This window comes from Glycine soja, chromosome 16 (assembly GCF_004193775.1).
Source record: "Glycine soja cultivar W05 chromosome 16, ASM419377v2, whole genome shotgun sequence".
NCBI classification, from domain to species: domain Eukaryota; kingdom Viridiplantae; phylum Streptophyta; class Magnoliopsida; order Fabales; family Fabaceae; genus Glycine; species Glycine soja.
In genome coordinates, this window is record NC_041017.1 from 35,710,205 (window position 1) to 35,768,840 (window position 58,636).

General features: G+C 30.6%; 3 protein-coding genes and 3 pseudogenes across 3 annotated transcripts; all 6 read left to right on the forward strand.

Moving 5' to 3' along the window:
- Nucleotides 1-4,282: 4,282 nt before the first annotated feature.
- On the forward strand, nucleotides 4,283-7,330 carry LOC114390023 (annotated as a pseudogene).
- Nucleotides 7,331-17,937: 10,607 nt separating this feature from the next.
- Nucleotides 17,938-21,130, forward strand: LOC114388909 (annotated as a pseudogene).
- A 1,497-nt stretch (nucleotides 21,131-22,627) lies between these two features.
- Nucleotides 22,628-24,846, forward strand: LOC114390024 (annotated as a pseudogene).
- A 5,091-nt stretch (nucleotides 24,847-29,937) lies between these two features.
- Nucleotides 29,938-34,562, forward strand: LOC114389273 (receptor-like protein EIX1). Its single transcript, XM_028349908.1, has 2 exons — nucleotides 29,938-33,249; nucleotides 34,150-34,562. The coding sequence occupies exons 1-2, from the start codon at nucleotides 29,940-29,942 to the stop codon at nucleotides 34,194-34,196; spliced, it is 3,357 nt and encodes a 1,118-aa protein (XP_028205709.1). The 5' UTR covers nucleotides 29,938-29,939; the 3' UTR covers nucleotides 34,197-34,562.
- Nucleotides 34,563-43,876: 9,314 nt separating this feature from the next.
- On the forward strand, nucleotides 43,877-45,602 carry LOC114390025 (low-temperature-induced 65 kDa protein-like). Its single transcript, XM_028350713.1, has 3 exons — nucleotides 43,877-43,885; nucleotides 44,147-44,645; nucleotides 45,348-45,602. The coding sequence occupies exons 1-3, from the start codon at nucleotides 43,877-43,879 to the stop codon at nucleotides 45,440-45,442; spliced, it is 603 nt and encodes a 200-aa protein (XP_028206514.1). The 3' UTR covers nucleotides 45,443-45,602.
- A 7,042-nt stretch (nucleotides 45,603-52,644) lies between these two features.
- LOC114389274 (receptor-like protein EIX2) lies at nucleotides 52,645-55,867 on the forward strand. The gene has a single exon (XM_028349910.1). It carries the CDS (start codon nucleotides 52,676-52,678, stop codon nucleotides 55,682-55,684), a length of 3,009 nt encoding a protein of 1,002 aa, XP_028205711.1. The 5' UTR covers nucleotides 52,645-52,675; the 3' UTR covers nucleotides 55,685-55,867.
- Nucleotides 55,868-58,636: the final 2,769 nt, after the last annotated feature.

Below are 58,636 nucleotides of genomic sequence, written 5' to 3' on the forward strand. Positions count from 1 at the left end.
ATTCGATTTGGTTTGACTTTCATGTACATGTTACTAAGAAATAAAAAAAATTATTAAATGTTTTATATCAAAATATATAAGAGATATATGATACAAAATAGTCTGTTCATAAATGATACATATTACTCTTCGGTATCAGGTATAGTTAGTGTGCTACTATGGCTAAAAGGAAGAGGAGATGAGTATCGAAACATTCTGGGTTTGGTAACAAGTATTATCTGTCAAGTAACAAATTATTAGGAGATATTCCTAGAGAAATCACAGATCTAAATGGATTGAACTTTTTGAACTTGTCCCACAACCAATTGATTGGTCCTATTCCAGAAGGTATTGGTAATATGGGATCGTTACAAACCATTGATCTTTCAAGGAATCAAATTTCTGGTGAAATCCCTCCAACCATTTCTAATTTGAGCTTTTTGAGCATGCTAGACGTGTCTTATAATCATTTGAAGGGAAAAATTCCAACAGGAACTCAATTGCAAACCTTTGATGCCTCCAGATTTATTGGCAACAATCTATGTGGTCCACCACTGCCCATAAACTGCAGCTCCAATGGGAAAACTCATAGTTATGAAGGAAGTGATGGGCATGGAGTGAATTGGTTTTTTGTTAGTGCGACAATTGGATTTGTTGTGGGACTTTGGATAGTGATTGCTCCTTTGCTGATTTGTAGATCATGGCGGCATGCCTATTTTCATTTCCTTGATCATGTGTGGTTCAAACTTCAATCTTTTTACTCGTATAGTATCACTGTTTAGTGTTGCTTACAACCAATGTTGTATCATTGTATTGCCAGGTTGTTCAATTTGCATTGTAGTTATTGCATTGTATTGTTCAATTTTTGGAATTCATTTTTGTAAAAATTTAATAAATTTTTTATCTTTACAAAATTATAATGCATTATTATTATTTGGTCTGAATGTAGATTCACATAAATTAAAATTATGAATTTTTATATTGATTATACATATATATAATGAATGTAAATATATTATTTTTAAATCAGTTATACATATAACTAAATATGTAATAAATAATTTGGAATGTTTAAATCTTACTTCAAGAAAAAAAATAATATATTTTAATTTTATGAGAACGAAAAATATCTTAAAATTTTATCTAGATAACTTTTCAATATTTTAATATTTATAAGATTAAAAATATATTTTAACCTTATAAAATATCAACAAATATTTTGTTTAACAGTTTTAAGAATTAAATAATTGATAGTAATCATAATTTTAAAAAATTAATTAACGTATTATACAAAATGTTGAGCTAAAGATCAATTAAGGGTATTTTTGAATGGTCATGGCCCAAGCATTCTTTGACATGGTCACTGCCCATGAAAGCTACCGATATCGCATCAACATTTACTCACTTCTTCCATTATAATGAACTGGAGGCTGAAAGTCGTAATCTTCATTTTTATACTTTTTAGATTATACAAAGTTGGAAAAATTAAAACATTATGTGGTGGGCGAATTAGTGAACAAAAATTATAAGATCTGCACAGGTTATTCTAATTTAATTCTAATTAAGAAATTAATTATTTTCCATTTTACTCCCTTTATGACAAATTTAATTTTTACTTATAAGCCGGTCTCTGATAAACCTTGTACCATATTTTAAAGCAAACCGTAACACATCATAAAACTTAGTGATCTAGTTTTAGATGTCTTTGTGTGTGTGCGATGTATTGTTAATATTTATAGCATCCTTCCTCATAAAATTTAGGGATATAAAATAATTTGATTTGCCTTTTATGTGTGTGTGCGTGATGTAATGTTAATGTTTACGACCAAGCTAAAAGTACAACAAAAATAATTTTTATCTGAAGGTTTTCTTGTAATAAATATAATGGCCGGGTGAAATTAGCCATAATCAAATTCTAATTTTTTTTATTTCCTTTTTATATACAGTGCCATATATAACAGGAAACTGAATTTGTCCGTTTTCACACTAGACTAACAGCGACAAGAATGAGAATGAATATAATTTTCAGCAACTTTGATCTGTAGACTCTAGGTTAGTATTAAAAACATAAAACAAAATATTATTGTAAACAACAACAACAACAACGCCTTATCCCACTAGGTGGGGTTGGCTACATGGATCAACTTTCGTCATAATGTTCTATCAAATACCATACTTCTATCCAAATCATTAAGTTTGAGATCCTTGTTGATCACCTCTCTTATAGTCTTTTTGGGTCTTCCTCTGCCTCGAATTGTTTGCCTACTCTCCATCTGGTCTACTCTCCTCACTACAGAGTCTACCGGTCTTCTCTCTACATGCCCAAACCACCTAAGTCTATTTTCCACCATCTTCTCTACAATCGGCGCTACTCCAACCCTCTCTCTAATAGCTTCGTTTCTAATTTTATCCTGTCGAGTCTTACCACACATCCACCGCAACATCCTCATCTCCGCTACACCTACTTTATTCTCATGTTGGCTCTTGACCGTCCAACATTCTGTTCCGTACATAAAGATGAAAATTATTGACTCTAACCTTTTTTTATGAAAAGAGGAGAGTATAAGGGAGGAAAGGAAGAACCAATAGAAAAATCAATTTTTGATTCAAAACGTCCTTAATTGCCCCTGTAGCTCAATGGTACGTAGAGACTTCAGTCTTGCAAACTGAAGGTCTGTAGTTGCACACTATGGTGGCATCCAATATTATTAATTTTTTTTCACTTGATTATGAAAAATGAATAAAGTACGAACTGATTAGATATTTTTTTCCAACTTATTTTCAGAGCATAGTAAATAATTTTTTTTTAGAATGTAAGTTGATAAAATTATATATGATAGAAATATGACACTCTTACAACAATTCATATAATTCAGTCAACGTCAATTTATTTATCTATTTCTAACCATCATATCATTTATTATACTTTATTTGTAACCAAAAAACTGATTTAAATAATAGTTAAAATTTGAAGACTAATTAAGTTAAATTTAATTACCTTTGATGTAAACTACTCAAAGTTTTAAAAAAATTCTTAATATTTTCTTAAAATAAAACTTTCATTTGATTTAAGCAATTCTATACGGTAAACTAAAAGAAAAAAGTTTCCTATTTTAGTATTTGGCACAAGAATAAATTATATTTCTTTGTAGATTGTTTAAGTTATCGTATGAATTTATTTTTGAGAATATTATATTGAACGTGAGTATTTTATGATTGTTTAAATTTGGCACTTGCAATTATTTAAAAAGTAAAATGGAAATAAAAATTATGTTTCTTCTCTTATTTAAGTTGATAAATTGTAAAAAATACAAAATATGATACTGATTTTTTTGAGAAAAAAAGTTAATATTCTTTTTCACACTTTTTTTATATAACTAATTAATTTTTATATGATAAAAAAAATAATATTCAGGTTCGAATACAATTAGAAATATATAATACAACAACCTTTCCAATTGATGACAATTAAATCTAATCTTTTTCTCATATATAAGAGAATATTATTTTGTGAATTGAAAAATTGATCAAAATTAAATAGGTAGCTTGGAATGAAATAATCCTTTTTTTATAGATTTTTTAACCGAAATAGTCTTTAAAATACACCCTTTTCCTATAATTGATTTATTCATCAATTATATTTTTATTTTTCTTGCTTGACTTAACTCGCAACATTTGTTGTCAATGAGAGGGAACTTGATAGGAAGGTAATGCAGTGACCTATGATTAAAGTTGAAGAAGTCAGACCATAACATGGCTGGACTTTGTGGAGTGTTCAAAAGTTCAAGATGAACAAATGGAAAACCTTGAGATGGACTTGATGGTGTGGGCTATGGTTTAGAAGACAATTTTCTTTTACATTATTTTTAGTTTGAATATTGAAAATTTGATAATTTAATATTAATTATTGGTTGGGATATGATGAAATAGAAGACTTAATTTTTTTTAAAAAAAAAATGTTGGACTTTTGTACGTAACAAAAGTTTGAAGTTTAATGATACCAAATTTTCATTTAATCAGTTCTATAGGGTAAATTAAAATAAAATAATTCTTATTTATTTTTGAAAAAAAAACTATACCAAAAAGAATGTTTCTTATTTTAGTATTCAGCACAAGAATAAATCATATTTTAAAAAAAAATATTTTAGTATTTGACACAATAATAAAAAAGGTAAAAAATAATGAAAGTGAAGAAAAAAAAAACAGGCAGGTTAGCAGTATAAATAATAGAAGTTTGATGATTTATATGCAGAAGCAAGAAGTAGACTTGTTTTGTATATATTCTTGTGTTGCATGACACATCATGAATTCCTCCATTATTTATATTCTTGTCTTTGTCCAGCTTTGGTTGTTTAGGTTACCATGCAGAGAGAGTGTGTGCATCCCAAGTGAGCGTGAGACACTTTTGAAGTTTAAGAATAATCTGAATGATCCTTCAAATAGGCTTTGGTCTTGGAATCATAATCATACCAACTGTTGCCACTGGTATGGAGTCCTCTGCCACAACGTCACTTCCCATGTTCTTCAGCTTCACCTCAACTCTTCACCTTCTACTGCTTTCTATCGTTACTATGATGGCTACGATTGGGAAGGTTATAGGGGATTCCAGTTTGGTGGAGAGATAAGTCCTTGTTTGGCTGATTTAAAGCATTTGAATTACTTGGACTTGAGCGCCAATGATTTTGAAGGTATGGCAATTCCTTCTTTCCTTGGGACAATGACTTCCTTGACTCACCTCGACCTCTCGTATACTGGATTCATCTGGAAGATTCCATTTCAGATTGGGAATCTCTCCAATTTGGTCTATCTTGACCTTGGAAGTGATTTTTTGGAGCCTCTGTTTGCTGAAAATTTAGAATGGGTATCAAGTATGTGGAAGCTTGAATATCTTCATTTGAGAAATGCAAACCTATCCAAAGCATTTCATTGGCTACACACTCTCCAATCTCTTCCTTCTTTGACCCACCTATATTTGTCATACTGTACGCTCCCTCACTATAATGAACCATCCTTGCTCAACTTCTCATCTCTGCAAACTCTCCATCTTTCCGCTACTATTTATTCCCCTGCCATTTCTTTTGTCCCCAAGTGGATATTCAAATTGAAGAAACTTGTTTCTCTTCAATTTAGGGGTAATGAATTCCCAGGTCCGATTCTTGGTGGTATTCGAAACCTCACACTTCTTCAAAATCTTGACTTGTTTAAAAATTCATTCTCATCTTCTATACCCGATTGCTTATACGGTCTTCATCATCTCAAGTTCCTGAACCTAATGGCCAGCAACTTGCATGGGACTATTTCTGATGCCCTGGGAAATTTGACTTCTCTTGTTAGACTTGATTTGTCATATAATCAACTTCAAGGAACCATTCCAACTTCTTTGGGTAATCTATGCAACTTAAGGGACATTAATTTCTCAAATCTCAAACTTAACCAACAGGTTAATGAACTTTTAGAAATTCTAGCTCCTTGTATTTCCCATGGACTCACAAATCTTGCAGTTGAGAGTTCATGACTTTCAGGCAATCTGACAGATCATATTGGGGCATTTAAAAATATTGACATGCTACATTTTTACGACAACTCAATTGGTGGTGCTCTTCCTAGATCATTTGGAAAACTTTCATCATTAAGATATCTTGATTTGTCCACTAACAAATTCAGTGGAAATCCATTTCAAAGTCTTGGATCACTAAATTGTCATTTCTTCTTATTGATGGCAATAATTTTCAAGGAGTTGTCAACGAAGATGATCTTGCAAATCTTACAAGCTTGAGGGGAATTGATGCATCAGGAAACAATTTCACTTTAAAAGTGGGTCCCAATTGGCTTCCTAATTTTCAGCTTTCCTATTTGGATGTGAGATCATGGAAGTTAGGTCCCAGTTTTCCATCGTGGATTCTGTCACAAAACAAACTTCTATATTTAGACATGTCTAACACAGGGATTATTGATTCTATTCCCACACAGATGTGGGAAGCACTTTCTCAGGATTTGTATTTAAACCTCTCTCATAATCATATCCATGGTGAGATTGGGACTACATTAAAGAATCCAATATCTATCGACAATACTGATCTAAGCTCAAATCACTTGTGTGGTAAATTACCCTATCTTTCAAGTGATGTGTGTCGGTTAGATCTTTCAAGCAATTCATTCTCTGAATCCATGCATGACTTTTTATGCAACAATCAGGACAAGCCAATGCGATTAGAATTTCTGAATCTTGCATCGAATAATTTGTCAGGAGAGATACCTGATTGCTGGATGAATTGGACATTTCTTGTGGATGTAAATTTACAAAGCAACCATTTTGTTGGGAACTTACCCCAATCCATGGGTTCCTTGGCAGAGCTGCAGGCTTTACAAATTAGTAACAACACACTCTCAGGAATATATCCAAGCAGTTTGAAGAAGAATAACCAATGGATATCCTTGGACCTTGGGGAAAATTATCTTTCAGGAACTATTCCATCATGGGTTGGAGAAAAGCTCTTAAATGTGAAAATCCTCCGGCTTCGATCAAACAGTTTTGCCGGCCACATTCCAAATGAAATATGTCAGATGAGTCTTCTTCAGGTTTTAGACCTTGCACAAAACAATTTGTCTGGCAATATTCTGAGCTGTTTCAGTAACTTGAGTGCCATGACACTAAAGAACCAAAGTACAGGTCCTCGTATCTATTCTCTAGCACCTTTTAGTTCAAGTTATACTTCCAGATATAGTATAGTTAATTAGTGTGCTACTATGGCTGAAAGGAAGAGGAGATGAGTACAAAAACTTTCTGGGTTTGGTAACAAACATTGATCTGTCAAGTAACAGGTTATTAGGGGAAATACCAAGAGAAATCACAGATCTAAGTGGATTGAATTTTTTAAACTTGTCCCACAACCAATTGATTGGTCCTATTCCAGAAGGTATTGGTAATATGGGATCGTTACAGTGTATTGATTTTTCGAGGAATCAACTTTCTGGTGAAATCCCTCCAACCATTTCACATTTGAGCTTTCTAAGCATGCTGGACTTGTCTTATAATCATTTGAAAGGAAAAATTCCAACAGGAACTCAATTGCAAACCTTTGAAGCCTTCAACTTTATTGGCAACAATCTATGTGGTCCACCACTGCCCATAAATTGCAGCTCCAATGGGAAAACTCACAGTTATGAAGGAAGTGATGAGCATGAAGTCAATTGGTTTTTTGTCGGTGCAACAATTGGATTTGTTGTGGGATTCTGGATGGTGATTGCTCCTTTGCTGATTTGTAGATCATGGCGGTATGCCTATTTTCATCTGCTTGATCATGTGTGGTTCAAACTTCAATCTTTTTACTCATGTAGTATCAGAGTTTAGTGTTGCTTAGAATACACCGATGTTGTATCATTGTATTGGCAGGTTGTGATCAATTTGTAGTCATTGCTATCTTCTTTTTTCAGATTTTAGAGCCTTATGTAAATTCTGTTTTGGGACGTAAAGATTTTCATATTGAGCATAATATCGCAGATGAATTCTTGTTAATTTTGTAATTTAGATCAACTAGATGTAATTCTATGATAAAAACATTTGCTAAATCCGGTAGATTAAAATTCAAATAGTTAGTAAGTACTCTTGGTTAAAACCAAGTTTTGAAATCACATGTTAGGTAAGTTGCTTAAGTTAATATTGAATGAGTTTTTTGAAACTTTAAGAAAAGTAACTTTAAAATAAATGTTTTTTATATAAGTGTTTTTTTAAGAAATAGATAAGATTCGTTTCTTAAAAAAAGTAAAAATAATTTAGACAAACATACCAAAAAAAAGTTACTTATTTTATTAAAATAATTAACCATTTATTTCAATAAATAAGTTTAAACAAATTGATGTATTATATTCGCTTGAAATCAGATTTCAAATATTCATTTGTTGTTGAGTATTACATCCATTTCTATCCAATTATTTGGGCTTATAACACATTCCTAGTATTGGCTGCCTTTGGAGCACAATTGAGACTTTTCTAGAGTTTCTATTGAACATGATTCAGAAAGTACGCCCTTAGAGCCTTAGAAGCAAACAAAATTTTATGATCAAAGTAAGCAAACCACATGACCACAAAATAAATGTTTACTTCTACTAGTCAGCATGTCTTGGATCACATTTTGAGCTAGCTAGTAATCAAATATATATATATATATATATATATTCTGCAATGTCAATTTTTTTTTTGAACCTATTTTTTAGTTCAACAATTGAGGTACGACAATTTAAATAATAAATTCTTCAGCTTGTTTGTAAGCTTAAGGACATTGATAATAGAATTTCAGAAGTTTTCTCGTCTTCATTTTAGTTCATACCCACGTTATTCTCTTTTCTGCATTTAATTTGCTTGCTGTCAAAGACTTGGCAACTTGTCATTGTTTAAACATTTGTTGCATTGTTAACATAGATGTATCCTAACTTGGTAAATGTTTGTCTTAACTTACAAATTCTTTCACAAAAATACCTCTGAAACTTATTCTATTTTTTCATAATTAATTTCTTATTTCGGAAACTGCAATACAAATGTTTGCTGAGTAGTCAAACTACACCTTAAGTACTGTTGGGGTTTGATCAGAACCTAGGATCATAGGTCGTAACACAAATTTTAGGTTCTTAATCAATGTGCCGTATAAAAAAAAAAATCTATCTTATTTAATAGTACTATCTGAAAGAGGTTGTCAATTTCTCTGTATATTTAATCTTATCCAATTTACAGAATAAAACACTCATATATGGAAGTTTTTTGAGGAACTGCACCTCCCAAGCCATAAGCCATAAGCCATAATTCTCTCACAATTGACAAGATAATCCTTTCACTCCATCTCTCCTCTTATTTATAAGCAATCTGCCATACTTCTTCTCTACCTAAGCTCAACAAACAGGTATCAACAATTAACAAACTAACGAACTGACTAACTCTAAATACTAACAGATATTCTTTTAAAACGTATTAGATGGAATGTTACTAATGCCTTTTAATTATGAGTAATTATCCAATAAATGAGTTAACTTAAAATGGAATATTCTTAACACACTTTTTAAACGGTCAAAGAACAATCATTTAGGTAGTATAGAAAGAGTTGGTGAGGGATAATTGTAGAGCATAATTGAGGAGGTGATGACACATAAGCAAATAGTGTGGTGTGGCAATATATACTTGACATGGCAGCCACGCAGCATATTGTCTTGTAGCTTAATATTTATATATTATAAATAGATAGATAGTGTATGCATCAAAGGTTGCTGGCATGACATAGTTGGTGTAGTGACAACTGACAGAGTTGGGAAGCAAAGTACAAAAGTTCAACGTTGAGAATTATTGTCCACAAATCTGCGCTCACATGCATCTGGTGTCAAATACAAAGATGACTCAACCGTACGCGTTGAAATGTTGAATGCTCCTTCCGAAAGTGATCTTTAAAAAACTTAAAATCTCATAAACTTTTTCGATCTCCTGTGTTCTGTCCTTTGGAATTTCAAAATTAGGAGGTGAAAGGACGAAATCTGCCGTGTGTGTGAAAGTTGTTGTCATTTCATAAGTTGTTATGCCGAAATTGAAATTATGATAAGATGAATTGGAAAGAAAACATTGATCCACTGGAATGTAAAAGGAATTTAAAAAGTCCACAGGAATTAGAAAAAAAAAATTGTAGAAGATGTGGGCGTACAAGAGGACTTGATCATAAAAAAACTCAAGGGTCATTCAACTAAGAAAAAATAAAGCGGTTGCTAAAAGATAAAGTCATGAAGTTACAAGCCTAAAACAAGAAAGTCATGGTATAATTAATAGAATCATTTGGTTACTTAGATACCAAGTTGTTCTTGGATTATAAAAGAAACTCGTTACCCTCAAAGAGGGGGACGAATAAAGAAGGAAAATTCAGTGAAGGGGCATGTATTTGTTTTATTCCATTTTTCTGTTGTTAGAAAGTGATGAATTATTTTCCTTGTAGTATAAAAATTCTGAGTTTATGTTCTTTCTTAATTTATATTGCTTGTTTTTAAATAAAAATAATTTAATTTTAACTCATTCAATTTTTTGTGACATTAAAAGAGTAGCACTCCTACTTTTTGATGTTGCTTAATCATAAAATTTAATTGAATAATCATTAATTTGTTATCTTAAAAGTTCATAGTTTTTATTTATAAAAAATTGATTCAAGTATCAATCAATAACATTAACAAATAAAAATTCTATCTTCAATATTATTGGATTGTGAGGGTCTAATGAATAATCATTTTGCTAGCTTAAATCCTTGGGCTACATTTTTTATTTTGATAAAAAATTTTAAAAAAAATTCTTTAAAAAAATCAAATGTGCTCTTTTTAAAATAAATGAAAAGAATGTTTTGGTGTAAAATAAATATATATAAAATTATAAAGATTTTGTGCATTTAAATATAGGTTCCATTTTTTTAATGGACACTTTAGGGTGTCAAGACCTTTCCTAATCCACTCCCCAACCTATTTTTTGTTCAAAGACCATTATTTTTTGAGGATTTTTCAATGTTTACGTGTGTATTCTGGTCACGTAAACTTTTTCTTCCTATTCTTTAGGCTTGTCAAATAGATAGATTAAATAATTTTTTTTATTTAGATTACAGTGGATGGATTATTAAAAGCAATCCGTTAATCATTTATGATCTATTAAAAAGTCGGATAGTAATTATTTTGTTTATCTTTTAATTAGAATACCATTCTGTTAAACAATCAGTTAATCAATTTAGCATCTATTGAGAATACTATATATTTCTGTCAACAGTTCATAAGAAAAAATGATGCAGGTTTATCTTTTATCCTTTCCATAAGATTAATTTATCTTTTAGAATAATCTATCGTTTAGTTTATTTATTTTTAGATTAATTTATCTTTTAGTTTACTTTTTATTCGTGAACACACATATTCAAATAAATAAATAATAAACTATTCAACCTATTCTTTAAAAAGATATTATAAAAGGTAAAAAATAAACTAAGAGATTAATCATCGATTATATATCCGTTGAATGAAATTCATCCAATTCATCTTATTTATAAGCCTTTCCCTTTACTTGGTCATCCTCATAACTCACAAGCCACGATGGTATTCATCTTTCCCTTCCTTTAATTATGCGATTCGTTACAGTGCAAAGTGTTTCTAGCTTTTCATTTTCTGATACTGCTATATATTGAAAACGGGATATTGGAAACGATTTTTGTTTTGGTTTTTCACCCATGATATTACATTATTAATGCTGTACATGATTCATATTTTATGGACAACACAAAATGATAGAATAAACATAAAAGTCATTTCTTGTTGGGTTACAAATGGGTTGGGGTTGTATATGTGTTTCTCTCATATCCTTCAGAATTCTTGTTGTTATTGCTAACAACAATTAACTTTTATTCTTCTTTTTGGACAACTATCTCTACTTTTTTGGAACAAAAAATTGCATGTGAAGTTATTGATATCAGTATTATCTAAAATAAAAAATTGAAGCATTTGTACGTCTAACGTTTTTGTGGACAGGCACCAGGAAAAGGAAAAGAAACATAGGGGGAATTGGTGGTGAGGACACAGGAAAATTATAAGAAATACAAAAGATGATAGGGACAGGATCAGTGAGTTACCTATTCACGTTTTCCTCAGAATAATATTGGAATTTATGAACACAAAAGATGTTGTTCGGCTTTGTGCTTTGTCTAAAAGTTGGAAGGATTTTTGGAAACGTTTAACTACTCTCTCAGTTTTGATTCTTGGGAGTCAAGTATTTTCAATTGCCACAAGTTTGTGTTCGAGGTTTTGTCTGGTCGAGATGGTTAATTCCATTCCTCTACTTAATCTTGAGATCATTCTCCGCACCGACCTCGAACAACTAGATGATATATATCCTGAAATATGGCGTGTCTCACAACATCCAGCAATTGAAAATCTTTCTTTTTGTGAACCATAGATTCCATTTGGTGTTTCCCTCTTCTATTTTTTCTGTCCAACTATGACATCTCTTCGCTTTTCCCCTTCCTGAAAATATGCTGTGTTAAAGTCCTTTGGATTAATAATTCTAACCCGGATCTTGCTTACCCTATTGATGGTTACAAAATTGTGTTTTCAACTCCGAGTCTTGGTTTTCTCACTATCAACAATGTTCATCATGGTCACCAACTTCCCTCCACGTGTAATCTTTCATCTCTTGAAGTAGATATTAATGTCAGTGTTTCGCCATGTTCTCCATTCTTTAAAAGTTTGTTGCAAGTGCTTGCTAATGTTAACAAATTGACACTTTCTTGGAGGACCCTAGGATGATGCTATTTTTAATTTTTACTTTGTATGTTTTGTCTTTTTCGGTATGTGTTTGAAAGTATTTTTTTTCTCTACGATTTTAAACTTATTATCTATTCTAATAAAGTGCTGAAAGTTATATTCCTATTTCTTGCTTAAATAATTTAGTAAATATTTCTTTTATTTCCCTTTCTTTCTGATGCTCTCTTGAAAGAAACTATAGGATGTTATATATATTGTGGGGAGTGAAAAACACAAACTTTTCTTATATATTCTTTTGAACGTTTACTTAAAATTCTTAAGGTGAAGATTTTTTTTAAATTGTTTAGTTTTTTATTTCATTTTATTATTAACTTATTCCTTTTTTTTTTCGGTCCAAGATTAACGTATTCCCTTATTCCTTTTTTTTTTCGGTCCAAGATTAACGTATTCCCTTATGCTCTCTTACATTAGATTATAGATTGTTACACTGTGAGTGCTCTGTTTGTTATATATGTTGTTTTTAATTGACTTTCACGTAAGATGAAAGTTTTTAATTATAAGAAACTATTAGAGTGAAGCAGGGGAACAAAAATCTTGCATTGATATTAAGAAATACATTCTTTGGTGATGCAGAAACAATGTTGTGCCATTTGCAGAGCATTATTTGAGAAAATAGTATCAAATAACGACATAATCAATTGGTGTCGTTTGTGTGTGTAAAATACAAAAGCAAGTAGCATAGCAAGAGCAGGAGTTTGAATAAGAAATAAATGTTGAGCATGTTAAATCAACAAAACAAAATTGCAAATAATGATTTAACAATATGGCAGAAAACAAGCATGTGATCCAACACTAAGGTAGAAAATAAAAGCATATCAGTCAAATGGCAAGCCAGGACAGAAAAATATTTATTTAGTACTTTGCATAGACTAATAGTGATTAGGAAGGGAAGGTGGAATCTGGGTTTGTGGAGTAGGTCTAAATTCCTAATAATTTGCATATAATATTTCCGTTATGTATTTTTAATATTTGTTAACATGTTTGTAATCTTTTGTTTATTGCAATCAATTACTTATCTCATTTTATGCACATGTAAGTAGTAAATTTATAAAATATTTTTGTCAATTTTATAAGTTAGTTGTTTTTGAAGGAAAATGAACATTGGGGAAGTTGAAGTTTCCTTGCTGAGCTGTAGTCTTAACAAATTCCTAACAACAAACCTACAGGAATATTTCCTACCAGTTAGACGTAGAATAACCAATTGATATCCTTGGACCTTGGGAAAAATAATCTTTGAGTAACTATTCCAACATAATGCAGTGACATGTGGTTCAAGTTGAAGAAGTCAGCCCTTAATATGGCTGGACTTTGTGGATTGTCCAAAGGTTCAAGGTGAAAAAACGGAGCACCTTGAGATGGACTTGATGGAGTGGGCTATGGGTTGGGATATCATGAACTAGTACACTTGATTTTTTTTTTTTAAATGTTGAACTTTTATTGTTTACATAACAAAAATTTAATGAAAGGATTGATTATAATAGTTAAAATTTGAATTTTAATGACACCAAATTTTCATTTTAAGCAGTTCTATTGAAGAAAGGCACTTGCGGCAGTATAAATAATAAAAAGAAGTAAGTTTAATATGCAGAAGCAAGAAGCACTTATACAATTAACTTGTTTCATATATGTGTTGCATGATCATGAATTCCTCCATTATTTATGCGTTGCATGCTTGAATCTCTCTTGAAATGAGATTTCAAATATTCACTTGTTGTTGGGTAATGAAATCCAAGGTCCGATTCCCTGGTGGTATTCGAAACCTCACTTTTTCAAAATCTTAACTTGTCCAAAAGTTCATTCTAATATTCTATACCTGATTGGTTATACGGTCTTCGTCATCTCAAGTATCTGGACCTAAGGTACAGCAACTTGCATAGGACTATTTCTTATGTTCTAGGAAAATTTTCTCTTGTTGAACTTGATTTATCAATCAATCAACCTGAAGCAACCATTCGAACTTCTTTGGGTAATCTATGTAACTTAAGGGAGATTGATTTCTCATATCTCAAACTCAACAAACAGATTAATGATATTTTAGAAATTCTAGCTCCTTGTACTTCCCATGGACTCACAACACTTTCAGGAAATTTGACGGTTTGTTACCGTTCAGGGGCAAATCTTTTCCATTTCTTACCATATGGAAGTATTTTCTTAAATTATTTTTCAAAAGAGGATAAGTTGTATTAGTTGTTACTGAGTTAGAAGTCGTGATATCGATTATGATTTATTATTTTTTTCTTTTTTAACGGAAATCATAAAATTATTTATGACTTTAATGCCATTTTTTTATCTACAACTTTAAAGTTATTATTTTTTAAAAAAATTTATGAATTCAAAGTTGTAAGTGTGACACCCTTTACCCCGACATATATATAAATAAATAAAATATATAAAAATATCGGTAACCAAATTCACACAGGTAAAAGGTTCACATTCACTTCACTATCATTAATTAAAACTTATTAAAACATATTCGGCTCAAAATAAGGCCGTCAAAATTTACAAAAATATTTTTGTTAAATCAGTGAGATATAATAAAGTAGACTAACATCATGCAATTAATATAAAACTTATGTCCCACAGTCACATCCTATCAGAGCATTGTGTCCCGACGTCCTTCAGCACAAGGTTTCTTAAATCACTTCACCTAGCCATCTGCTCCCCCGTATATAAGGTTCAAGATTATCACAGGATCCAAACACAAACAACACACAAGAAGTGAGTTATCACATTCCTAACTAATAGAGAAAAATAAAACAACATATAGGTATAAATATTATATAACAAAATACAATTTACTTGAACATAACTCATATTATTTCACCACACGTCTCATTCGTTTTCACAATATTTGCATACTCAATAGTCAAAACACAATATCATCAAATCAATCAATATAGAACAATACACAAGCGTTATGCAGCAGATATACTAAGACTCAATCTTATATGCAATGTAGTACCATGTCAGTAAAAAATCTCGTCGCCCTTAAAGGGTCTTAACATTAACTCATCACCCTTAAAGACTCTTAACATTAACTCATTGCTCTTAAATGGTCTTATAGTCGTGTGATTGTACAATCTATAGTTTACAACTCAAATGCACACAACATCTCAATCACGTGCATACTCAGTTTATCACATACACTCGATCTCAATTATAATGTTATAATATCAAAATAGCATGTTGTCACACCTCATGAATCATATTCACTTTACCTATGAACTATGTAATACTTGACATGGACTATGTGAAGTGTCCTAAGGTTCAAGATGAAAAAATGGAGAGCCTTGACATGGACTTCATGGAGTAGTCTATGGTTCAAGTTGGAAAAGTGGGGACCTTGATATGGATTTGGTGGAGTGGCCAGCGGTTTGTCTAGGAGAAAATTTTGTTTTTCATTTCTTTTATTTTGAATGATAAAAAATTGATAGTTTAAAATTAATTATGGGTTCAAATTGCAAGTAATAGAATATTTGAATTTTATAATGCAAGACTTTTTCTTATTTACTTAACACAGGTATAACAAAAGGATTTGATGTAAGCTACTCAAATATTGAAAGAATTATTAATATTTTCGTAAGATAAATTTTTCATTGATTTAAGAAATTATATATGGTAAACTAAAATAAAAAATGTTCATTATTTTAGTATTTGGCACAAGAATAAATTATATTTCTTTGTAAATTGTTTAAGTTATCGTATGAATTTGTTTTTTTTTAGAATATTAAATTGAACATGAGTATTTTTATGATTGTTTAAATTTGGCACTTGCAATTATTTAAAAAGTAAAATGGAAATTAAAATTATATTTCTCCTCTTATTTACATTGATATCTTGTAAAAAATACAAAATACGATACTGGTTTTTTTGAGAAAAAAAGTTAATATTCTTTTTCACACTTCTTTTTATATAACTAATTAATTTTTATATGATAAAGAAAATAATATTCAGGTTTGAATACAATTAGAAATACATGACACGACAATCTTTCCAATTGATGACAATTAAATTTAGTCTTTTTTCATATATAAGAGAATATTATTTTGTGAATTGAAAAATTGATCAAAATTAAATAGCTAGATTGTAACAAGAGAATCTTTTTTTTTTATATAGATTTTTGAACTGAAATAGTCTTTAAAGTACACCATTTTTCTATAATTGATTTATTCATCAATTATATATTTTTTTTCTTGCTTGACGTAACTTGCAACATTTATTGTGAATGACAAGGAACTTGATAGGAAGATAGTGCAGTGACCTACGGTTAAAGGTGAAGAAGTCAGACCATAACATGGATGGACTTTGTGGATTGTCCAAAGGGTTCAAGATGAACAAATGGAAAACCTCGAGATGGACTTATGGTGTGGGCTATATATGTTTAATTTAGAAGACAATTTTCTTTTACATTATTTTTAGTTAGAATATTGAAAATTTAATAATTTAATATTAACTATGGCTTGGGATATCATGAAATAGAAGACTTGATTTTTTTTTTTAAAAAATTGAACTTTTATTGTTTACGTAACAAAAGTTTAACTAAAGGATTGATTAAATAATAGTTAAAATATGAAGTTTAATGACACAAAATTTTCATTTAAGCAGTTCTATAGGGTAAATTAAAATAAAATGATTCTTATTTATTTTTGTAAAAAAAACTGTACCAAAAAGAATGTTTCTTATTTTAGTATTCAGCACAAAAATAAATCATATTTCTCTGTTATTAATTTTGATTTCTTTTATGAATTTAGTGTACATAGGAATTTTAAAAAAGGAGATAGATACAATAAATGCATAATTTTTCGTATTCTAAGAATTAATTCGGGAGAATTGGATAATTAAGTTGATAATTTTAAAAAGCCAGCTTAAAAAAAGAAGTGAATTACAATGTTAAAAAAATATTTTAGTATTTGGCACAATAATAAAAAAAGGCAAAAAAATAATGAAAGTGAAGAAAAAAATAGGCTTAAAATATAATTGTTGTCTTTTTTTTTAATATGTTATTTTATTTTTTTATTTTTTAATTTAAATATTTTATCTCTTATTTTTTTAAAATCTTGTAATTTTAGTCTTTTTATTTTTTAATTGAGATATTTTTAAAAAAAATATGTCATTTTATTCCATTTGATCAAATTCTTGTTTTTTAATTAGGATATTTTGTCCTTTAAAAGACAATAATATAGCTGGACTTTGTGGAGTGTCCAAAGGTTCAAAATGAAAAAATGAAAAACCTTGAGATGGATTTGATGGAGTCAGCCATGGTTTGTTTAGAAGACAATTTTCTTTTACATTATTTTTAGTTTGGATATTAAAATTTTAATAATTTAATATTAATTATGGGTTGGGATATCATGAAATAGAAGACTTGAATTTTTTTAAATAAAATGTTGGACTTTTATTGTTTAATTAACAAAATTTTACGAAAGGATTGATCAAATAATAGTTAAAGTCAATAATTAAAAAAGGAGATAGATAAATTAAATTCAAAATTATTTCCTATTTTAAGAATTAAGTCGGGAGAATTGGATAATAAAGTCAATAATTAAAAAAAGGCAACGTAAAAAAAGAAAAAATGAAAGAAAGACGCTTGCATCAGTATAAATAATAGAAAGAAGTAAGTTTAATATGCAGAAGCAAGAAGCACTTATACAATTAAGCTGTTTCATATATCCTTGTGTGATCATGAATTCCTCCTCCATTTATATTCTTGTCTTTGTCCACCTTTGGTTGTTCAGCTTACCATGCAGAGAGAGTGTGTGTATCCCAAGTGAGCGTGAGACACTTTTGAAGATTAAGAATAATCTGAATGATCCTTCAAATAGGCTTTGGTCTTGGAATCATAATCATACCAACTGTTGCCACTGGTATTGAGTCCTCTGCCACAACGTCACTTCCCATGTTCTTCAGCTTCACCTCAACACTACGTTTTCTGCTGCTTTCTATGATGGCTACTATCACTTCGATGAGGAAGCTTATGAGAAATCCCAGTTTGGTGGAGAGATAAGTCCTTGTTTGGCTGATTTAAAGCATTTGAATCACTTGAACTTGAGCGGCAATTATTTCCTTGGAGCAGGTATGGCAATTCCTTCTTTCCTTGGGACAATGACTTCCTTGACTCACCTCGACCTCTCTCTTACTGGATTCATGGGGAAGATTCCATCTCAGATTGGGAATCTCTCCAATTTGGTCTATCTTGACCTCGGAGGTTATTCTGTCGAGCCTATGTTAGCTGAAAATGTAGAATGGGTATCAAGTATGTGGAAGCTTGAATATCTTTATTTGAGTTATGCAGACCTATCCAAAGCATTTCATTGGCTACACACTCTCCAATCTCTTCCTTCTTTGACCCACCTATCTTTGTCAGGATGCACACTCCCTCACTATAATGAACCATCCTTGCTCAACTTCTCATCTCTGCAAACTCTCCATCTTTCCTTCACTAGTTATTCCCCTGCCATTTCTTTTGTCCCCAAGTGGATATTCAAATTGAAGAAACTTGTTTCTCTTCAATTATGGGGTAATGAAATCCAAGGTCCGATTCCTGGCGGTATTCGAAACCTCACACTTCTTCAAAATCTTGACTTGTCTGGAAATTCATTCTCATCTTCTATACCTGATTGCTTATATGGTCTTCATCGTCTCAAGTTCCTCAACCTAGGGGACAACCACTTGCATGGGACTATTTCTGATGCCCTGGGAAATTTGACTTCTCTTGTTGAACTTGATTTATCAGGTAATCAACTTGAAGGAAACATTCCAACTTCTTTGGGTAATCTCTGCAACTTAAGGGACATTGATTTCTCAAATCTCAAACTCAACCAACAGGTTAATGAACTTTTAGAAATTCTTGCTCCTTGTATTTCCCATGGACTCACAAGACTTGCAGTTCAGAGTTCACGACTTTCAGGCCATCTGACAGATTATATTGGGGCATTTAAAAATATTGAGCGGCTAGATTTTTCCAACAACTCAATTGGTGGTGCTCTTCCTAGATCATTTGGAAAACATTCATCATTAAGATATCTTGATCAGTCTACTAATAAATTCAGTGGAAATCCATTTGAAAGTCTTGGATCACTCTCTAAATTGTCATCTCTTTATATTGGTGGCAATCTTTTTCAAACTGTTGTCAAGGAAGATGATCTTGCAAATCTTACAAGCTTGATGGAGATTCATGCATCAGGGAACAATTTCACTTTAAAAGTAGGTCCCAATTGGCTTCCTAATTTTCAGCTTTTCCATTTGGATGTGAGATCATGGCAGTTAGGTCCCAGCTTTCCATCGTGGATTAAGTCACAAAACAAACTTGAATATTTAGACATGTCTAACGCAGGGATTATTGATTCTATTCCCACACAGATGTGGGAAGCACTTCCTCAGGTTTTGTATTTAAACCTCTCTCATAATCACATCCATGGTGAGAGTGGGACTACATTAAAGAATCCAATATCTATCCCCGTTATTGATCTAAGCTCAAATCACTTGTGTGGTAAATTACCCTATCTTTCAAGTGATGTGTCTCAGTTAGATCTTTCAAGCAATTCATTCTCTGAATCCATGAATGACTTTTTATGCAATGATCAGGACGAGCCAATGCAATTACAATTTCTGAATCTTGCATCAAATAATTTGTCAGGAGAGATACCTGATTGCTGGATGAATTGGACATTTCTTGGGAATGTAAATTTACAAAGCAACCATTTTGTTGGGAACTTACCCCAATCCATGGGTTCCTTGGCAGAGCTGCAGTCTTTACAAATTCATAACAACACACTCTCAGGAATATTTCCATCCAGTTTGAAGAAGAATAACCAATTGATATCCTTGGACCTTGGGGAAAATAATCTTTCAGGATGTATTCCAACATGGGTTGGAGAAAAGCTCTTAAAAGTGAAAATCCTTCGCCTTCGATCAAACAGTTTTGCCGGCCACATTCCAAATGAAATATGTCAGATGAGTCATCTTCAGGTTTTAGACCTTGCAGAAAACAATCTGTCTGGCAATATACCGAGCTGTTTTTGTAACTTGAGTGCCATGACACTAAAGAACCAAAGTACAGATCCTCGTATCTATTCTGAAGAACAATATGCTGGTAGCTCTTACTCTTCCAACTATGGAATAGTTAGTGTGCTACTATGGCTGAAAGGAAGAGGAGATGAGTACAAAAACTTTCTGGGTTTGGTAACAGACATTGACCTGTCAAGTAACAAGTTATTAGGGAAAATACCAAGAGAAATCACAGATTTAAATGGATTGAATTTTTTAAACTTGTCCCATAACCAATTGATTGGTTATATTCCACAAGGTATTGGTAATATGAGATCGATACAAACCATTGATTTTTCGAGGAATCAACTTTCTGGTGAAATCCCTCCAACCATTTCAAATTTGAGCTTTCTCAGCATGCTAGACTTGTCTTATAATCATTTGAAGGGAAATATTCGAACAGGAACTCAATTGCAAACATTTGATGCCTCCAGCTTTATCGGCAACAATCTATGTGGTCCACCACTGCCCATAAACTGCAGTTCCAATGGGAAAACTCATAGTTATGAAGGAAGTGATGGGCATGGAGTGAATTAGTTTTTTGTTAGTGCGACAATTGGATTTGTTGTGGGATTCTGGATAGTGATTGCTCCTTTACTGATTTGTAGATCATGGAGGTATGCCTATTTTCATTTCCTTGATCATGTGTGGTTCAAACTTCAATCTTTTTACTCATGTAGTATCAGTGTTTAGTGTTGCTTAGAATACACCGATGTTGTATCATTGTATTGGCAGGTTGATCAATTTATGTCAACAAATAAATTTAAACAAACTAATCCATTATATTTCATTTTTCAGTAATGTGTTATATTTAATGGATAAGAGTTGTACCGTGGGAATTGTTGTCATTGCATCTACATACACAAGTGTATCTATTTTTTTTTTTAAGTTATGTTTCTTTGAAATTTATTCATATGTTTGAATCTCTCTTGAAATGAGATTTCAAATATTCCCTTGTTGTTGGGTAATGAAATCCAAGGTCGATCCGATTCCCTGGTGGTATTCGAAACCTCACACTTCTTTAAAATCTTGACTTGTCTCAAAATTCATTCTCATATTCTATACTTGATTGGTTATACGGTCTTCATCGTCTCAAGTATTTGGACCTAAGGTACAGCAATTTGCATAGGACTATTTATGATATCTGGGGAAATTTGACTTCTCTTGTTGAACTTGATTTATCAATTAATCAATCTGAAGCAACCATTCGAACTTTTTGGGGGTAATCTCTGCAACTTGGGGGAGATTGATTTCTTATATCTCAAACTCAACCAACAGGTTAATGATATTTTAGAAATTCTAGCTCTTTGTATTTCTCATGGATTCACAACACTTGCAGTTTCGAGTTCACAACTTCCAGTCAATTTGACTGCTTTTTACCTTTCAGGGATATTTTTCAAAAGACAATAAGTCTGATCAGGTGCTACTATGATGAGTTAGATGCCATAAAATGACTCTTTGTTAATTGAAGTCATAAAATTATTTATGACTTTAATGTAATTTTTTTTATTTGGGAATTCAAAGTGGTTAATTTTTTTTTTTAATTTTACAACTAATCTTTTTTTAATTTTTTTAACTAAAGACTTTCAAACTGTAAGTTTATTTTTTTTATCTTTTTATGACTTTTGAAATTGTGTTTCGTTTTTTTTTACGTTTAAATTTTTTAATTTTAGAATTTTTTACTTACTTGTATTTTACTTTTTTGTTTTTAATTTTTTTCAAAAATTATAAAAAAATTATTTATTTTATTATTCAGTAAATATTTTATTTATTCATTTAAAAAATAAAATTCTATAACATTATTTCAAAATTATCTAAATTTTAAATATGTAAAATATATTAAATAAAATAATATTAAAAAACATAATATATTTTAAATATAAAATATATAATATATTAAATAAAACCATAAAAAATATAATACAAATCAAATAAAACTAATAGTATAAAATTTTTCCATTTTAATTATTTTTTATTTAACATATTTGGTTTATTTAAAATTTAGATAATCTTTTAATAATGTCATTGATTTTTTTTAAATGAATAAATAAAATATTTATTTAATAAATAAATAAATAAAATTAATAACATTTTAAAAAAAATGTAACAAAATAAAAAATAAAATACAAGAAAATAAAAATTCTAAAATTAAAAACTTTAAATGTAAAAAAAAAAAAACCAAAATGACTACAAAGTGGTAAAAAGAAAAATAAAATAAAAAAACAAAACTAATCACTTTGATATCATAATACAAAAACTATTAACTTTGAATTCAATTTTCTAAAGGATGTTACAAAACTTTAAAACTTCTCGTAATTGATTATAAGCCTTGTGTAATCGATTATAGACTTTAAAATTAAATTCAAATTTGTATGAACATTTTAGAAATTAATTTGGTCACAGGTAATCGATTACATTATCTGGTAATCGATTACTCGAGAGTAAATATTACTTTTATGAAATCTCAAGAAGCTCCTGGAAAATATTCTTTGGCCAAACCTGGGCATCATCAATTCAAAAACTCTTTCTAAGATTCTAGGAACTAAGTTCATCAATTATATTTCTGGATTGACTTGGATCAAACGTGAGAAGCACTTAGAAGCTCAGCCAAAAACAGTGTCGCTTAGAAGCCCGGATATGACGCTGACACCAAAACAACTCAATCAAGGGATCACCAAGAGAACACAGGCAGTGCAAAACCATCAACAATCTCTTCAGCAACCTCTGCAATAGCTGATAAAGCCATATCAGCCAAAAACACAGTCTCTTCCAAGCTCGGATACGGTGTCAACAACACCGAAACCACTCAAGCAAGCCATCAAGAGAACACACAACCATCAACAATCTCTTTAGCAACAGCTTGCAATAGCTGATAAAGCCGTGTCAGCAAAAAACACCGTAGCTTCCAAGCTCGGATATGGCAACAACACTGAAACAAAAACAACTCAAACCACTCAAACAAGGAATCAATTAAAGAACACAGGCAATGAGAAACCTTCAACCATCTCATCAGCAACCTCTGCAATAGCTGATAAAGCTTTCTCAGCCAAAAACACCGTAGCTTCGAAGCTTGGTTCTGGCGACACAGCAACAACAACACCACAAGAGAAGAGAACTGACCATGCTGCTGCTCCTACAGAATATGGAAAAAGTGTTGCTCAGTCTCTGACAGAGAAACTAGCTCCAGTTTCTGGAAAAGTTGCTGGTGTAGGAAGTGGTGTGAAGTCCAAAGTTTCTGGAACTCAAACTAGTAGTGTGGGTGTGGAACAGGACAAGGGGGTTTCTGTGAAGGACTATTTGGTGGACAAACTGAGGCCTGGTGATGAAGACAGGGCTCTCTCTGAAGTGATATCAGAGACTCTGCACAAGAAGGAACTGCCCCCAGTGGAAGTTGCTGAAGAAGGTGTGCGAAAGGTGGTTTCTGATGCTGTGCATAAGAGAGACGATAATCCTGAGAGAAGAATGGAACATCAAAGAATACTGGGAAATGTAAGTGAGTCAGAGGAAGTGAAGAGAAGGTTAGGAGGTGAAAGTGTGGTGACAGAGAAAAAGTACCAAGAGATGTATGTGAATAGTCCAGGGAAAGGTGTGGTTGATAAGGTTAAAGGTGTGGTTGGGACATGGTTTACCAACCCAGCAGAGAATCAATCTTCACAAGGTAAATAACAATGAATAGTAGCTCTAGTTGTCTCCATGAGGTTTCTCTTGTTTGATCAATGCCTTTTGCAAATTTTACTTTTTTCTAAATTAGTTGATTGTATTCTTTTACCATACTTCTCTGACTAATTCTTTTGTTACTCTTCACATTCTGCTTGAGTTTTGCAGCTAGACAAAGATATTTTGTATCGATATTAAAATTTATTTTCTCTCTATTTGTTTATTATATTTGTCTTGTGACATTTTTTCTATTTTCTTATCTTGGAAAAAGTGTTTTGAGAAACAAACGAAATTATGATTATGTATGTTTCTGTTAGTCTTAAGACTTGATTCCAAGATGAATCGCAGTTATTTGTTTACTTGTTTTGGTCATGCTTGCATATTTTTCTATATGTTTTTTTTTTTCATTTTGTAAGAACTGTTTAAAAAAAAGTGGAGTATTTTTTATCCTAGTGGTTTTAGACTTCAGTCCAAGGTGAGTTACAATTTTTTTTTTTTTACTTTATTTTGGGTATGCTATTTTTTACTGAAGCAAAGTGCCAAATAAATTTTGAATTTGTGGTTTGCATGGGTTGAAGATTCATCTATGAATTATGAGGCAGGAAGGGCAGAAGTGGAACAAGCTAACCAAGGTGCAGCAGGTGAAAGAAGGCTGCAGGAGTCATCTAATTGAAGAGGTGCTTTGAAGGAGTCTTTGCTTTGGGTGATTGTGTAGATTTTCTTAAAAGCTGTTTCTATATCTGTGTCTAGTTCTTTGTTGGAAGAAAGTTAGGATGTTCAAGTCACAGTAAAATAAAAAATTTGTGTTTTTTTTAATGTTTATGTAAATATCCAATTTTTTCCGGGTTTATTTTTATCTTTTAAATAAAAATATTTAAAATATTTTAGAGAAAAAGAAAAAAGAAAAATTATAGAAGATGTGACAGTTACAAAATTGATCATCAGAAAACTGGAGTAATGGTGATTCAATTGAGCAAAAAATAAAATATTAGTAAAAGATAACGTCATTGAAGTTGGTAGTCTAAAAACAAGGAGATGGTGGTATAAAGGAATCCTAAGTTGTTCTTGGAATATAAAAGAAGAGACGCACTAGCATACAAGGAGGGGGACGGAGAAAAAAAGGAGAATTCTGTGAAGGGAAACCCATAGAAAGATTGTTTTTTCGCAATTCTTTCAAAAGATGATTATGATGCTATAAGATCAGGTTTGTTCTTCTTCTTTTTTTTTTTTTTTTCTTTTCCCTCGTTCATTTGTTGTTAATGTTTGGCTTTCCTCAGATGCTGTTTCATTTTCTATTTGTCTCCATCACCCATCATCTACTCCAGATGCTGTTTCATTTTCTATTTGTCTTCATCACCCATCATCTTCCTCAGATGGTGTTTCATTTTCCCCCAGTAGGTGGACTAAATGAAAACAAGCTAGATGAAAGAATAGATATGAACCAATAAAATCTTAACAACAAAAAATCAAATCACAAAATCGAGAAAAGAAAAAACTGTTTGATGGGCTTCACTAGGTTTCACGAGTGGATTCGCAGTTGGATTGATCACAGTTGGGTTTTATGATGGGGTTGCAGTTGAGATCAAAGTTGGGTTCCTGCCAATAATTCTACACTATGAATAAAGATAAAGAAATTTCTACACTATGAATATTTGGAATTAATTAAGATTAGCTAATTCGATCTAAATAACAATATGCATATAGATAAAGAAATTAAAGGAAGAAATAAAAATAAGAAAATTAAGGAAGGAAATAAATGAAAAAAATAAGGGAAAACTTTTTGTTTGGGAATTTTAACAAACACGGATTAAATCAATGAAAAAATTGTTCAGGTTTAATTTTATTGGAGTTCCTATCACCTAATCACTCACATTTATATTTAATAAATGTTATATTATCATTAATTTATCATATTTTTTTAACATTAATTTCTTAAGTGAAGAGATCCAAATCTATTGATTAAACTATTAATCCCTTGAATTAGCATAATCAAACGATTTCCATTAAAATAAAGTATTTATTGATGTTCAGACATAAAAATTATTGAGTATTTTCCATTAAAATAAAGTATTTATTGATGTTCAGACATAAAAATTATTGAGTATTCTCTCGAATTTGTAGCTCAAAGAAATTTTTCTATTACAATTGAATAAAAAATCATACAAATAGGTAACCAAGTTAAAAATACATATTAGACGTAGAAGAAAAACAATTACAATATTTTATTGAATAAAAAAGTAATCATTACATAGAAGAACCAATTACATTAAACTCTAAGAGAAGATTGGTTCATGGCAATAAAAAAACATAAGAGATATACATCACATCCTAAAATGACACCAAAATCTAAGAATACATGATAATTATCACTCATCCAAAAAAAATAACATTAAAATTTTATAGGGACGAAAATGATATATTTTAGTCTATTTTTTTTCTTGCTTGATATAACTGTCAACGTTTGTTGTCAGTTGTTGTCAGTCATAAAAAACTTTGACATGGATTTGATGGAGTTGCCTATGGTTCAAGTTAAAAAAGTGGGGACCTTAATATGGATTTGGTGGAGTTGTCTAAGGTTTGTCTAAAAGACAATATTTTTTTCTTTTATTTTATTTTGAATAATAAAATTTTGATAATTTAAATTAATTATAGTTTCAAATATGTAGTAACAGACTTGAATTTAATAATGTAAGACTTTTTGTTGTTTACTTATCACACATGTAATAAAAGGATTGATTTAAATAATATTTATAATTTGAAGACTCATTATTAAACCAAATTTTATTACCTTTATTGTAAACTACTAATGTTTTTTTTTTATAAAAATATTAACATTTACTTAAAATAAAATTTTTATTAATTTAAGCAATTCTACACGTTTGTTAACTCGTTGTCAAGTATAACAAATTTGTCACACGTAGTAAAGTACTCAGAAGTCTGAGTGTGGAATCCACAACCAATGCATGCATACCTTATTTAAATCTTAGTTAGGAGTTACCCTCTCCCGAGCGTCTTACCCCCACAATCAATGCATGTATACATACCTTATTTAAATCTTAGTTAGGAATTACCCTCTCCCGAGCATCTAACTCCTAACAGAATATTGTTTTGCTTGTAATCATATCTTCCCGAGACTTCCTCATATTTTGGATATTTTCTTGATCTTCGTCTTCTTTCATCTCTTTTTTCATATCTGCAAGCCATAAATAAGAAAAATATCTAATATTAATATTTAAGCCAAAGATAACTGCTAAATAAATATTTTTAAAGATATTTTTAATATATTTTTATTATCAAAATAATTCATATTTAGTAGTTATCAACGTTAAACTAAGAAAATAAAATGTTTCTTATTTTAGTATTTGACACAAGAATAAATTATATTTCTTTGTAGATTATTTAAGTTATCGTATGAATTATTTTTTTAAAATATTATATTGAAGGTGAGTATTTTTATGATTGCTTAAATTTGGCACTTAAAATTATTTAAAAAGTAAAATGGAGATTAAAATTATGTTGCTCCTATTATTTAAGCTGATAACTTGTGAGGAAAATAAAAAATATGATACAAATTTTTGTGATAAAATAATTAATATTCATTTTCAAATTAATTAGAAATAGACAATTAACACAAACAACCTTTCCAAATAATGATAATGAAAACTGAAAAACGTATGCATGAAGAATGCAAATCTTCATAAGTTGGATATTTCAATAAATTGTAAATTTATTTTTCTCTTCTATCACTATTCTTAAAATATCACCACACAAGTAAAAGAAATTCAGGCAAAGACTTTAATATATGAAGACCTGTGGTCTAACAATAGAATAGCTAGGACCATCGATAAATAATTTAAAAAAACATGCCACACTTCTTGGTAGATCATATACTCTAATTTACATTTTAAGTTAAATATGATCTACAATACATGGAAAAATTTGGACCAAGACTTATAAAAGGAAAAACTATGATCTCAATAATTATGATAGACCAAGTTAAACAAGCATTTTAGACTTCTTTGTATCTCACTAATTAATTTTTAATGAAAAAGTAAATAATATTCAAGTTAAAATAAAATTAGAAATAGTCGACACAACAATCTTTCCAATTAATGATAGTGAAAATTAGTCTTTTTTCATGTATAAGAAGAATATTATTTTGTAAATTAAAAAATGGATCAAAATTAAATAGCTAGATTGGAACGAAATAGTCTTTTTTATATAGATTTTTTTAACCGAAATAGTCTTTAAATTTAGATCATTTTCCTATAATTGATGTATTCATCATTTATAATTTTTTCATTGCTTAATTCTAAAAATTTGTTGTCAATGATAGGGAAATTGATATGAAGGTAATATAGTGTCCTATATGGAGGACCTTGACATGGACTTCATGGAGTAGTCTATGGTTCAAGTTGGAAAAGTGGGGACCTTGATATGGATTTGGTGGAGTGGCCAACTGTTTGTCAGGAGAAAATTTTGTTTTTCATTTCTTTTATTTTGAATAATAAAATTTTGATAGTTTAAAATTAATTATGGGTTAAAATTGCTAGTAATAGAATATTTGAATTTTATAATGCAAAACTTTTTGTTATTTACTTAACACAAGTGTAACGAAAGAACTAATTTAAATAATAGTTAAAATTTGAAGAAGAATTAAACTAAATTTAATTACCTTTTATGTAACTAAACTACTCAAAATATTAAAAAATTATTAATAATTTCTTAAATCAAAATTTTCATTGATTTAAGAAATTCTATACGGTAAACTAAAATAAAAAAATGTTTCTTATTTTAGTATTTGGCACAAGAATAAATTATATTTCTTTGTAGATTGTTTAAGTTATCGTATGAATTTGTTTTTTAGAATATTATATTGAAGGTGAGTATTTTTATGATTGTTTAAATTTGGCACTTGCAATTATTTAAAAATTAAAATTATGTTTCTCCTCTTATTTAAGTTGATAACCTATAAAAAATATAAAATATGATACTGATTTTTTTGAGAAAAAAAGTTAATATATATTCTTTTTCACACTTCTTTTTATACAACTAATTAATTTTTATACGATAAAGAAAATAATGTTCAAGTTTAAATACAATTATAAATATATAATACAACAACCTTTCCAATTGATGACAATTAAATCTAATCTTTTTTTCATATATAAGAGAATATTATTTTGTGAATTGAAAAATTGATCAAAATTAAATAGTTAGCTTGGAATGAAATAATCTTTTTTTATAGATTTTTTTTTATCCGAAATAGTCTTTAAAGTACACCCTCTTCCTATAATTGATTTATTCATCAATTATATTTTTTTTTCTTGCTTGACTTAACTAGCTCGCAACATTTGTTATGAATGATAGGAAGCTTGATAGGAAGGTAATGCATTGCCCTATGTTTAAAGTTGAAGAAGACCATAACATGACTGGACTTTGTGGAGTGTTCAAAGGTTCAAGATGAATAAATGGAAAACCTTGAGCTGGACCTAATGGTGTGGGCTATGGGTTGGGATATCCTAAAATAGTACATTTGTTGTCAATGATAGGAAACTTCATATGAGCACAATAATGTTAGAAGACAATTTTCTTTTACATTATTTTTGTAAAAAAAATTGTACCAAAAAGAATGTTTCTTATTTTAGTATTGAGTACAAGAACAAATCATATTTCTTTGTTATTAATTTTGATTTTTTTTATGAATTTAGTGTACATAGGAATTTTAAAAATGGAGATAGATACAGTAAATGTATAATTTTTCGTATTCTAAGAATTAATTCGGGAGAATTGGATACAGTAAATGTATAATTTTTCGTATTCTAAGAAGTGAAGAATATTTTAGTATTTGGCACAATAATAAAAAAGGTAAAAAAAATAATGAAAGTGAAGAAAAAAGCAGGCAGGGCAGCAGTATAAATAATAGAAGTTTGATGATTTATATGCAGAACCAACAACTACACTTGTTTTCTGTATATCCTTGTGTGATCATGAATTCCTCCTCCATTTATATTCTTGTCTTTGTCCAGCTTTGGTTGTTGAGCTTACCATGCAGAGAGAGTGTGTGCATCCCAAGTGAGCGTGAGACACTTTTGAAGTTTAAGAATAATCTCAATGATCCTTCAAATAGGCTTTGGTCTTGGAATCAGAATAATACCAACTGTTGCCACTGGTATGGAGTCCTCTGCCACAGCGTCACTTCCCACGTTCTTCAGCTTCACCTCAACTCTTCACATTCTCCTTTCAATGACGACCACGATTGGGAATCTTATCGGAGATGGAGCTTTGGTGGAGAGATAAGTCCTTGTTTGGCTGATTTAAAACATTTGAATTACTTGGACTTGAGCGGCAATATATTTTTTGGAGCTGGTATGTCAATTCCTTCTTTCCTTGGGACAATGACTTCCTTGACTCACCTCGACCTCGCTCTTACTGGATTCATGGGGAAGATTCCTCCTCAGATCGGGAATCTCTCTAAGCTTCGATATCTTGACTTGAGCTTCAATGATTTACTTGGAGAAGGTATGGCAATTTCTTCTTTCCTTTGTGCAATGAGCTCCTTGACTCACCTAGACCTCTCTGATACTGGAATCCACGGGAAGATTCCTCCTCAGATTGGGAATCTCTCAAATTTGGTGTATCTTGACCTGAGTTCTGTTGTTGCCAACGGAACAGTACCCTCTCAGATCGGGAATCTCTCTAAGCTTCGATATCTTGACTTGAGCGGCAATGAATTCCTTGGAGAAGGTATGTCAATTCCTTCTTTCCTTTGTGCAATGACCTCCTTGACTCACCTCGACCTCTCTGGTAATGGATTCATGGGGAAGATTCCATCTCAGATTGGGAATCTCTCCAATTTGGTCTATCTTGGCCTTGGAGGTCATTCTGTTGTCGAACCTCTGTTTGCTGAAAATGTAGAATGGGTATCAAGTATGTGGAAGCTTGAATATCTTCATTTGAGTAATGCAAACCTATCCAAAGCATTTCATTGGCTACACACTCTCCAATCTCTTCCTTCTTTGACCCGCCTATATTTGTCAAACTGCACACTCCCTCACTATAATGAACCATCCTTGCTCAACTTCTCATCTCTGCAAACTCTCCATCTTTCCGTTACTAGTTATTCCCCTGCCATTTCTTTTGTCCCCAAGTGGATATTCAAATTGAAGAAACTTGTTTCTCTTCAATTACCGGGTAATGAAATCCAAGGTCCGATTCCTGGTGGTATTCGAAACCTCACACTTCTTCAAAATCTTGACTTGTCTGAAAATTCATTCTCATCTTCTATACCTGATTGCTTATACGGTCTTCATCGTCTCAAGTCTTTGGACCTAAGTTCCAGCAACTTGCATGGGACTATTTCTGATGCCCTGGAAAATTTGACTTCTCTTGTTGAACTTGATTTGTCATATAATCAACTTGAAGGAACCATTCCAACTTCTTTGGGAAATTTGACTTCTCTTGTTGAACTTGATTTATCACATAATCAACTTGAAGGAACAATTCCGACTTTTTTGGGTAATCTCCGCAACTTAAGGGAGATAAATTTAAAATATCTCTATCTCTCTTTTAATAAATTCAGTGGAAATCCATTTGAAAGTCTTGGATCACTCTCTAAATTGTCATATCTTTATATTGATGGCAATAATTTTCAAGGAGTTGTCAAGGAAGATGATCTTGCAAATCTTACAAGCTTGGAGAGATTCTTTGCATCAGAGAACAATTTAACTTTAAAAGTTGGTTCCAATTGGCTTCCTAGTTTTCAGCTTACCAATTTGGATGTGAGATCATGGCAGTTAGGTCCCAGCTTTCCATCGTGGATTCAGTCACAAAACAAACTTACATATTTAGACATGTCTAACACAGGGATTATTGATTCTATTCCAACACAGATGTGGGAAGCACTTTCTCAGGTTTTGCATTTTAACCTCTCTCATAATCATATCCATGGGGAGCTTGTGACTACATTAAAAAATCCAATATCTAACCAAATTGTTGATCTAAGCACAAATCACTTACGTGGTAAATTGCCCTATCTTTCAAATGCTGTGTATGGGTTAGACCTTTCAACCAATTCATTCTCTGAATCCATGCAAGATTTTTTATGTAACAATCAGGACAAGCCAATGCAATTACAATTTCTCAATCTTGCATCAAATAATCTGTCAGGAGAAATACCTGATTGTTGGATTAATTGGCCATTTCTAGTGGAAGTGAATTTACAAAGCAACCATTTTGTTGGGAACTTCCCCCCATCCATGGGTTCCTTGGCAGACCTGCAGTCTTTACAAATTCGTAACAACACACTCTCAGGAATATTTCCTACCAGTTTGAAGAAGACTGGCCAATTGATATCCTTGGATCTTGGAGAAAATAATCTTTCAGGAAGTATTCCACCATGGGTTGGAGAAAAACTCTCAAATATGAAAATCCTCCGCCTTATATCAAACAGTTTTTCCGGTCACATTCCAAATGAAATATGTCAGATGAGTCTTCTTCAGGTTTTAGACCTTGCAAAAAACAATTTGTCTGGCAATATACCGAGCTGTTTCAGTAACTTGAGTGCCATGACACTAGTGAATCGAAGTACATATCCCCGTATCTATTCTCAACCACCGAATTATACAGAATACATTTCGGGATTAGGTATGGTTAGTGTGCTACTATGGCTGAAAGGAAGAGGAGATGAGTACCGAAACATTCTGGGTTTGGTAACAAGCATTGATCTGTCAAGTAACAAATTATTAGGACAAATACCTAGAGAAATCACAGATCTAAATGGATTGCACTTTTTGAACTTGTCCCACAACCAATTGATTGGTCCTATTCCAGAAGGTATTGGTAATATGGGATCGTTACAGTCCATTGATTTTTCGAGGAATCAACTTTCTGGTGAAATCCCTCCAACCATTTCAAATTTGAGCTTTCTAAGCATGCTGGACTTGTCTTATAATCATTTGAAAGGAAAAATTCCAACAGGAACTCAATTGCAAACCTTTGAAGCCTCCAACTTTATTGGCAACAATCTATGTGGTCCACCACTGCCCATAAATTGCAGCTCCAATGGGAAAACTCATAGTTATGAAGGAAGTGATGAGCATGAAGTGAATTGGTTTTATGTCAGTGCATCAATTGGATTTGTTGTGGGATTCTTGATAGTGATTGCTCCTTTGCTGATTTGTAGATCATGGCGGTATGCCTATTTTCATTTCCTTGATCATGTGTGGTTCAAACTTCAATCTTTTCGCTCAGGTATTATCACTGTTTAGTGTTGCTTAGAATACTCCGATGTTTTATCATTGTGTTGGCAGGTTGATCAATTTGTAGTCAATGCTATCTTTTTTTTTTTTTTTTCAAATTTGAGAGCCTTATTTAAATTCTGTTTTTGGATGTAAAGAGGGATAGTAGCTGAACGTAAAGAGGGGAAGGATAGGAGGTGTGGGGAAATGGAACTAAGGATAACCAAGTAATTTCAAATGCTTTGGTAGTCTCAATAGTATTTTTGATAGTGACAATAGAAGCCCATATATATATATATATATATATATATAAATGATTATATGTGTGATACAACAAAATCCAGGATAGATAAAACAACCCATACCAACTATACAAATTACAAGTTAATTATTATTTTTACATATTTTGATGTACAATAAATAGCACCAACACAACAATGTTATATTTACTAATATATTTTTTAATATTAACTATTTTAATACAATTAATACTGTTATTTGAACAACATAGACATTATCTTCATTTTTTCCTTCATTTTTTAATTATATAATTACATTGAATATTTATATATATACAAAACTATCATCTATATAATTCTATTTCTATTGAACAAATAGATTATCTTTAATAAAAACATACTTGTGATTTAAAAATAAAAAACTATAACACAAAATCAATTTTTACATTGCTAATTAACTAAAAATAATTCTAATTTTTATCATTGAATGCATGAATTATATTGTAACAAAAACAAATTGATCTAATATTGTATGTAATTACTTTTGTTTTGTAATTATTTTTATCTTTTATGAATACGCATCTGAAAAACATTTTCAGAACTGAACACACAAAATAATATATGATTATAAATTGTCTAATAAATTATAAGTTTTGTCTTTCATGTATGCACAGGTGTGTTTCTTCCCAAATTGTGCAAATGCTGGTCGACAAATGGGTGAGATCAAAAGCTCAGGTATGGTGGCTGCAGAACCTGTGCACTCTCTTCAATTTCTCCACAACCTTTTGATGATGTAGATCTCTCAGATGAACCTGCCGTTGCTCCATTCCCGCAATACTAAGTAGTAGTATTTTTCTTAATGCTTGCAAGAAATAATTTAAATGAGTGTATTTTGATGCTTAATGCGTGTTTAGTTTGTAATAAGGATGTTGCGCTACACACCAATATGGAATGTGTCATTAATTTATGTATTCTGTTTTGTACAAAATTTTAATGCTGGAAGTGGTCTCTCGGACTCTTCCCATTGAAAACCAGTGTAGCCAGCTTTCATTATTTTTGGTTAATATATATAAATTGTTCTTTAGTACTGATTGGTCTGAATAGAGTGATAGATTATAACTCTTTAAATGAATGGTTAAGAATTTGAATTTTATCAACTATTAGTTCTTCATCCTTCTACGAATTTTATTATTAGTATCTCAATTATCTTTTGGGCGGTCTTAATCTATATTTCTGTTTGTCATTGCTTAGTCACTTTCATAAAAAAAAATCACTGTTAAACGATGTAATAATCATATGATTTCTCACTTGGGTTATGACCTAAAAATCATGTGATAAAATTTTAAGGTATTACAAATATTTTGTCAGCGTAAAACTGCTAAATAATTAAAATTTTGACAAAAAAGAAGAAAAAGGATGTATAATAAACAAAATCAATAATTCACAATACACAAATTAACCTAGCTTTTAGCATGTTATTATTATATCAAAACCTTTTTTTTGGTACCTTTCAATTTGTCATTCAAGTCTAGAAGGACCTATGTGTGGACATCTAAAGGACACCATTTATGGGTGAAAAATTTCAAAATTTGTTTATCGTACAGAGCAGGATTTTATATAAATATATCAGTGGAGTTACTATTATCACTGCGTGCCATCAATGTTATTCACAATACCCATGTGGGTAGAAAATTAGGAAATTTCAGAAGTATTTTTTTTAATGGAAAAATAATTTTGTTATACAAATATATAATAGAATCATATTTTTGTGACATTGTTGGGGACATAATTTTTTTACTACAAAACTGTATTTTCGTTATTATAATAAAAGGGATGTAAAGTAAAATGCAACCGAGATACAATTCTATTATTGTTATAATAAAGGAGTGTAAAACAAGGTAATGAGAAAATGATTTTATTTTAATTATTGAATATACACCCAATATAATCTTGATTTCGTTTCAATTTAATTATTTTACAACCCCTTTATTCCGTGTATATTTTAATAAACAAAACCATGTTTCCATTTAGACCATTGTCACCCTCCATCCCTTTCCAGTCTTTCTTCTTGCTCCCTTAACTTGCACATCCCCTCCCCACTTCTTTCATTTTCAGCAAGCGTCACACAAATCTCTGCCACTCGTGGCGCAATGCCATCTCTACACTGTGCAGCAATCTGACTCAAAGGAAAAAGTGGAGTCGTCATCATCTGAATAGCTCAAGCAACTTCCATGGTGGTGGCATCTCACTCTCTTTACCTTCCTTAACCAGAAATGGAAAAATGACTAAAAAGAAAAGAATCATGACCGCAACACACAACTGCAAAGGACAATAATAGCCCCATATATAAGTGATTATATGTGTGATACAACAAAATCCAGGATAGATAAAACAACAAACCATACCAATTATACAAATTACAATTAAGTTAATTATTATTTTTACATATTTTGATGTACAATAAATAGCACCAACACAACAATGTTATATTTACTAATATATTTTTTAATATTAACTATTTTAATACAATTAATACTGTTATTTGAACAACATAGACATTATCTTCATTTTTTTTCCTTCACCGTCTTCACCCATCTTTCTTTGTTATAAAAAATGTAACAATTACAGTAAAAGTTAATTTCTTATGAAACATGCTTCATTTAGCTTATTTTAAAAATTAATGTAATAACATTTTTATCAGTTGTAAATAAAGAAGAGTATTTATTCTAAAAAGAATTATATAAACATACACTTAGTATTGGATATGACTTTACACTCCATGTAAAACAAATTCAATAAACGACACCTGAATCTTTTGTTCATAAATTTAGGGACATTACATGAAAGGTGCATAGATTTTTCTAGTAGTGTCACAGTCCTACTATTGTACGTATCCCGCCTTTTTCTCCTTTTCAGAATGATAGATACCACCACGCTTTTTGTTTCTGGTTCTATACTCCTTTCAGGACAGATTCCTCCATGAACAGTGCTATTTGGCCAAAGAGTGTTAAGTAGGTACGTATAAAAAACAATTCGACACGCAAATTTCCAAACAGAGCACTAAATTAAATGGAAAATATTACATACCAGGATATAACTAAATTTGGGTTTAAACGCGGGTGATCTACCACTGACTAATAAGATTTTAAAAAACAGTTTGCCATTGCAATTTCTACTTGATCATGATTTACTAAACATATTCTTTGAGGAGTCTTCGTAATTGCAACATGACAATAATTAATTATGCCTGTATCAATTATATCTGTCCCTAGTATTTTCCAATACAGGAAGTCACGAGAAAACTATAACAACTACTGTGGCCATAGTTTAAAAGCTACATTGACGTTCTAAAAGTAGGTGAAAGCATGCAGGTGATGCAACACAAACCTTGGGGTGGGGTCGATCCAATTCAGATGGCTATGACTAGGAGGATGGTCTAGCTATAGGCCCAAAATGTTTGAACTTTGAATCTACAATATTTGGGCATATATATGTGTACTCTTCCAAAACAAAACAATTATTTTATATTTTTATCATGTAATATTCATCTCTCTTTTAAACTATTAATACATATACCTTGAGTGAGTTTATCAGATGTGCATCAAGCATTTTTTTTTTCTGTGGCCGTGCAAGATCTTTTACAGTTGCTGATGTGTGTAATTATAACTACCGCCATGATTGGTATGAGCCTCTATCTAATGTTAAAGTAAAGCTTTTCTGCGTTTGATGAGTGTTTAATTGACTCAATATAATTGTTGTAGATATAAACAATTGTACTTCATTATAAAGAGTTTTTATCTGCAAGTAACACGTTTAATCGTAAAGTAAATAGTATATACGTACTCCGAACAATGGTGGAAATAAAATTAACAATGATCGACATGGTAGTTATCGGACTAATAATTTAATAGTATGAATAACACTACAATTGATTCTGGGAGAAATAAAATAAAGTGAAAAAACTTGTGTAAAAGACAGATATACTTTGATAAGGAAATCTAAATTGTTTAACAAAACATGAAACCATATTCGACTTAGCTGGAATTATGGTTAGAGTAACATGCAAGTAACTTTGTTACTTTGATTTTGATGTTACTCCACACCGGAAAAATGATATAATAACATAACAAGCATAATTAATTAGATTTATTTATTTTACACAAAGAATCAATTTTTAATTTTGTTATATGTTGTAATATATACTTTAATAATATCAAGAGTCTAATCCATTTGATTCAACAGACTATACGTGAGCTGTTAGAATCAAGAATTTAAAATTAATTTTATTCATTGAAAAATCATTGAACCCTAATCAATGAGGTTTAATCGTTAGTGGAAGCAGAGAATGGAGAATGGAGACACATGAGATGATGCAAGGAACAAAAGTTTATGCAAGTGCTATCAACCGAGTGTCTTTAGTGTCGTGAAGACCCGGTTTCTAACTACATTATTTATTAATTAATTCATTTTCAAAAAGTGCCTCATAAAAACACCCTTTTTGTGGTAATTTGATTTTTAAAATAATAATAATGACATGATAACTTTAGAAGAAAAAGAAGTACCAATTTTTTTTTTTTTGTTTTCATCAACTGGTTTGCGTGGAGCCATTTTTCCACTCTGTGACTGTCTGACCCGGGTGCTTTTGAAACAGGTTTTGCTTTGCTTCTTTGGCACTCTGCAACCATTGTGTACTACCAAAGCCATTTGCTGCCATTTTTCACATCCATAATCTTTCAGTGATTTTCTTGTCTCAAAACAAAATCCTTTGAACAATACTAAGACTCTAAGCAGAAACACACACACACAATTTTATTTTTTTTGGAAGCTCAATGTTACTACTATCTATCTACCCTTCTCACAATCACAAAGTCAATGCTCCCACTTAACTGTTTTCCTACTCCAAAAGTGTTAAATCCTCTCATGTTATTGTACCCCTAGTAGTTATTTGTTTCTGACCGAGTCTCTTTAGTGTCCAATTTGCTGATGTGAAGGGTAGAAGGACCCAATGACAATGTCATCAAATTTGAAAAGAAATAACTATAAAAAAACAAAAAAAAACATAGACCAAAACACTATTAAACACTAAATGAAATTAAATATGTTTTTATCCTTAATAAATACTCAAATTTTATGTTTATTTTCTAATAAATTATTATTTTACGTCGAGATCCTAATAAATTAATACTAAATGAAATTAAATATTGATATTATTGTTGTTCTTCTACCTCCAACGTTGGTTGGCTCGATATATGTGTGTGCTTATTTTAACGTTATTAGATGCTACTTGTTTATTTCGTACGTTATTGTTGTCTGAAGCATGGACACGTTGTGGAATTCCTTAGAAATTGTTAGGAATGGTGTGTGAGAATTCCCTCGGCCTGAGGCATACGCATGGTTGAGGACACGACAAAATTAACACATTGTCATTTCGTCGCTTAGCCAACTATATTCGTGTGGCCATTAAAAACGTTTCTCACTTACTCTTTTACCCATTAATTATTCACAAGTTAAAGTCGCACGCAGTAAGTTGCTACCGACAAACATATTCAGAGTTATGATATTTAGACATTCAGGTTTATTGTAAAAATTAAGGTTATAGTATATCAAAATCTTGCCCATAACATAGTATTTCTATCTTTTTACGGATATTTTGACAATATGACTTTTTTTTCAGGAGTGTGTGATTTAGACTCATTCAATTTAGAAACACTACATGATTATACAGAGACTTGCTTATAATATTAAGATAATTGTATATTAATTAAATGAATTTGATAATATAAAGATGATCGTGAAAAGTTTACGAAATATAGTGTGCGTGAGCAAGAGGAATATGTTAGCTATTTAGGTGTAACTCATTGGAAAGTAAGACATAGTCATGTAGATGTGGTAGGTTTAACCCTTGCTGCCAAAGTAAAAAATTAAGTGGGAAACAAAAAAAGAAGAAGAAGAAAGATAGAAACCCTCAGGGTAGCTTATAGTTAGGAGGGCTCAATATGTCTCCCTTGACCAAACAATTTGACTAAAACTTGAAGACAATTGAATAAGGATTCAAGTTTTTTTTATTGTCGGACGACTCAGGAAAGATTCAACATTACATTTTAAATTTTTTATATAGTTGGAAATTAGTATTAAATTATAAGACTTTTTATTTGAAGTAATATTTTTATAAAATCATAATATTTTTGTGTATAAAATTTACTTTAAAATACATTTAGTAAAACATTTTAGTTTTAGCTTTATAATTTTAAAAACCTAATTAAGACTTAATATATGAGAAAAATTTGCTAAATAAAATATGAGATCAGCTGAATTTTTTTTATTTTAATAAATTTTAAAATAAAAAATAATATATTAGAAAAGTGTGTTAACATTTCTCTTGAAATGATTAGTGTTTTTGCTAGCCTATGTTCCTAACCGCAACAGGCGCCAGAAATTGTGGGTTAACCAGGCATAGAGAAATTCCAAAGGTTGTGAGTTGTAAGAAGTCTTTGTAAATCACATGTCCTTCAAACTTTACACACATCCCAAAGAAGGGACCAACGAATTCTTGACTTTATGGGATCGTGAGCCTTGTAGTTTCATGCACGTAGAATTATCTTGGACCCATAATTTTGTCACTGTTGTACCCTTACATTATTCATTAAATAATGCTATTTTAACGGCACTCTTGTTTTATTCTCACTTCTCTCTAGCTTCTTAATTTTAACCATTTCAAAGCTTACGTTCCCATGCAAATTACAGCACTGTATATACGTTTTTCTAGTTAAACTCTGGAGCTACGTGGGTGTTGTTTTTATTTGATGATGCATGCATGGTTTGTTTGAATATTTGTGGTCATTGTGTGGCACGTGGTGTACATGTAGCGTATGTTTTCCGGTGCATCATCTTCCAAATCAGCACAAAGCACCACGCCATATGGCCCGAGTCCTTTCACAGTCTCCATCCGGAAGCCAATAGCCCCGTTGAACTGCACCGCATACAACCTCACCGGAACATGCCCCACAAACCTACAAGACCATCAGAGCACTCCAGCCACCGCCACGTGTCCAGATTACTTCCGTTGGATCCACGAGGATTTGAGGCCTTGGGCCCGTACGGGCATCACGCAAGACATGGTGGAGAGGGCAAAGCAAACGGCAAATTTTAGGTTTTTTTTTATCGGTCAATATTAGTTATTAGTTTTTGTTAGAGAAAAAAAAAAGATTCAAACCCATCTGTGTTTTTTTTTTTTTATCATCAAATCAACTTTATAACTTGTAAGAATTATTTTAGGTTGATAATATTAAAGGGTAGGGCTTATTTGGAGACTTACTCAAGGCCCTATCAAACAAGGGATGTTTTTAGCATATGGGGGATTCTACAATTGTTGAGAAGGTACCCTGGCAAGATACCTGATTTGGAGCTTACAATGGCCCTAATGTTGAGCAACCAACTCCCTTGTTTCGGTATTGTGGAAATGATGCTACCTTGGACATTGTCTTCCCTGATTCTTCCTACACTTCAATAATATATATCTCGATCTGCCTATTCTTCTTGTAAATTTTGAATTAGATAATCCATAATGTAAAAAATTAACTTAGTGCAATTTTTGTTGAACATGTTTGTATTTTGAAATTATATTTTGAAACGGAAAATTGAAAATTCACAATCAGCTCTAACGGGACCTTAATTTTTAAACAAGTAAAAAGTATTGCATGTGTGGTGCACAGGGCAGAGATTAATATAAAGCCATGGCATATTTTGTTGGGAGAGTTGAAAGAAGGCACTACGAGGATACCATGGCTGAACAGAGAGCCTTATGCTTACTGGAAAGGTAATCCAGCTGTTGCTCAAACCAGATAATATCTCATGGAATGCAATGTTTCTGAAAATCAAGATTGGAATGCTCGTTTATTGGCCCAGGTATCACACTTCTTATTAGTTTTGTTTGATTACACTAGCTTATTGAAAGTAGTTTTATTATTTGGATATGAAAAAATTAATTTTGTATGTAATATTTCTTATAAGCAAAAGTTTCATTATATAAAATTGGCTTAAGCACATGGTGTGCAGAAACTAGAAATAACAGGCAAATTCAAGCAACACCATCCAGTAGCAATATTGTGTATAACATTATACACTTTTTTAACTTTTAATCTTTTATTAATACACATGAAATGAAATGTTAATTAGGGAATGGAAAGGGTTAGCAGTACCTCATGTAAAGGAAGGTTCATTCCAACTTCAGATGAAGTTAAACGCAAATTGGCAAATCGTCGTAAATTTCTTTCAGCTATACTTGGAAGGATATACCCATCTATTTAATGAAATGTAAATTAGCAACACAAAATAACTATGAAAAGTCCAGCACAGACATAGCACAGCTCAAATTTATAATTCAAATCACTAAGAAATCATTACATGACCGATGAACAAAATAGTCTTTACTTAGTAGTAAGTGCTCACAGTTGTGCACCCAGGCCACCCCCAAACCACAAAATAAATTAGTTGTTAAGACATGTTACTATAATAAATTATTCCACTGGAGGTATGAATTGTTCTATTAGAATATGTCAAAGAAGACGAAGAACCTGTTTTCTCTGAAGGCCACTCAAAGAATCCAACACATATCTGCTGGAGTTTAGTACGTTGAAACGGATATTGAGCAAGACCCCTATAGAGATGAGTAAATTTTAAGTAGCTGACAACAGTGCTATACAATTTATATGCCAGATCTAATTCATCAGGTTACATTAAAAATAAAATTCCAATTAAGAATCTCAGAAGCTTAATTAAATTTTAACAAAACATGTGCTATCAGTAACTGTTTCAAATGGACTTCATATCTGTTTTCAGAAAATAACATTTATACCTGATCATTAGTCAGTATTAAGAACCATAACAGAAAGGCATGACCTTTCTTGGCTAGAAAGAGAATGAGATGCGTTAACAATACCAGACGTAAATTGACTCAGTTTTCGCATGTTCGGATTAGTGAGTATATTGAATATATTTCAATCAGTATTAAGAATCAATCTTTATGAGTGGAAACCATGAATAAAAAAGACAAACCTACTTGTGCACAATATCTGAATCTGCTTGGTGACATTTTGGGTTCATATAAGCATTAATTACTTGTAAAATGTTATCATCCGGCCATAAATCATTCTTACCTCCTGCATAGACAAAAGATAGAAGCTAAGATACAATGTTCAAGAGACACCAACAATCCTCCATTTGACAAAAATAATTATTAACTGCAAGTCAACATTTGTGTACAAGTTGATGCAGACAATGCATTCTAGAAGACATAAAAAAAGCACAAAGATATTAGGTATATAATTCCATCCTTTGGTTTAGAATTAGATATTATATTGGGTCCACTGTAACATCTCTCATTGCTTAACAATTTACATTTACATGGACAGTAATCAGTTAGTGTTAATTTAGCTTTTTTCTAATATACTAATTTAGCTGATATTATATTTTCAGATAGCGGATATAATTGGTTCATGACATGCTATCAATACATGCATGATTAATAGCATGTTTGAATCTAACTCCATGATCCACATTGTCCAAGAAATTTGAGTCAAAATTTTAAAAATGACACAAAAGCAAGTATTTTTTGCTTCAATTTGACGTGCATTCACAACAATGAACACCAAACCAAACGGGCACTAAGTGGTCTAGAGTTTGATCATTGTTACCCCCATTTTTCTAATAAAAAGTAGAATTTCAAAACAAGGTAGGTGAGCATTTACATTATTTATGCTTCAATCCAAAAGGTTTTGGTGTTTTACTAGTGGAAAGGGACATGTAAGAGACTCAATAATTCACACCTTAAAGTTTGCATTTATTATGTACAAATACAGTTAATAACCTATAAATCAAATCCTGATACGTTTGTTGACAAAATTCTTTTAAAAACATTAAAACCTCTCTTCTATGTCAAATATTAAGTGTATTATTACATAATTTGGACAGATAATATGTCCCTAATTCTCTGAAAAGTTTACTTGTATAGTAACACTAGAGCAGTGCCATAAACTGTTTTCTAGTTTGAGAAGGAAACCTGTCAGAAAAAATAATCAACTGCAACTTTCAATTCAAGTAATGTGAATTGAATACTCCGAAGACGGTAATATCCCCACACTTACAAGTTACAATGACAAATGTTGAACATTTTTCATGTGACATACAAACATTTACCCCCTTAACTAAAAAAAAAAAAGACTATAAAAAATATCAAATTAAATTGTAGTGAAAAATGAAACTATTAATTTTAATTAAAGAAAATACTACTTATTTATTCCTTCCAATAATCAAATATTTTCTCATTACCAACTTGTCTCATTCATCTCTTATTTACTACTAATTGTTACTTGTAGTTAAGTGTGTTAGATTCATGGGTTAACAATGAGTCGTGTATGTAATTAATAATCATTAATGTCATATTTTTTTATCATTTGAAGTGGAGTATTCATTTTTTCTCTTAATATTATTTTATCCTTCACAAAATTCAAATAAGATATTTTATTTGAGAGGATGAATTCAGAACCACTCAAACTAATGAGTTAAGGACTCTTATTGGTTATTAACATCGAATTAAAACTAGTTTTATGTATTTTGTTTTTATAAATTAAAGACTAATACTTGCTTATTGTCATTATTCAAAAAAGAAAAAAGGTTAAAAAGAAAAGAAAAGTGAGTGGGAAAGACACACTCGAGTCGAGCGGGAGTCAAAGCTGGAAGTCCAAAGTTTCTGGAAATCAAACTAGTAGTGTGGGTGTGGAACAGGACAAGGGGGTTTCTGTGAAGGACTATTTGGTGGACAAACTGAGGCCTGGTGATGAAGACGGGGCTCTCTCTGAAGTGATATCAGAGACTCTGCACAAGAAGGAACTGCCCCCAGTGGAAGTTACTGAAGAAGGTGTGAGAAAGGTGGTTTCTGATGCTGTGCATAAGAGAGAGGATAATCCTGAGAGAAGAATGGAACATCAAAGAATACTGGGAAAGGTAACTGAGTCAGAGGAAGTGAAGAGAAGGTTAGGAGGTGAAAGTGTGGTGACAGAGAAAAAGTACCAAGAGATGTATGTGAATAGTCCGGGGAAAGGTGTGGTTGATAAGTTTAAAGGTATGGTTGGGACATGGTTTACCAACCCAGCAGAGAATCAATCTTCACAAGGTAAATAGCAATGAATAGTAGCTCTAGTTGTCTCCATGAGGTTTCTTTTGTTTGATCAATGCCTTTTGCAAATTTTACTTATTTCTAAATTAGTTGATTGTAAGGATTCGAATCTGGAAACAGTCTCTTTGCATATGCAAGGGTAAGACTGCGTACAATATTCCTCCCTCATACCTTCGCATAGCGAAGAGCCTCTCGGCAATGGGATATGCTAGTTTTTATTTTTATTCTTTTACCATACTTCTCTGACTAATTCTTTTGTTACTCTTCACATTCTGCTTGAGTTTTGCAGCTAGACAAAGATATTTTGTATCGATATTAAAATTTATTATCTCTCTATTTGTTTATTATATTTGCCTTGTAACAGTTTTTCGATTTTCTTATCTTGGAAGAAGTGTTTTGAGAAACAAACGAAATTATGATTATGTATGTTTCTGTTAGTCTTAAGACTTGATTCCAAGATGAATCGCAGTTATTTGTTTACTTGTTTTGGTCATGCTTACATATTTTTCTATATGTTTTTTTTTTTTCATTTTGTAAGAACTGTTTAAAAAAAAGTGGAGTATTTTTTATCCTAGTGGTTTTAGACTTCAGTCCAAGATGAGTTACAATTTTTTTTTTTTACTTTATTTTGGGTATGCTATTTTTTACTGAAGCAAAGTGCCACATTAATTTTGAATTTGTGGTTTGCATGGGCCGAAGATTCATCTATGAATTATGAGGCAGGAAGGGCAGAAGTGGAACAAGTTAACCAAGGTGCAGCAGGTGAAAGAAGGCAGCAGGAGTCATCTAATTGAAGAAGTGCTTTGAAGGAGTCTTTGCTTTGGGTGATTGTGTAGATTTTCTTAAAAGCTGTTTCAATATCTGTGTGTCTAGTTCTTTGTTGGAAGAAAGTTAGGATGTTCAAGTCACAGTAAACTAAAAATTTGTGTTTTTTTTTAATGTTTATGTAAATATCCAATTTTATTCGGGTTTATTTTTATATTTTATATAAAAATATTTAAAATATTTTTTGAGAAAAAGAAAAGAGAAAAATTATAGAAGATTTGACAGTTACAAGAAGACTTGGCATCAGAAAACTGTAGTAATGGTGATTCAATTGAGAAAAAAAATATTACTAAAAGATAAGATCATTTAAAATATTTTTGAGAAAAAAGAAAAAAAAGAAAAATTATAGAAGATTCTTTTAAATAAAAATAATTAAAATATTTTAGAGAGAGAAAAAAGAAAAATCATAGAGGATCTGAAAGTTACAAAATTGATCATCAGAAAACTGGAGTAATGGTGATTCAATTGAGCAAAAAATAAAATATTAGTAAAAGATAACGTCATTGAAGTTGTAAGTCTAAAGACAAGGAGATCGTGGTATAATGGAATCCTAAGTTGTTGTTGGATTTTAAAAGAAGAGACGCACTAGCATACAAGGAGAATTCTGTGAAGGGAAACCCATAGAAAGATTGTTTTTTCGCAAATTTTTCAATGGATGATTATGATGCTATAAGATCTGGTCTTTGTTCTTTTTGCGCTCTATAAGATCAGGTTTGTTTGTTTTTTTTTTCTTTTCTCTCGTTCATTTGTTGTTATGTTTGGCTTTTTTTATTTAATTTTTGGTTTCATGAATTCGTGTATGTATGCTATCCAAATGTTTGTTTTTTGAATAAAATAAGTATACACATTTCGACCGCATGTTTACATTCATATTGTGGGTTAAAAAGCATATTTTTTACTTGCTTATTGGTCCTGATAAATTTCTGTATATAAAACAGTAAGATCGAGTGTCGAGTTTACAAGGACTTTAACTGTATCCAGAGTTTGTATATGTTCAATTTTAAGTAATCAATAAATTAAAATTGATATTTGTCAAATAATGATATGGAATATAAAATTTGACATAAATGAAGATAATTAAGCATAGTACATTAAAGAGATAGAATACAAACACTCAGAGGTGGGTTGTCAGTTGAAGTAGATTTACAGAATATGTTGAGACTCAACCTATCAAAATTACTCTTGATGCAACAGTAAGGGTTTTTTACTATTTAACGTTATTTTGATTATTACCTTCATCCACTAACATACCCTAATCATGATTTCTCATGTGAAAGAGTTTAAATTACCTAATTTCACTCCTAATCCCTTAAGAGCTATATGAAATAATTTGCTTTAAGAATAAAGATGTATAATAAATAAGGCAAAATAATATCATTCTATTCCTAAACATGGATTACCTAGATGTTCTTTTCAAGTTCATAGGAAATAAACATTTTCCAATGCATAAACCCTATAACACTACATGAGAATAGGTAATCAAGCTATAAACATGATATTAAGCACAAAAAAGACAATAATATTAAAATAACATTAAATAAATAGTTAGAATAATTACATCAAGAGTGTTTAATAGTTGAACTCCCAACAATGGGTGATTTAGCCTCTCATTGTCATGAGAGGGTTACTAATACAAAAAGAAAGCAAGAGGTGTGAAAGAAAATGGAGGAAAGGGTCCCAAGTGAATAGATTTTCTCTCTTCTCTCATGTCTTAGCTTCTCAATTTTGGTCCCACTAAAGAATTGCTTGATTTTTCCTTTCTTTTTCCTTTAAAATGAAGCACAATCATGTTTTGTGATATTGATCATGCGCTAAGCCAGCATGTGCTCGCGAAGCGCACATGCAAAGTCCATCTGACATAAGTGAATGTGCGTTAAGCCGCAAGGTGCAGGCTAAACCGCATATGCGTACTAGGCCGCCACATACAGGCTAAGCTGTAGATGCGCACTAAGTCGTCGTATGCACGCTAAGCATGACCTCCAAGTTGGCTCCTCGCGTTGAACGGTTGTTGACGCGCTGAGCGAACTGCTCCAGTTCTTCAACCATATTACAGACCTCCTACTGTGTAATTCTATAAAAAAAATACACTAAAAAATACTATAAATTTGATAACTTTAGCATTTATTAGACAAAAACTCAGAAGAAGTTAAATTTCTAATGTTCTAACACAAAAGAAGCAATAAAAGAGAGGAAAATTAGATAATTGTTATGTGATTTAAACATTTAAATTACGTAAGCGTATCAATTAACATATTATACGTGGAAAAAAGTTTTTTTTTAAATAAAAACAATGTTGTATTTGCCCATTTCTTCTCTCTCTTATCTATCTCTCCATCACCCTTCATCTTCCTCATATCCCACCACTGTGCCACTGATGGTGTTTCATTTTTTCCCTGGTGGTTGGACTAAATGAAAATAAAATAGATGAAAGAATAGATATGAACCAACAAAATCTTAATATCAAAACATTAAACCACAAAATCGAGAAAAAAAACAATGTTTGGTTGGCTTCACTAGGTTTCATGGCTGGATTCACATTTGGATTTCATGTGGGATTTCACAATGAGGTTTGTTGTGAGTTGGGGCTCATTGGATTTTGCAACGGTGGTGGCAGTGGAGATCACAATCGTTGGGTTTTATGACCGGTTGAGATTGAGATCATAGTTGGGTTCCTACCAATATTTCTACACTATGAATAAAGATAAAGAAATTTCTACACTATGAATATTTGAAATTAATTAAGATTAGCTAAATTCATCTAAATAACAATATGCATAAAGATAAAGAAAATTAAGGAAGGAAATAAAAGAAAAAATTAAGGGAAAATTTTTTGTTTGGAAATTTTAACAAACACTCGTGTATACAAAGTAAATTGAGATTAAATCAATGAAAAAATTGTTCGGGTTTAATTTGATTGGAGTTCCTATCACGTAATCACTACACATTTATATTTAATAAACATTATATTATCATTAACCTACCATATTATCTTAACTTTAATTTCTTAAGTGAAGAGAGCTAAATCCCTTGATTAAACTATCAATCCTTTGGATTAGCATAATCAAACAATTTGCATTAAGACAAAGTGTTTATTGATGCTCAACTATCCCTAGACATAAAAATTATTGGGTGTTCTATCCAATTCGCAACTTAATGGAATTTTTCTAATACAATTGAATGAAAAATCATGCAAACAGGTGCAAGCCAAAAACACATATTAGGCATAAAAGAGAAACAATTACAATGTTTTATTGAATAAAAAAAAAGTAGTTATTACATGGAAGAAGAAACAATTACATTAAACTCTAAGAGAAGATTAGTTCATGACAATAAAAAAACATGAGATATACATCACATAAATGTCTTAAAATGACACAAAAATCTAAGAATACATGATAATTATCGATCATCCAAAATTAACTTAGGATAAAAAAAAGTAACATATTAAAATTTTATAGGAATGAAAATGATATATTTTAGTCTATTTTTTTTAATGCTTGACATAACTCTCAACATTTGTTGTCAGTCATAAAAAAACTTTGACATGGTTTTGATGGAGTGGCCTATGGTTCCTGTTGAAAAAGTGGGGCCTTGATATGGATTTGGTGGAGTTGTCTACGGTTTGTCTAGAAGATAATTTTTTTTCTTTTATTTTATTTTGAATAATAAAAATTTGATAATTTAAAATTAATTATAATTTCAAATTGCATGTAATAGAAGCCTTGAATTTAATAATGCAAGACTTTTTGTTGTTTACTTAACACACGTGTAATGAAAGGATTGATTTAATTAATGGTTAAATTTGAAGACTCATTATTAAACCAAATTTTATTACCTTTATTGTAAACTATTAATGTTTTTTATAAAAATATTAATATTTACTTAAAATAAAATTTTCATTAATTTAAGCAATTCTATAAGTTAAACAAAGAAAATAAAATGTTTCTTATTTTAGTATTTGGCACAAGAATAAATTACATTTCTTTGTAGATTATTTAAGTTATCGTATGAATTATTTTTTAAGAATATTATATTGAAGTGAGTATTTTTATGATTGCTTAAATTTGGCACTTAAAATTATTTAAAAAGTAAAATGGAAATTAAAATTATGCTGCTCCTATTATTTAAGCTGACAACTTGTAAAGAAAATAAAAAATATGATACTAATTTTTATGATAAAAAAATAATAATATTCAATAAATTGTATATTTATTTTTCTCTTCTATCACTATTCTTAAAATATCACCACATAAGTAAATGAAATTCAGGAAAAGATTTTAATATATGAAGACTTGTGGTCTAAAAATTAAATAGCTAGGACCATAGATAAATAATTTCAAAAACATGCCACACTTCTAGTAGATCATATCCTCTAATTTACATTTTAAGTTAAATGTGATCTACAATACGTGAAGAAATTTGGACCAAGACTTATAAAAGGAAAAACTATGATTCAATAATTATGATAGACCAAGTTAAACAAGCATTTTACATTTTTTTGTATCTCACTAATTAATTTTTAATGAAAAAGAAAATACTATGCAGGTTAAAATACAATTAGAAATAGACAACATAACAATTTTTCCAATTAATGACAATGAAAATTAGTCTTTTTTCATATATAAGAAGAATATTATTTTGTGAATTAAAAAATGGATCAAAATAAAATAGCTAGATAGGAACGAAATAGTCTTTTTTTATATAGATTTTTTAACCGAAATAATTTTTAAATTATATCCTTTTTTCTATAATTGATGTATTCATCATTAATTTTTTCCTTGCTTACTTAATTCTAAACATTTGTAGTCAATGATAAGAAACTTGATATGAAGGTAATGTGGTGACCTATGGTTCAAGTTGAAGAAGTGGGGGGACATTGACATGAACTTGGTGGAGTGGCCTATGGGCTATGGATGAAGTTGAAGAAGTCAGAGACCTTAATATGGGTGGACTTTGTGGAGTGTCCTAAGGTTAAAGATGAAAAAATGGAGGACCTTGACATGGACTTGATGGAGTAGTCTATGGTTCAAGTTGGAAAAGTGGGGACCTTGATATGGATTTGGTGGAGTGGCCAGCGGTTTCTCTAGGAGAAAATTTTGTTTTCATTTCTTTTATTTTGAATAATAAAAATTTGATAGTTTAAAATTAATTATGGGTTCAAATTGCAAGTAATAAAATATTTGAATTTTATAATGCAAGACTTTTTGTTATATACTTAACTAAGGTGTAACAAAAGAACTGATTTAAATAATAGTTAAAATTTGAAGACGAATTAAGCTAAATTTAGTTACCTCTGATGTAAATTACTCAAATGTTAAAAAAATTATTAATATTTTTTTAAGATAAATTTTTCATTGATTTAAGCAATTATATACGGTAAATTAAAATAAAAAATGTTTCTTATTTTAGTATTTGGTACAAGAATAAATTATATTTCTCTATAGATTGTTTAAGTTATCGTATGAATTTGTTTTTTTTAGAATATTAAATTGAACGTGAGTATTTTTATGATATTTTAAATTTGACACTTGCAATTATTTAAAAAGTGAAATGGAAATTAAAATTATGTTTCTCCTCTTATTTAAGTTGATAACTTGTAAAAAATACAAAATACGATACCAATTTTTGTAGAAAAAAAGTTAATATTCTTTTTCACACTTCTTTTTATATAACTAAGTAATTTTTATATGATAAAAAAATAATATTCAGATTTAAATACAATTAGAAATACATGATACAACAACCTTTCCAATTGATGACAATTAAATTTAGTCTTTTTTCATATATAAGAGAATATTATTTTGTGAATTGAAAAGTTGATCAAAATTAAATAGCTAGATTGGAATGAGATAATCTTTTTTTTATATAGATTTTTTTAAACTGAAATGGTCTTTAAAGTACACCCTTTTCCTATAATTGATTTATTAATCAATTATATATTTTTTCCTTGCTTGACTTAACTCGCAATAATTATTGTCAATGACGAACTTGATATGAAGGTAATGGAGTGACCTATGGTTAAAGTTGAAGAAGTCAGACCATAACATGGCTGGACTTGGTGGAGTGCCCAAAGGTTCAAGATCAACAAATGGAAAACCTTGAGATGGACTTGATGGTGTGAGCTTTGGTTTAGAAGACAAATTTTCTTTTACATTATTTTTAGTTTGAATATTGAAAATTTGATAATTTAATATTAATTATGGATTGGAATATCATGAAATAGAAGACTTGATTTTTTCTTTTTTTAAAAATATTGGACTTTTACTGTTTTCGTAACAAAAGTTTAACAAAAGGATTGATTAAATAATAGTTAAAATTCAAAGTTTAATGATACCAAATTTTCATTTAAGCAGTTCTAAAGGGTAAATTAAAATAAAGTGATTCTTATTTATTTTTGTAAAAAAAAAGCTGTACCAAAAAGAATGTTATTTATTTTAGTATTGAGCACAAGAATTAATCATATTTCATTGTTATTAATTTTTTTTATGAATTTAGTGTACATAGGAATTTTAAAAAAAGAGATAGATACAGTAAATGCATAATTTTTCGTATTCTAAGAATTAATTCGGGAGAATTGGATAATTAAGTCGATAATTTAAAAAAGCCAGCGTAAAAAAAGAAGTGAATTAAAATGTTAAAAAAATATTTTAGTATTTGTCACAATAATAAAAAAACGTAAAAAATAATGAAAGTGAAAAAAAAGGCTTAAAATATAATTGTCGTCTTTTTTTAATATGTTATTTTAGTTTTTTATTTTTAATTGAAATATTTTATCTCTTATTTTTAAAAAATCTTGTAATTTTAGTCTTTTTATTTTTTAATTGAGATATTTTTAAAAAATATGTCATTTTAATCCATTTGATCAAATTCTTGTTTTTAATTAGGATATTTTGTCCTTTAAAAGTTATTTTGAAGAAACCAAGAAATACAATAAATTTTATTGATTTTAATAAAATACTTATTTCCTATTCTAAGAATTAAGTCGGAGAATTGGATAATAAAGTCAATAATTAAAAAAAGGAAACGCCAAAAAAAAAAAAAAAAAGAAAGACACTTGCATCAGTATAAAGGAAACCGTTCTAAGAAGTGAATTAAAATATTAAAAAAATATTTTAGTATTTGGCACAATAATAAAAAAGGTAAAAAATAATGAAAGTGAAGAAAAAAACAGGCAGGGCAGCAGTATAAATAATAGAAGTTTGATGATTTATATGCAGAACCAACAACTACACTTGTTTTCTATATATTCTTGTGTGATCATGAATTCCTCCATTTATATTCTTGTCTTTGTCCAGCTTTGGTTGTTCAGCTTACCATGCAGAGAGAGTGTGTGCATCCCAAGTGAGCGTGAGACACTTTTGAAGTTTAAGAATAATCTCAATGATCCTTCAAATAGGCTTTGGTCTTGGAATCATAATCATACCAACTGTTGCCACTGGTATGGAGTCCTCTGCCACAACCTCACTTCCCATCTTCTTCAGCTTCACCTCCACACTTCTGATTATGCAAATTGGGAAGCTTATCGGAGATGGAGCTTTGGTGGAGAGATAAGTCCTTGTTTGGCTGATTTAAAGCATTTGAATTACTTGGACTTGAGCGGCAATCTTTTCCTTGGAGAAGGTATGTCAATTCCTTCTTTCCTTGGGACAATGACTTCCTTGACTCACCTCGACCTCTCTGATACTGGATTCCGTGGGAAGATTCCATCTCAGATTGGGAATCTCTCCAATTTGGTCTATCTTGACCTGGCGTATGCCGCCAATGAAACAATTCCATCTCAGATTGGGAATCTCTCCAATTTGGTGTATCTTGTCCTTGGAGGTCATTCTGTTGTCGAACCTCTGTTTGCTGAAAATGTAGAATGGGTATCAAGTATGTGGAAGCTTGAATATCTTGATTTGAGTTATGCAAACCTATCCAAAGCATTTCATTGGCTACACACTCTCCAATCTCTTCCTTCTTTGACCCTCCTATGTTTGTCAGACTGCACACTCCCTCACTATAATGAACCATCCTTGCTCAACTTCTCATCTCTGCAAACTCTCATTCTTTACAATACTAGTTATTCCCCTGCCATTTCTTTTGTCCCCAAGTGGATATTCAAATTGAAGAAACTTGTTTCTCTTCAATTACATGGTAATGAAATCCAAGGTCCGATTCCTTGTGGTATTCGAAACCTCACACTTATTCAAAATCTTGACTTGTCTGGAAATTCATTCTCATCTTCTATACCTGATTGCTTATACGGTCTTCATCGTCTCAAGTCTTTGGAAATTCATTCCAGCAACTTGCATGGGACTATTTCTGATGCCCTGGGAAATTTGACTTCTCTTGTTGAACTTCATTTGTCAAACAATCAACTTGAAGGAACCATTCCAACTTCTTTGGGAAATTTGACTTCTCTTTTTGCACTTTATTTGTCATATAATCAACTTGAAGGAACAATTCCGACTTTTTTGGGAAATCTCCGCAACTCAAGGGAGATAGATTTAACAATTCTCGATCTCTCTATTAATAAATTCAGTGGAAATCCATTTGAAAGTCTTGGATCACTCTCTAAATTGTCATCTCTTTGGATTGATGGCAATAATTTTCAAGGAGTTGTCAAGGAAGATGATCTTGCAAATCTTACAAGCTTGACGGATTTTGGTGCATCGGGAAACAATTTCACTTTAAAAGTGGGTCCCAATTGGATTCCTAATTTTCAACTTACCTATTTGGAAGTGACATCATGGCAGTTAGGTCCCAGCTTTCCATTGTGGATTCAGTCACAAAACCAACTTCAATATGTTGGACTATCTAACACGGGGATTTTAGATTCTATTCCCACTTGGTTCTGGGAAGCACATTCTCAGGTTTTGTATTTAAACCTCTCTCATAATCATATCCATGGTGAGCTTGTGACTACAATAAAAAATCCAATATCTATCCAAACTGTTGATCTATGCACAAATCACTTATGTGGTAAATTACCCTATCTTTCAAATGATGTGTATGACTTAGACCTTTCAACCAATTCATTCTCTGAATCCATGCAAGATTTTTTATGTAACAATCAGGACAAGCCAATGCAATTAGAATTTCTCAATCTTGCATCAAATAATCTGTCAGGAGAAATACCTGATTGTTGGATTAATTGGCCATTTCTAGTGGAAGTGAATTTACAAAGCAACCATTTTGTTGGGAACTTCCCCCCATCCATGGGTTCCTTGGCTGAGCTGCAGTCATTAGAAATTCGTAACAACTTGCTCTCGGGAATATTTCCTACCAGTTTGAAGAAGACTAGCCAATTGATATCCTTGGATCTAGGAGAAAATAATCTTTCAGGATGTATTCCAACATGGGTTGGAGAAAAGCTCTCAAATATGAAAATCCTCCGCCTTCGATCAAACAGTTTTTCCGGTCACATTCCAAATGAAATATGTCAGATGAGTCTTCTTCAGGTTTTAGACCTTGCAAAAAATAGTTTGTCTGGCAATATACCCAGCTGTTTCCGTAACTTGAGTGCCATGACACTAGTGAACCGGAGTACATATCCCCTTATCTATTCTCAAGCACCAAATGATACACAATACTTTTCGGTATCAGGTATAGTTAGTGTGCTACTATGGCTAAAAGGAAGAGGAGATGAGTATGGAAACATTCTGGGTTTGGTAACAAGTATTGATCTGTCAAGTAACAAATTATTAGGAGAAATTCCTAGAGAAATCACAGATCTAAATGGATTGAACTTTTTGAACTTGTCCCACAACCAATTGATTGGTCCTATTCCAGAAGGTATTGGTAATATGGGATCGTTACAAACCATTGATTTTTCGAGGAATCAAATTTCTGGTGAAATTCCTCCAACCATTTCTAATTTGAGCTTTCTGAGCATGCTAGACGTGTCTTATAATCATTTGAAGGGAAAAATTCCAACAGGAACACAATTGCAAACCTTTGATGCCTCCAGCTTTATTGGCAACAATCTATGTGGTCCACCACTGCCCATAAACTGCAGCTCCAATGGGAAAACTCATAGTTATGAAGGAAGTCATGGGCATGGAGTGAATTGGTTTTTTGTTAGTGCGACAATTGGATTTGTTGTGGGACTTTGGATAGTGATTGCTCCTTTGCTGATTTGTAGATCATGGCGGCATGCCTATTTTCATTTCCTTGATCATGTGTGGTTCAAACTTCAATCATTTTCCTCGTATAGTATCACTGTTTAGTGTTGCTTACAACCGATGTTGTATCATTGTATTGCCAGGTTGTTCAATTTGCATTGTAGTTATTGCTATCTTTTTTTTTTTTTTCAAATTTGAGAGTCTTATTTAAATTCTGTTTTGGGATGTACATATTTGCATATTGAGCATATTTGTAGTTAAGATCAACTAGTTGTTCAATTCTGTGTATCACATTCTTGTTTCCAAAAATGGGGGACTAGTGGTTCAAGAAAACGTGGTTTAATAGGAAAAAAACTTATATTTAATTAGTTCTTTCGTGTTAATTAAAGTCGTGACTCATGGCTGCATACAAGGACTTTGACTCTCCAAGCCGGCCAGGCCAAGAACTTTGATGAGATATCCATAGATAACCAATGATGCTTGAGAACCAACACAATTGTTGGAGTAATATTCTAAATTACCCTAACTATAAAAAGAGCAAATAATAGGTGTAACTTTTTAAGTATTATTCGTTTTGCTTTTTCAAGTTTTACTTTATATAATAATAAAAGTCAACTTTTAAAATTAATTATCAAATTGAAATGTTAACTTTACTTAAAAATTAACACAAAAAATACTAAAGAATTTATCTTTATAAAACAATTTTTTTGAAGAGTCAAAATGAATTAATATTCAAGTGTTCCAGGATCAGTATTAATTACAACCAAAACTAACGGAATATGAAACCTGAAACAGAAAAGTGATAACAAAATGGCAGGAAGTATCTTGGCTAATTTTTTTTTTGATAAATATATAAATTTTTGGAATTCATTTTTGTAAAAATTTAATAAATTTTTTATCTTTACAAAATTAAAATGCATTATTATTATTTGGTCTGAATGTAGATTCACATAAATTAAAATTATGAATTTTTATATTGATTATACATATATATAATGAATGTAAATATATTATTTTTAAATCAGTTATACATATAACTAAATATGTAATAAATAATTTGGAATGTTTAAATCTTACTTCAAGAAAAAAAATAATATATTTTAATTTTATGAGAACGAAAAATATCTTAAAATTTTATCTAGATAACTTTTCAATATTTTAATATTTATAAGATTAAAAATATATTTTAACCTTATAAAATATCAACAAATCTTTTGTTTAACAGTTTTAAGAATTAAATAATTGATAGTAATCATAATTTTAAAAAATTAATTAGCGTATTATACAAAATGCTGAGCTAAAGATCAATTAAGGGTATTTTTGAATGGTCATGGCCCAAGCATTCTTTGACATGGTCACTGCCCATGAAAGCTACCGATATCGCATCAACATTTACTCACTTCTTCCATTAAAAGGAACTGGAGGCTGAAAGTCGTAATCTTCATTTTTATACTTTTTAGATTATACAAAGTTGGAAAACCGTAACACATCATAAAACTTAGTGATATAGTTTTAGATGTCTTTGTGTGTGTGCGATGTATTGTTAATATTTATAGCATCCTTCCTCATAAAATTTAGGGATATAAAATAATTTGATTTGCCTTTTATGTGTGTGTGCGTGATGTAATGTTAATGTTTACGACCAAGCTAAAAGTACAACAAAAATAATTTTTATCTGAAGGTTTTCTTGTAATAAATATAATGGCCGGGTGAAATTAGCCATAATCAAATTCTAATTTTTTTATTTCCTTTTTATATGCAGAGCCATATATAACAGGAAACTGAATTTGTCCGTTTTCACACTAGACTAACAGCGCCAAGAATGAGAATGAACATAATTTTCAGCAACTTTGATCTGTAGACTCTAGGTTAGTATTAAAAACATAAAACAAAATATTATTGTAAACATAAAGATGAAAATTATTGACTCTAACCTTTTTTATGAAAAGAGGAGAGTATAAGGGAGGAAAGGAAGAACCAATAGAAAAATCAATTTTTGATTCAAAACGTCCTTAATTGCCCCTGTAGCTCAATGGTACGTAGAGACTTCAGTCTTGCAAACTGAAGGTCTGTAGTTGCACACTATGGGGGCATCCAATATTATTAATTTTTTTTTTCACTTGATTATGAAAAATGAATAAAGTACGAACTGATTAGATATTTTTTTCCAACTTATTTTCAGAGCATAGTAAATAAATTTTTTTTAGAATGTAAGTTGATAAAATTATATATGATAGAAATATGACACTCTTACAACAATTCATATAATTCAGTCAACGTCAATTTATTTATCTATTTCTAACCATCATATCATTTATTATACTTTATTTGTAATCAAAGAACTGGTTTAAATAATAGTTAAAATTTGAAGACTAATTAAGCTAAATTTAATTACCTTTGATGTAAACTACTCAAAGTTTTAAAAAAATTCTTAATATTTTCTTAAAATAAAACTTTCATTTGATTTAAGCAATTCTATACGGTAAACTAATATAAAAAAGTTTCCTATTTTAGTATTTGGCACAAGAATAAATTATATTTCTTTGTAGATTGTTTAAGTTATCGTATGAATTTGTTTTTGAGAATATTATATTGAACGTGAGTATTTTATGATTGTTTAAATTTGGCACTTGCAATTATTTAAAAAGTAAAATGGAAATAAAAATTATGTTTCTTCTCTTATTTAAGTTGATAAATTGTAAAAAATACAAAATATGATACTGATTTTTTTGAGAAAAAAAGTTAATATTCTTTTTTCACACTTTTTTTATATAACTAATTAATTTTTATATGATAAAGAAAATAATATTCAGGTTCGAATACAATTAGAAATATATAATACAACAACCTTTCCAATTGATGACAATTAAATCTAATATTTTTCTCATATATAAGAGAATATTATTTTGTGAATTGAAAAATTGATCAAAATTAAATAGGTAGCTTGGAATGAAATAATCCTTTTTTATAGATTTTTTTAACCGAAATAGTCTTTAAAATACACCCTTTTCCTATAATTGATTTATTCATCAATTATATTTTTATTTTTCTTGCTTG

Coding starts and splice junctions, on each gene's coding strand:
- LOC114389273 (XM_028349908.1), top strand. CDS start 29,940: ATGCAGAACCAACAACTACACTTGTTTTCTGTATATCCTTGTGTGATC. Junction 33,250..34,149: donor ACTTCAATCTTTTCGCTCAG/GTATTATCACTG, acceptor ATGTATGCACAG/GTGTGTTTCTTCCCAAATTG.
- LOC114390025 (XM_028350713.1), top strand. Junction 44,646..45,347: donor AGAGAATCAATCTTCACAAG/GTAAATAGCAAT, acceptor CATGGGCCGAAG/ATTCATCTATGAATTATGAG.
- LOC114389274 (XM_028349910.1), top strand. CDS start 52,676: ATGATTTATATGCAGAACCAACAACTACACTTGTTTTCTATATATTCT.